The following is a 69,643-nucleotide window of genomic DNA, read 5'->3' as shown; positions in this document are numbered from 1 at the left end:
GGGTGCCCTGCCCTGAGAGTGTCCAACTTGCCTCCAGTGCGGCCTTGTTCTAACTTCTTTCCGCAGCAGGCAACACGCTGCCCCATAGGATACTTGACTTCAGGTCTAGTTTACGTTGTGGAAGCCTAAGGGTCTGGGCCTGCACTTAACTCGCAGTGTGCAACTTGCCTAGGTTGCGCCCCAGGTTCCAACTTCTTTCCACAGCCGGGAGCAAACTGCCCTTTGGGAATCCTCCCTTGAAGGTCGCGTTCACGTTTTGGAAGCCGCAGCGTCTTTGCGTGCCCTTTACTCGGAGTATCCAACAAGGTTCTAGTACGCCCTTCTTCTCAAGTCTTCCCTTCACTTGGGAACACACTGCCACTGAGGAGACTTCACCTGAAGCGCGATGACACGCTTTGCAGCCCAAGGGACTGGACTGGCAACTAACTCAGAAGCTCCAACTGTCTTCTAGTCGGCCTTGGTTCTAAGTTCTTTCCTGCAATGGGAACACACGGCCGCATAGGCCTCTTGGCCTTCAGAGCGTTTCTACGTTTTGGAAGGAGAAGGGCCTTAGCCTGCACTTTACTCAGAGCTTGCAACTTGGCGTAGAGGCGCATTGGCGAGCACTTCACTCAGAGTCTCCAACCTGCCTTAGAGTCCGCCTTTGTTCTAACACCTTTCCGCAACTGGGAAAACACTGCCCTCTAGTAGTGTTCGTCTTCACTGCGTTTGTAGGTTTGGGGAGCCTAAGGGGCTTCCCTGGAACTCAACTCGGTGTACCCAACAGGCCTCTAGTCCGCCCCTGTTCTAAGGTCTTTCCTCCCCTGGGATCTCACGCCCCCCCCCAGGAGACGTCACCTTAGGAGCGATGATACGTTTTGGAAGCAAAAGGGGACCTGGGGTGCCCTGCCCTGAGAGTGTCCAACTTGCCTCCAGTGCGGCCTTGTTCTAACTTCTTTCCACAGCAGGGAACACGCTGCCCCATAGGAAACTTGACTTCAGGTCGAGTTTACGTTGTGGAAGCCTAAGGGTCTGGGCCTGCACTTAACTCGCAGTGTGCAACTTGCCTAGGGTGCGCCCCATGTTCCAACTTCTTTCCACAGCCGGGAGCAAACTGCCCTTTGGGAATCCTCCCTTGAAGGTCGCGTTCACGTTTTGGAAGCTGCAGCGTCTTTGCGTGCCCTTTACTCGGAGTATCCAACAAGCTTCTAGTACGCCCTTCTTCTCAAGTCTTCCCTTCGCTTGGGAACACACTGCCACTGAGGAGACTTCACCTGAAGCGCGATGACACGCTTTGCAGCCCAAGGGACTGGACGGGCAACTTAACTCAGAAGCTCCAACTGCCTTCTAGTCGGCCTTGGTTCTAAGTTCTTTCCTGCAATGGGAACACACGGCCGCATAGGCCTCTTGGCCTTCAGAGCGTTTCTACGTTTTGGAAGCAGAAACGCCTTAGCCTGCACTTTACTCAGAGCTTGCAACTTGGCGTAGAGGCGCATTGGCGAGCACTTCACTCAGAGTCTCCAACCTGCCTTAGAGTCCGCCTTTGTTCTAACACCTTTCCGCAACTGGGAAAACACTGCCCTCTAGTAGTGTTCGTCTTCGCTGCGTTTGTAGGTTTGGGGAGCCTAAGGGGCTTCCCTGGAACTCAACTCGGAGTACCCAACAGGCCTCTAGTCCGCCCCTGTTCTAAGGTCTTTCCTCCCCTGGGATCTCACGCAACCCCCAGGAGACGTCACCTTAGGAGCGATGATACGTTTTGGAAGCAAAAGGGGACCGGGGTGCCCTGCCCTGAGAGTGTCCAACTTGCCTCCTGTGTGGCCTTGTTCTAACTTCTTTCCACAGCAGGGAACATGCTGCCCCATAGGAAACTTGACTTCAGGTCGAGTTTACGTTGTGGAAGCCTAAGGGTCTGGGCCTGCACTTAACTCGCAGTGTGCAACTTCCCTAGGGTGCGCCCCAGGTTCCAACTTCGTTCCACAGCCGGGAGCAAACTGCCCTTTGGGAATCCTCCCTTGAAGGTCGCGTTCACGTTTTGGAAGCCGCAGCGTCTTTGCGTGCCCTGAACTCGGAGTATCCAACAAGGTTCTAGTACGCCCTTCTTCTCAAGTCTTCCCTTCACTTGGGAACACACTGCCACTGAGGAGACTTCACCTGAAGCGCGATGACACGCTTTGCAGCCCAAGGGACTGGACGGGCAACTTAACTCAGAAGCTCCAACTGCCTTCTAGTCGGCCTTGGTTCTAAGTTCTTTCCTGCAATGGGAACACACGGCCGCATAGGCCTCTTGGCCTTCAGAGCGTTTCTACGTTTTGGAAGCAGAAGGGCCTTAGCCTGCACTTTACTCAGAGCTTGCAACTTGGCGTAGAGGCGCATTGGCGAGCACTTCACTCAGAGTCTCCAACCTGCCTTAGAGTCCGCCTTTGTTCTAACACCTTTCCGCAACTGGGAAAACACTGCCCTCTTGTAGTGTTCGTCCTCGCTGCGTTTGTAAGTTTGGGGAGCCTAAGGGGCTTCGCTGGAATTCAACTCGGTGTAGCCAACAGGCCTCTAGTCCGCCCCTGTTCTAAGGTCTTTCCTCCCCTGGGATCTCACGCCACCCCCCCAGGAGACGTCACCTGAGGAGCGATGATACGTTTTGGAAGCAAAAGTGGACCTGGGGTGCCCTGCCCTGAGAGTGTCCAACTTGCCTCCAGTGCGGCCTTGTTCTAACTTCTTTCCACAGCAGGGAACACGCTGCCCCATAGGAAACTTGACTTCAGGTCGAGTTTACGTTGTGGAAGCCTAAGGGTCTGGGCCTGCACTTAACTCGCAGTGTGCAACTTGCCTACGGTGCGCCCCAGGTTCCAACTGCTTTCCACAGCCGGGAGCAAACTGCCCCTTGGGAATCCTCCCTTTGAAGGTCGCGTTCACGTTTTGGAAGCCGCAGCGTCTTTGCGTGCCCTTAACTCGGAGTATCCAACAAGCTTCTAGTACGCCCTTCTTCTCAAGTCTTCCCTTCGCTTGGGAACACACTGCCCCTGAGGAGACTTCACCTGAAGCGCGATGACACGCTTTGCAGCCCAAGGGACTGGACGGGCAACTTAACTCAGAAGCTCCATCTGCCTTCTAGTCGGCCTTGGTTCTAAGTTCTTTCCTTCCTGCAATGGGAACACACGGCCGCATAGGCCTCTTGGCCTTCAGAGCGTTTCTACGTTTTGGAAGCAGAAGGGCCTTAGCCTGCACTTTACTCAGAGCTTGCAACTTGGCGTAGAGGCGCATTGGCGAGCACTTCACTCAGAGTCTCCAACCTGCCTTAGAGTCCGCCTTTGTTCTAACACCTTTCCGCAACTGGGAAAACACTGCCCTCTTGTAGTGTCCGTCCTCGCTGCGTTTGTAGGTTTGGGGAGCCTAAGGGGCTTCCCTGGAACTCAACTCGGAGTACCCAACAGGCCTCTAGTCCGCCCCTGTTCTAAGGTCTTTCCTCCCCTGGGATCTCACGCCCCCCCCCCAGGAGACGTCACCTTAGGAGCGATGATACGTTTTGGAAGCAAAAGGGGACCTGGGGTGCCCTGCCCTGAGAGTGTCCAACTTGCCTCCTGTGTGGCCTTGTTCTAACTTCTTTCCACAGCAGGGAACACGCTGCCCCATAGGAAACTTGACTTCAGGTCGAGTTTACGTTGTAGAAGCCTAAGGGTCTGGGCCTGCACTTAACTCGCAGTGTGCAACTTGCCTAGGTTGCGCCCCAGGTTCCAACTTCTTTCCACAGCCGGGAGCAAACTGCCCTTTGGGAATCCTCCCTTGAAGGTCGCGTTCACGTTTTGGAAGCCGCAGCGTCTTTGCGTGCCCTTTACTCGGAGTATCCAACAAGGTTCTAGTACGCCCTTCTTCTCAAGTCTTCCCTTCACTTGGGAACACACTGCCACTGAGGAGACTTCACCTGAAGCGCGATGACAGGCTTTGCAGCCCAAGGGACTGGACTGGCAACTAACTCAGAAGCTCCAACTGCCTTCTAGTCGGCCTTGGTTCTAAGTTCTTTCCTGCAATGGGAACACACGGCCGCATAGGCCTCTTGGCCTTCAGAGCGTTTCTACGTTTTGGAAGCAGAAGGGCCTTAGCCTGCACTTTACTCAGAGCTTGCAACTTGGCGTAGAGGCGCATTGGCGAGCACTTCACTCAGAGTCTCCAACCTGCCTTAGAGTCCGCCTTTGTTCTAACACCTTTCCGCAACTGGGAAAACACTGCCCTCTAGTAGTGTTCGTCTTCACTGCGTTTGTAGGTTTGGGGAGCCTAAGGGGCTTCCCTGGAACTCAACTCGGAGTACCCAACAGGCCTCTAGTCCGCCCCTGTTCTAAGGTCTTTCCTCCCCTGGGATCTCACGCCCCCCCCCCCAGGAGACGTCACCTTAGGAGCGATGATACGTTTTGGAAGCAAAAGGGGACCTGGGGTGCCCTGCCCTGAGAGTGTCCAAATTGCCTCCTGTGTGGCCTTGTTCTAACTTCTTTCCACAGCAGGGAACACCCTGCCCCATAGGAAACTTGACTTCAGGTCGAGTTTACGTTGTAGAAGCCTAAGGGTCTGGGCCTGCACTTAACTCGCAGTGTGCAACTTGCCTAGGTTGCGCCCCAGGTTCCAACTTCTTTCCACAGCCGGGAGCAAACTGCCCTTTGGGAATCCTCCCTTGAAGGTCGCGTTCACGTTTTGGAAGCCGCAGCGTCTTTGCGTGCCCTTTACTCGGAGTATCCAACAAGCTTCTAGTACGCCCTTCTTCTCAAGTCTTCCCTTCACTTGGGAACACACTGCCACTGAGGAGACTTCACCTGAAGCGCGATGACACGCTTTGCAGCCCAAAGGACTGGACTGTCAACTAACTCAGAAGCTCCAACTGCCTTCTAGTCGGCCTTGGTTCTAAGTTCTTTCCTGCAATGGGAACACACGGCCGCATAGGCCTCTTGGCCTTCAGAGCGTTTCTACGTTTTGGAAGCAGAAGGGCCTTAGCCTGCACTTTACTCAGAGCTTGCAACTTGGCGTAGAGGCGCATTGGCGAGCACTTCACTCAGAGTCTCCAACCTGCTTTAGAGTCCGCCTTTGTTCTAACACCTTTCCGCAACTGGGAAAACACTGCCCTCTTGTAGTGTTCGTCCTCGCTGCGTTTGTAGGTTTGGGGAGCCTAAGGGGCTTCCCTGGAATTCAACTCGGTGTAGCCAACAGGCCTCTAGTCCTCCCCTGTTCTAAGGTCTTTCCTCCCCTGGGATCTCACGCCCCCCCCAGGAGACGTCACCTTAGGAGCGATGATACCTTTTGGAAGCAAAAGGGGTCCTGGGGTGCCCTGCCCTGAGAGTGTCCAACTTGCCTCCAGTGCGGCCTTGTTCTAACTTCTTTCCGCAGCAGGCAACACGCTGCCCCATAGGATACTTGACTTCAGGTCGAGTTTACGTTGTGGAAGCCTAAGGGTCTGGGCCTGCACTTAACTCGCAGTGTGCAACTTGCCTAGGGTGCGCCCCAGGTTCCAACTTCTTTCCACAGCCGGGAGCAAACTGCCCTTTGGGAATCCTCCCTTGAAGGTCGCGTTCACGTTTTGGAAGCCGCAGCGTCTTTGCGTGCCCTTTACTCGGAGTATCCAGCAAGCTTCTAGTACGCCCTTCTTCTCAAGTCTTCCCTTCACTTGGGAACACACTGCCACTGAGGAGACTTCACCTGAAGCGCGATGACACGCTTTGCAGCCCAAGGGACTGGACGGGCAACTTAACTCAGAAGCTCCAACTGCGTTCTAGTCGGCCTTGGTTCTAAGTTCTTTCCAACAATGGGAACACACGGCCGCATAGGCCTCTTGGCCTTCAGAGCGTTTCTACGTTTTGGAAGCAGAAGGGCCTTAGCCTGCACTTTACTCAGAGCTTGCAACTTGGCGTAGAGGCGCATTGGCGAGCACTTCACTCAGAGTCTCCAACCTGCCTTAGAGTCCCCCTTTGTTCTAACACCTTTCCGCAACTGGGAAAACACTGCCCTCTTGTAGTGTTCGTCCTCGCTGCGTTTGTAGGTTTGGGGAGCCTAAGGGGCTTCCCTGGAATTCATCTCATAGTAGCCAACAGGCCTCTAGTCCGCCCCTGTTCTAAGGTCTTTCCTCCCCTGGGATCTCACGCCACCCCCCCAGGAGACGTCACCTGAGGAGCGATGATACGTTTTGGAAGCAAAAGTGGACCTGGGGTGCCCTGCCCTGAGAGTGTCCAACTTGCCTCCAGTGCGGCCTTGTTCTAACTTCTTTCCACAGCAGGGAACACGCTGCCCCATAGGAAACTTGACTTCAGGTCGAGTTTACGTTGTGGAAGCCTAAGGGTCTGGGCCTGCACTTAACTCGCAGTGTGCAACTTGCCTAGGGTGCACCCCAGGTTCCAACTTCGTTCCACAGCCGGGAGCAAACTGCCCTTTGGGAATCCTCCCTTGAAGGTCGCGTTCACGTTTTGGAAGCCGCAGCGTCTTTGCGTGCCCTGAACTCGGAGTATCCAACAAGGTTCTAGTACGCCCTTCTTCTCAAGTCTTCCCTTCACTTGGGAACACACTGCCACTGAGGAGACTTCACCTGAAGCGCGATGACACGCTTTGCAGCCCAAGGGACTGGACGGGCAACTTAACTCAGAAGCTCCAACTGCCTTCTAGTCGGCCTTGGTTCTAAGTTCTTTCCTGCAATGGGAACACACGGCCGCATAGGCCTCTTGGCCTTCAGAGCGTTTCTACGTTTTGGAAGCAGAAGGGCCTTAGCCTGCACTTTACTCAGAGCTTGCAACTTGGTGTAGAGGCGCATTGGCGAGCACTTCACTCAGAGTCTCCAACCTGCTTTAGAGTCCGCCTTTGTTCTAACACCTTTCCGCAACTGGGAAAACACTGCCCTCTTGTAGTGTTCGTCCTCGCTGCGTTTGTAGGTTTGGGGAGCCTAAGGGGCTTCCCTGGAATTCAACTCGGTGTAGCCAACAGGCCTCTAGTCCGCCCCTGTTTTAAGGTCTTTCCTCCCCTGGGATCTCACGCCACCCCCCCAGGAGACGTCACCTGAGGAGCGATGATACGTTTTGGAAGCAAAAGTGGACCTGGGGTGCCCTGCCCTGAGAGTGTCCAACTTGCCTCCAGTGCGGCCTTGTTCTAACTTCTTTCCACAGCAGGGAACACGCTGCCCCATAGGAAACTTGACTTCAGGTCGAGTTTACGTTGTGGAAGCCTAAGGGTCTGGGCCTGCACTTAACTCGCAGTGTGCAACTTGCCTAGGGTGCGCCCCAGGTTCCAACTGCTTTCCACAGCCGGGAGCAAACTGCCCCTTGGGAATCCTCCCTTTGAAGGTCGCGTTCACGTTTTGGAAGCCGCAGCGTCTTTGCGTGCCCTTAACTCGGAGTATCCAACAAGCTTCTAGTACGCCCTTCTTCTCAAGTCTTCCCTTCGCTTGGGAACACACTGCCACTGAGGAGACTTCACCTGAAGCGCGATGACACGCTTTGCAGCCCAAGGGACTGGACGGGCAACTTAACTCAGAAGCTCCATCTGCCTTCTAGTCGGCCTTGGTTCTAAGTTCTTTCCTTCCTGCAATGGGAACACACGGCCGCATAGGCCTCTTGGCCTTCAGAGCGTTTCTACGTTTTGGAAGCAGAAGGGCCTTAGCCTGCACTTTACTCAGAGCTTGCAACTTGGCGTAGAGGCGCATTGGCGAGCACTTCACTCAGAGTCTCCAACCTGCCTTAGAGTCCGCCTTTGTTCTAACACCTTTCCGCAACTGGGAAAACACTGCCCTCTAGTAGTGTTCGTCTTCACTGCGTTTGTAGGTTTGGGGAGCCTAAGGGGCTTCCCTGGAACTCAACTCGGAGTACCCAACAGGCCTCTAGTCCGCCCCTATTCTAAGGTCTTTCCTCCCCTGGGATCTCACGCCCCCCCCCCAGGAGACGTCACCTTAGGAGCGATGATACGTTTTGGAAGCAAAAGGGGACCTGGGGTGCCCTGCCCTGAGAGTGTCCAACTTGCCTCCAGTGCGGCCTTGTTCTAACTTCTTTCCACAGCAGGGAACATGCTGCCCCATAGGAAACTTGACTTCAGGTCGAGTTTACGTTGTGGAAGCCTAAGGGTCTGGGCCTGCACTTAACTCGCAGTGTGCAACTTCCCTAGGGTGCACCCCAGGTTCCAACTTCGTTCCACAGCCGGGAGCAAACTGCCCTTTGGGAATCCTCCCTTGAAGGTCGCGTTCACGTTTTGGAAGCCGCAGCGTCTTTGCGTGCCCTGAACTCGGAGTATCCAACAAGGTTCTAGTACGCCCTTCTTCTCAAGTCTTCCCTTCACTTGGGAACACACTGCCACTGAGGAGACTTCACCTGAAGCGCGATGACACGCTTTGCAGCCCAAGGGACTGGACGGGCAACTTAACTCAGAAGCTCCAACTGCCTTCTAGTCGGCCTTGGTTCTAAGTTCTTTCCTGCAATGGGAACACACGGCCGCATAGGCCTCTTGGCCTTCAGAGCGTTTCTACGTTTTGGAAGCAGAAGGGCCTTAGCCTGCACTTTACTCAGAGCTTGCAACTTGGCGTAGAGGCGCATTGGCGAGCACTTCACTCAGAGTCTCCAACCTGCCTTAGAGTCCGCCTTTGTTCTAACACCTTTCCGCAACAGGGAAAACACTGCCCTCTTGTAGTGTTCGTCCTCGCTGCGTTTGTAGGTTTGGGGAGCCTAAGAGGCTTCCCTGGAATTCAACTCGGTGTAGCCAACAGGCCTCTAGTCCGCCCCTGTTCTAAGGTCTTTCCTCCCCTGGGATCTCACGCCACCCCCCCAGGAGACGTCACCTGAGGAGCGATGATACGTTTTGGAAGCAAAAGTGGACCTGGGGTGCCCTGCCCTGAGAGTGTCCAACTTGCCTCCAGTGCGGCCTTGTTCTAACTTCTTTCCACAGCAGGGAACACGCTGCCCCATAGGAAACTTGACTTCAGGTCGAGTTTACGTTGTGGAAGCCTAAGGGTCTGGGCCTGCACTTAACTCGCAGTGTGCAACTTCCCTAGGGTGCGCCCCAGGTTCCAACTTCGTTCCACAGCCGGGAGCAAACTGCCCTTTGGGAATCCTCCCTTGAAGGTCGCGTTCACGTTTTGGAAGCCGCAGCGTCTTTGCGTGCCCTTTACTCGGAGTATCCAACAAGGTTCTAGTACGCCCTTCTTCTCAAGTCTTCCCTTCACTTGGGAACACACTGCCACTGAGGAGACTTCACCTGAAGCGCGATGACACGCTTTGCAGCCCAAGGGACTGGACGGGCAACTTAACTCAGAAGCTCCAACTGCCTTCTAGTCGGCCTTGGTTCTAAGTTCTTTCCTGCAATGGGAACACACGGCCGCATAGGCCTCTTGGCCTTCAGAGCGTTTCTACGTTTTGGAAGCAGAAGGGCCTTAGCCTGCACTTTACTCAGAGCTTGCAACTTGGTGTAGAGGCGCATTGGCGAGCACTTCACTCAGAGTCTCCAACCTGCCTTAGAGTCCGCCTTTGTTCTAACACCTTTCCGCAACTGGGAAAACACTGCCCTCTTGTAGTGTTCGTCCTCGCTGCGTTTGTAGGTTTGGGGAGCCTAAGGGGCTTCCCTGGAATTCAACTCGGTGTAGCCAACAGGCCTCTAGTCCGCCCCTGTTTTAAGGTCTTTCCTCCCCTGGGATCTCACGCCACCCCCCCAGGAGACGTCACCTGAGGAGCGATGATACGTTTTGGAAGCAAAAGTGGACCTGGGGTGCCCTGCCCTGAGAGTGTCCAACTTGCCTCCAGTGCGGCCTTGTTCTAACTTCTTTCCACAGCAGGGAACACGCTGCCCCATAGGAAACTTGACTTCAGGTCGAGTTTACGTTGTGGAAGCCTAAGGGTCTGGGCCTGCACTTAACTCGCAGTGTGCAACTTGCCTAGGGTGCGCCCCAGGTTCCAACTGCTTTCCACAGCCGGGAGCAAACTGCCCCTAGGGAATCCTCCCGTTGAAGGTCGCGTTCACGTTTTGGAAGCCGCAGCGTCTTTGCGTGCCCTTAACTCGGAGTATCCAACAAGCTTCTAGTACGCCCTTCTTCTCAAGTCTTCCCTTCGCTTGGGAACACACTGCCCCTGAGGAGACTTCACCTGAAGCGCGATGACACGCTTTGCAGCCCAAGGGACTGGACGGGCAACTTAACTCAGAAGCTCCATCTGCCTTCTAGTCGGCCTTGGTTCTAAGTTCTTTCCTTCCTGCAATGGGAACACACGGCCGCATAGGCCTCTTGGCCTTCAGAGCGTTTCTACGTTTTGGAAGCAGAAGGGCCTTAGCCTGCACTTTACTCAGAGCTTGCAACTTGGCGTAGAGGCGCATTGGCGAGCACTTCACTCAGAGTCTCCAACCTGCCTTAGAGTCCGCCTTTGTTCTAACACCTTTCCGCAACTGGGAAAACACTGCCCTCCTGTAGTGTCCGTCCTCGCTGCGTTTGTAGGTTTGGGGAGCCTAAGGGGCTTCCCTGGAACTCAACTCGGAGTACCCAACAGGCCTCTAGTCCGCCCCTGTTCTAAGGTCTTTCCTCCCCTGGGATCTCACGCCCCCCCCCAGGAGACGTCACCTTAGGAGCGATGATACGTTTTGGAAGCAAAAGGGGACCTGGGGTGCCCTGCCCTGAGAGTGTCCAACTTGCCTCCTGTGTGGCCTTGTTCTAACTTCTTTCCACAGCAGGGAACACGCTGCCCCATAGGAAACTTGACTTCAGGTCGAGTTTACGTTGTAGAAGCCTAAGGGTCTGGGCCTGCACTTAACTCGCAGTGTGCAACTTGCCTAGGTTGCGCCCCAGGTTCCAACTTCTTTCCACAGCCGGGAGCAAACTGCCCTTTGGGAATCCTCCCTTGAAGGTCGCGTTCACGTTTTGGAAGCCGCAGCGTCTTTGCGTGCCCTTTACTCGGAGTATCCAACAAGGTTCTAGTACGCCCTTCTTCTCAAGTCTTCCCTTCACTTGGGAACACACTGCCACTGAGGAGACTTCACCTGAAGCGCGATGACACGCTTTGCAGCCCAAGGGACTGGACTGGCAACTAACTCAGAAGCTCCAACTGCCTTCTAGTCGGCCTTGGTTCTAAGTTCTTTCCTGCAATGGGAACACACGGCCGCATAGGCCTCTTGGCCTTCAGAGCGTTTCTACGTTTTGGAAGCAGAAGGGCCTTAGCCTGCACTTTACTCAGAGCTTGCAACTTGGCGTAGAGGCGCATTGGCGAGCACTTCACTCAGAGTCTCCAACCTGCCTTAGAGTCCGCCTTTGTTCTAACACCTTTCTGCAACTGGGAAAACACTGCCTTCTAGTAGTGTTCGTCTTCACTGCGTTTGTAGGTTTGGGGAGCCTAAGGGGCTTCCCTGGAACTCAACTCGGTGTACCCAACAGGCCTCTAGTCCGCCCCTGTTCTAAGGTCTTTCCTCCCCTGGGATCTCACGCCCCCCCCCCAGGAGACGTCACCTTAGGAGCGATGATACGTTTTGGAAGCAAAAGGGGACCTGGGGTGCCCTGCCCTGAGAGTGTCCAACTTGCCTCCAGTGCGGCCTTGTTCTAACTTCTTTCCACAGCAGGGAACACGCTGCCCCATAGGAAACTTGACTTCAGGTCGAGTTTACGTTGTGGAAGCCTAAGGGTCTGGGCCTGCACTTAACTCGCAGTGTGCAACTTGCCTAGGGTGCGCCCCATGTTCCAACTTCTTTCCACAGCCGGGAGCAAACTGCCCTTTGGGAATCCTCCCTTGAAGGTCGCGTTCACGTTTTGGAAGCTGCAGCGTCTTTGCGTGCCCTTTACTCGGAGTATCCAACAAGCTTCTAGTACGCCCTTCTTCTCAAGTCTTCCCTTCGCTTGGGAACACACTGCCACTGAGGAGACTTCACCTGAAGCGCGATGACACGCTTTGCAGCCCAAGGGACTGGACGGGCAACTTAACTCAGAAGCTCCAACTGCCTTCTAGTCGGCCTTGGTTCTAAGTTCTTTCCTGCAATGGGAACACACGGCCGCATAGGCCTCTTGGCCTTCAGAGCGTTTCTACGTTTTGGAAGCAGAAACGCCTTAGCCTGCACTTTACTCAGAGCTTGCAACTTGGCGTAGAGGCGCATTGGCGAGCACTTCACTCAGAGTCTCCAACCTGCCTTAGAGTCCGCCTTTGTTCTAACACCTTTCCGCAACTGGGAAAACACTGCCCTCTAGTAGTGTTCGTCTTCGCTGCGTTTGTAGGTTTGGGGAGCCTAAGGGGCTTCCCTGGAACTCAACTCGGAGTACCCAACAGGCCTCTAGTCCGCCCCTGTTCTAAGGTCTTTCCTCCCCTGGGATCTCACGCCACCCCCAGGAGACGTCACCTTAGGAGCGATGATACCTTTTGGAAGCAAAAGGGGACCTGGGGTGCCCTGCCCTGAGAGTGTCCAACTTGCCTCCTGTGTGGCCTTGTTCTAACTTCTTTCCACAGCAGGGAACATGCTGCCCCATAGGAAACTTGACTTCAGGTCGAGTTTACGTTGTGGAAGCCTAAGGGTCTGGGCCTGCACTTAACTCGCAGTGTGCAACTTCCCTAGGGTGCGCCCCAGGTTCCAACTTCGTTCCACAGCCGGGAGCAAACTGCCCTTTGGGAATCCTCCCTTGAAGGTCGCGTTCACGTTTTGGAAGCCGCAGCGTCTTTGCGTGCCCTGAACTCGGAGTATCCAACAAGGTTCTAGTACGCCCTTCTTCTCAAGTCTTCCCTTCACTTGGGAACACACTGCCACTGAGGAGACTTCACCTGAAGCGCGTGACACGCTTTGCAGCCCAAGGGACTGGACGGCAACTTAACTCAGAAGCTCCAACTGCCTTCTAGTCGGCCTTGGTTCTAAGTTCTTTCCTGCAATGGGAACACACGGCCGCATAGGCCTCTTGGCCTTCAGAGCGTTTCTACGTTTTGGAAGCAGAAGGGCCTTAGCCTGCACTTTACTCAGAGCTTGCAACTTGGCGTAGAGGCGCATTGGCGAGCACTTCACTCAGAGTCTCCAACCTGCCTTAGAGTCCGCCTTTGTTCTAACACCTTTCCGCAACTGGGAAAACACTGCCCTCTTGTAGTGTTCGTCCTCGCTGCGTTTGTAGGTTTGGGGAGCCTAAGGGGCTTCCCTGGAATTCAACTCGGTGTAGCCAACAGGCCTCTAGTCCGCCCCTGTTCTAAGGTCTTTCCTCCCCTGGGATCTCACGCCACCCCCCCAGGAGACGTCACCTGAGGAGCGATGATACGTTTTGGAAGCAAAAGTGGACCTGGGGTGCCCTGCCCTGGGAGTGTCCAACTTGCCTCCAGTGCGGCCTTGTTCTAACTTCTTTCCACAGCAGGGAACACGCTGCCCCATAGGAAACTTGACTTCAGGTCGAGTTTACGTTGTGGAAGCCTAAGGGTCTGGGCCTGCACTTAACTCGCAGTGTGCAACTTGCCTAGGGTGCGCCCCAGGTTCCAACTGCTTTCCACAGCCGGGAGCAAACTGCCCCTTGGGAATCCTCCCTTTGAAGGTCGCGTTCACGTTTTGGAAGCCGCAGCGTCTTTGCGTGCCCTTAACTCGGAGTATCCAACAAGCTTCTAGTACGCCCTTCTTCTCAAGTCTTCCCTTCGCTTGGGAACACACTGCCCCTGAGGAGACTTCACCTGAAGCGCGATGACACGCTTTGCAGCCCAAGGGACTGGACGGGCAACTTAACTCAGAAGCTCCATCTGCCTTCTAGTCGGCCTTGGTTCTAAGTTCTTTCCTTCCTGCAATGGGAACACACGGCCGCATAGGCCTCTTGGCCTTCAGAGCGTTTCTACGTTTTGGAAGCAGAAGGGCCTTAGCCTGCACTTTACTCAGAGCTTGCAACTTGGCGTAGAGGCGCATTGGCGAGCACTTCACTCAGAGTCTCCAACCTGCCTTAGAGTCCGCCTTTGTTCTAACACCTTTCCGCAACTGGGAAAACACTGCCCTCTTGTAGTGTCCGTCCTCGCTGCGTTTGTAGGTTTGGGGAGCCTAAGGGGCTTCCCTGGAACTCAACTCGGAGTACCCAACAGGCCTCTAGTCCGCCCCTGTTCTAAGGTCTTTCCTCCCCTGGGATCTCACGCCCCCCCCCAGGAGACGTCACCTTAGGAGCGATGATACGTTTTGGAAGCAAAAGGGGACCTGGGGTGCCCTGCCCTGAGAGTGTCCAACTTGCCTCCTGTGTGGCCTTGTTCTAACTTCTTTCCACAGCAGGGAACACGCTGCCCCATAGGAAACTTGACTTCAGGTCGAGTTTACGTTGTAGAAGCCTAAGGGTCTGGGCCTGCACTTAACTCGCAGTGTGCAACTTGCCTAGGTTGCGCCCCAGGTTCCAACTTCTTTCCACAGCCGGGAGCAAACTGCCCTTTGGGAATCCTCCCTTGAAGGTCGCGTTCACGTTTTGGAAGCCGCAGCGTCTTTGCGTGCCCTTTACTCGGAGTATCCAACAAGGTTCTAGTACGCCCTTCTTCTCAAGTCTTCCCTTCACTTGGGAACACACTGCCACTGAGGAGACTTCACCTGAAGCGCGATGACACGCTTTGCAGCCCAAGGGACTGGACTGGCAACTAACTCAGAAGCTCCAACTGCCTTCTAGTCGGCCTTGGTTCTAAGTTCTTTCCTGCAATGGGAACACACGGCCGCATAGGCCTCTTGGCCTTCAGAGCGTTTCTACGTTTTGGAAGCAGAAGGGCCTTAGCCTGCACTTTACTCAGAGCTTGCAACTTGGCGTAGAGGCGCATTGGCGAGCACTTCACTCAGAGTCTCCAACCTGCCTTAGAGTCCGCCTTTGTTCTAACACCTTTCCGCAACTGGGAAAACACTGCCCTCTAGTAGTGTTCGTCTTCACTGCGTTTGTAGGTTTGGGGAGCCTAAGGGGCTTCCCTGGAACTCAACTCGGTGTACCCAACAGGCCTCTAGTCCGCCCCTGTTCTAAGGTCTTTCCTCCCCTGGGATCTCACGCCCCCCCCCCAGGAGACGTCACCTTAGGAGCGATGATACGTTTTGGAAGCAAAAGGGGACCTGGGGTGCCCTGCCCTGAGAGTGTCCAACTTGCCTCCAGTGCGGCCTTGTTCTAACTTCTTTCCACAGCAGGGAACATGCTGCCCCATAGGAAACTTGACTTCAGGTCGAGTTTACGTTGTGGAAGCCTAAGGGTCTGGGCCTGCACTTAACTCGCAGTGTGCAACTTCCCTAGGGTGCAGCCCAGGTTCCAACTTCGTTCCACAGCCGGGAGCAAACTGCCCTTTGGGAATCCTCCCTTGAAGGTCGCGTTCACGTTTTGGAAGCCGCAGCGTCTTTGCGTGCCCTGAACTCGGAGTATCCAACAAGGTTCTAGTACGCCCTTCTTCTCAAGTCTTCCCTTCACTTGGGAACACACTGCCACTGAGGAGACTTCACCTGAAGCGCGATGACACGCTTTGCAGCCCAAGGGACTGGACGGGCAACTTAACTCAGAAGCTCCAACTGCCTTCTAGTCGGCCTTGGTTCTAAGTTCTTTCCTGCAATGGGAACACACGGCCGCATAGGCCTCTTGGCCTTCAGAGCGTTTCTACGTTTTGGAAGCAGAAGGGCCTTAGCCTGCACTTTACTCAGAGCTTGCAACTTGGCGTAGAGGCGTATTGGCGAGCACTTCACTCAGAGTCCCCAACCTGCCTTAGAGTCCGCCTTTGTTCTAACACCTTTCCGCAACAGGGAAAACACTGCCCTCTTGTAGTGTTCGTCCTCGCTGCGTTTGTAGGTTTGGGGAGCCTAAGGGGCTTCCCTGGAATTCAACTCGGTGTAGCCAACAGGCCTCTAGTCCGCCCCTGTTCTAAGGTCTTTCCTCCCCTGGGATCTCACGCCACCCCCCCAGGAGACGTCACCTGAGGAGCGATGATACGTTTTGGAAGCAAAAGTGGACCTGGGGTGCCCTGCCCTGAGAGTGTCCAACTTGCCTCCAGTGCGGCCTTGTTCTAACTTCTTTCCACAGCAGGGAACACGCTGCCCCATAGGAAACTTGACTTCAGGTCGAGTTTACGTTGTGGAAGCCTAAGGGTCTGGGCCTGCACTTAACTCGCAGTGTGCAACTTCCCTAGGGTGCGCCCCAGGTTCCAACTTCGTTCCACAGCCGGGAGCAAACTGCCCTTTGGGAATCCTCCCTTGAAGGTCGCGTTCACGTTTTGGAAGCCGCAGCGTCTTTGCGTGCCCTTTACTCGGAGTATCCAACAAGGTTCTAGTACGCCCTTCTTCTCAAGTCTTCCCTTCACTTGGGAACACACTGCCACTGAGGAGACTTCACCTGAAGCGCGATGACACGCTTTGCAGCCCAAGGGACTGGACGGGCAACTTAACTCAGAAGCTCCAACTGCCTTCTAGTCGGCCTTGGTTCTAAGGTCTTTCCTGCAATGGGAACACACGGCCGCATAGGCCTCTTGGCCTTCAGAGCGTTTCTACGTTTTGGAAGCAGAAGGGCCTTAGCCTGCACTTTACTCAGAGCTTGCAACTTGGTGTAGAGGCGCATTGGCGAGCACTTCACTCAGAGTCTCCAACCTGCCTTAGAGTCCGCCTTTGTTCTAACACCTTTCCGCAACTGGGAAAACACTGCCCTCTTGTAGTGTTCGTCCTCGCTGCGTTTGTAGGTTTGGGGAGCCTAAGGGGCTTCCCTGGAATTCAACTCGGTGTAGCCAACAGGCCTCTAGTCCGCCCCTGTTTTAAGGTCTTTCCTCCCCTGGGATCTCACGCCACCCCCCCAGGAGACGTCACCTGAGGAGCGATGATACGTTTTGGAAGCAAAAGTGGACCTGGGGTGCCCTGCCCTGAGAGTGTCCAACTTGCCTCCAGTGCGGCCTTGTTCTAACTTCTTTCCACAGCAGGGAACACGCTGCCCCATAGGAAACTTGACTTCAGGTCGAGTTTACGTTGTGGAAGCCTAAGGGTCTGGGCCTGCACTTAACTCGCAGTGTGCAACTTGCCTAGGGTGCGCCCCAGGTTCCAACTGCTTTCCACAGCCGGGAGCAAACTGCCCCTTGGGAATCCTCCCGTTGAAGGTCGCGTTCACGTTTTGGAAGCCGCAGCGTCTTTGCGTGCCCTTAACTCGGAGTATCCAACAAGGTTCTAGTACGCCCTTCTTCTCAAGTCTTCCCTTCACTTGGGAACACACTGCCACTGAGGAGACTTCACCTGAAGCGCGATGACACGCTTTGCAGCCCAAGGGACTGGACGGGCAACTTAACTCAGAAGCTCCAACTGCCTTCTAGTCGGCCTTGGTTCTAAGTTCTTTCCTGCAATGGGAACACACGGCCGCATAGGCCTCTTGGCCTTCAGAGCGTTTCTACGTTTTGGAAGCAGAAGGGCCTTAGCCTGCACTTTACTCAGAGCTTGCAACTTGGCGTAGAGGCGCATTGGCGAGCACTTCACTCAGAGTCTCCAACCTGCCTTAGAGTCCGCCTTTGTTCTAACACCTTTCCGCAACTGGGAAAACACTGCCCTCTTGTAGTGTTCGTCCTCGCTGCGTTTGTAGGTTTGGGGAGCCTAAGGGGCTTCCCTGGAACTCAACTCGGAGTAGCCAACAGGCCTCTAGTCCACCCCTGTTCTAAGGTCTTTCCTCCCCTGGGATCTCACGCCCCCCCCCCAGGAGACGTCACCTTAGGAGCGATGATACGTTTTGGAAGCAAAAGGGGACCTGGGGTGCCCTGCCCTGAGAGTGTCCAAATTGCCTCCAGTGCGGCCTTGTTCTAACTTCTTTCCACAGCAGGGAACACGCTGCCCCATAGGAAACTTGACTTCAGGTCGAGTTTACGTTGTGGAAGCCTAAGGGTCTGGGCCTGCACTTAACTCGCAGTGTGCAACTTGCCTAGGGTGCGCCCCAGGTTCCAACTTCTTTCCACAGCCGGGAGCAAACTGCCCTTTGGGAATCCTCCCTTGAAGGTCGCGTTCACGTTTTGGAAGCCGCAGCGTCTTTGCATGCCCTTAACTCGGAGTATCCAACAAGCTTCTAGTACGCCCTTCTTCTCAAGTCTTCCCTTCACTTGGGAACACACTGCCACTGAGGAGACTTCACCTGAAGCGCGATGACACGCTTTGCAGCCCAAGGGACTGGACGGGCAACTTAACTCAGAAGCTCCATCTGCCTTCTAGTCGGCCTTGGTTCTAAGTTCTTTCCTTCCTGCAATGGGAACACACGGCCGCATAGGCCTCTTGGCCTTCAGAGCGTTTCTGCGTTTTGGAAGCAGAAGGGCCTTAGCCTGCACTTTACTCAGAGCTTGCAACTTGGCGTAGAGGCGCATTGGCGAGCACTTCACTCAGAGTCTCCAACTGCCTTAGAGTACGCCTTTGTTCTAATACCTTTCCGCAACTGGGAAAACACTGCCCTCTTGTAGTGTTCGTCCTCGCTGCGTTTGTAGGTTTGGGGAGCCTAAGGGGCTTCGCTGGAATTCAACTCGGTGTAGCCAACAGGCCTCTAGTCCGCCCCTGTTCTAAGGTCTTTCCTCCCCTGGGATCTCACGCCCCCCCCCCAGGAGACGTCAACTTAGGAGCGATGATACGTTTTGGAAGCAAAAGGGGACCTGGGGTGCCCTGCCCTGAGAGTGTCCAACTTGCCTCCAGTGCGGCCTTGTTCTAACTTCTTTCCACAGCAGGGAACACGCTGCCCCATAGGAAACTTGACTTCAGGTCGAGTTTACGTTGTGGAAGCCTAAGGGTCTGGGCCTGCACTTAACTCGCAGTGTGCAACTTGCCTAGGGTGCGCCCCAGGTTCCAACTTCTTTCCACAGCTGGGAGCAAACTGCCCTTTGGGAATCCTCCCTTTGAAGGTCGCGTTCACGTTTTGGAAGCCGCAGCGTCTTTGCGTGCCCTTAACTCGGAGTATCCAACAAGCTTCTAGTACGCCCTTCTTCTCAAGTCTTCCCTTCACTTGGGAACACACTGCCACTGAGGAGACTAAACCTGAAGCGCGATGACACGCTTTGCAGCCCAAGGGACTGGACGGACAACTTAACTCAGAAGCTCCAACTACCTTCTAGTCGGCCTTGGTTCTAAGTTCTTTCCTGCAATGGGAACACACGGCCGCATAGGCCTCTTGGCCTTCAGAGCGTTTCTGCGTTTTGGAAGCAGAAGGGCCTTAGCCTGCACTTTACTCAGAGCTTGCAACTTGGCGTAGAGGCGCATTGGCGAGCACTTCACTCAGAGTCTCCAACCTGCCTTAGAGTACGCCTTTGTTCTAACACCTTTCCGCAACTGGGAAAACATTGCCCTCTTGTAGTGTTCGTCCTCGCTGCGTTTGTAGGTTTGGGGAGCCTAAGGGGCTTCGCTGGAATTCAACTCGGTGTAGCCAACAGGCCTCTAGTCCGCCCCTGTTCTAAGGTCTTTCCTCCCCTGGGATCTCACGCCCCCCCCCAGGAGACGTCAACTTAGGAGCGATGATACGTTTTGGAAGCAAAAGGGGACCTGGGGTGCCCTGCCCTGAGAGTGTCCAACTTGCCTCCAGTGCGGCCTTGTTCTAACTTCTTTCCACAGCAGGGAACACGCTGCCCCATAGGAAACTTGACTTCAGGTCGAGTTTACGTTGTGGAAGCCTAAGGGTCTGGGCCTGCACTTAACTCGCAGTGTGCAACTTGCCTAGGGTGCGCCCCAGGTTCCAACTTCTTTCCACAGCTGGGAGCAAACTGCCCTTTGGGAATCCTCCCTTTGAAGGTCGCGTTCACGTTTTGGAAGCCGCAGCGTCTTTGCGTGCCCTTAACTCGGAGTATCCAACAAGCTTCTAGTACGCCCTTCTTCTCAAGTCTTCCCTTCGCTTGGGAACACACTGCCACTGAGGAGACTTCACCTGAAGCGCGATGACACGCTTTGCAGCCCAAGGGACTGGACGGACAACTTAACTCAGAAGCTCCAACTACCTTCTAGTCGGCCTTGGTTCTAAGTTCTTTCCTGCAATGGGAACACACGGCCGCATAGGCCTCTTGGCCTTCAGAGCGTTTCTGCGTTTTGGAAGCAGAAGGGCCTTAGCCTGCACTTTACTCACAGCTTGCAACTTGGCGTAGAGGCGCATTGGCGAGCACTTCACTCAGAGTCTCCAACCTGCCTTAGAGTACGCCTTTGTTCTAACACCTTTCCGCAACTGGGAAAACACTGCCCTCTTGTAGTGTTCGTCCTCGCTGCGTTTGTAGGTTTGGGGAGCCTAAGGGGCTTCGCTGGAATTCAACTCGGTGTAGCCAACAGGCCTCTAGTCCGCCCCTGTTCTAAGGTCTTTCCTCCCCTGAGATCTCACGCCCCCCCCAGGAGACGTCACCTTAGGAGCGATGATACGTTTTGGAAGCAAAAGGGGACCTGGGGTGCCCTGCCCTGAGAGTGTCCAACTTGCCTCCAGTGCGGCCTTGTTCTAACTTCTTTCCACAGCAGGGAACACGCTGCCCCATTGGAAACTTGACTTCAGGTCGAGTTTACGTTGTGGAAGCCTAAGGGTCTGGGCCTGCACTTAACTCGCAGTGTGCAACTTGCCTAGGGTGCGCCCCAGGTTCCAACTTCTTTCCACAGCCGGGAGCAAACTGCCCTTTGGGAATCCTCCCTTGAAGGTCGCGTTCACGTTTTGGAAGCCGCAGCGTCTTTGCGTGCCCTTAACTCGGAGTATCCAACAAGCTCCTAGTACGCCCTTCTTCTCAAGTCTTCCCTTCACTTGGGAACACACTGCCACTGAGGAGACTTCACCTGAAGCGCGATGACACGCTTTGCAGCCCAAGGGACTGGACGGGCAACTTAACTCAGAAGCTCCAACTGCCTTCTAGTCGGCCTTGGTTCTAAGTTCTTTCCTGCAATGGGAACACACGGCCGCATAGGCCTCTTGGCCTTCAGAGCGTTTCTGCGTTTTGGAAGCAGAATGGCCTTAGCCTGCACTTTACTCAGAGCTTGCAACTTGGCGTAGAGGCGCATTTGCGAGCACTTCACTCAGAGTCTCCAACCTGCCTTAGAGTACGCCTTTGTTCTAATACCTTTCCGCCACTGGGAAAACACTGCCCTCTTGTAGTGTTCGTCCTCGCTGCGTTTGTAGGTTTGGGGAGCCTAAGGGGCTTCGCTGGAATTCAACTCGGTGTAGCCAACAGGCCTCTAGTCCGCCCCTGTTCTAAGGTCTTTCCTCCCCTGAGATCTCACGCCCCCCCCAGGAGACGTCACCTTAGGAGCGATGATACGTTTTGGAAGCAAAAGGGGACCTGGGGTGCCCTGCCCTGAGAGTGTCCAACTTGCCTCCAGTGCGGCCTTGTTCTAACTTCTTTCCACAGCAGGGAACACGCTGCCCCATAGGAAACTTGACTTCAGGTCGAGTTTACGTTGTGGAAGCCTAAGGGTCTGGGCCTGCACTTAACTCGCAGTGTGCAACTTGCCTAGGGTGCGCCCCAGGTTCCAACTTCTTTCCACAGCCGGGAGCAAACTGCCCTTTGGGAATCCTCCGTTGAAGGTCGCGTTCACGTTTTGGCAGCCGCAGCGTCTTTGCGTGCCCTTAACTCGGAGTTCCAACAAGCTTCTAGTACGCCCTTCTTCTCAAGTCTTCCCTTCACTTGGGAACACACTGCCACTGAGGAGACTTCACCTGAAGCGCGATGACACGCTTTGCAGCCCAAGGGACTGGACGGGCAACTTAACTCAGAAGCTCCAACTGCCTTCTAGTCGGCCTTGGTTCTCAGTTCTTTCCTGCAATGGGAACACACGGCCGCATAGGCCTCTTGGCCTTCAGAGCGTTTCTGCGTTTTGGAAGCAGAAGGGCCTTAGCCTGCACTTTACTCAGAGCTTGCAACTTGGCGTAGAGGCGCATTGGCGAGCACTTCACTCAGAGTCTCCAACCTGCCTTAGAGTCCGCCTTTGTTCTAACACCTTTCCGCAACTGGGAAAACACTGCCCTCTTGTAGTGTTCGTCCTCGCTGCGTTTGTAGGTTTGGGGAGCCTAAGGGGCTTCCCTGGAATTCAACTCGGTGTAGCCAACAGGCCTCTAGTCCGCCCCTGTTCTAAGGTCTTTCCTCCCCTGGGATCTCACGCCACCCCCCCAGGAGACGTCACCTGAGGAGCGATGATACGTTTTGGAAGCAAAAGTGGACCTGGGGTGCCCTGCCCTGAGAGTGTCCAACTTGCCTCCAGTGCGGCCTTGTTCTAACTTCTTTCCACAGCAGGGAACACGCTGCCCCATAGGAAACTTGACTTCAGGTCGAGTTTACGTTGTGGAAGCCTAAGGGTCTGGGCCTGCACTTAACTCGCAGTGTGCAACTTGCCTACGGTGCGCCCCAGGTTCCAACTGCTTTCCACAGCCGGGAGCAAACTGCCCCTTGGGAATCCTCCCTTTGAAGGTCGCGTTCACGTTTTGGAAGCCGCAGCGTCTTTGCGTGCCCTTAACTCGGAGTATCCAACAAGCTTCTAGTACGCCCTTCTTCTCAAGTCTTCCCTTCGCTTGGGAACACACTGCCCCTGAGGAGACTTCACCTGAAGCGCGATGACACGCTTTGCAGCCCAAGGGACTGGACGGGCAACTTAACTCAGAAGCTCCATCTGCCTTCTAGTCGGCCTTGGTTCTAAGTTCTTTCCTTCCTGCAATGGGAACACACGGCCGCATAGGCCTCTTGGCCTTCAGAGCGTTTCTACGTTTTGGAAGCAGAAGGGCCTTAGCCTGCACTTTACTCAGAGCTTGCAACTTGGCGTAGAGGCGCATTGGCGAGCACTTCACTCAGAGTCTCCAACCTGCCTTAGAGTCCGCCTTTGTTCTAACACCTTTCCGCAACTGGGAAAACACTGCCCTCTTGTAGTGTTCGTCCTCGCTGCGTTTGTAGGTTTGGGGAGCCTAAGGGGCTTCCCTGGAACTCAACTCGGAGTACCCAACAGGCCTCTAGTCCGCCCCTGTTCTAAGGTCTTTCCTCCCCTGGGATCTCACGCCCCCCCCCCAGGAGACGTCACCTTAGGAGCGATGATACGTTTTGGAAGCAAAAGGGGACCTGGGGTGCCCTGCCCTGAGAGTGTCCAAATTGCCTCCTGTGTGGCCTTGTTCTAACTTCTTTCCACAGCAGGGAACACCCTGCCCCATAGGAAACTTGACTTCAGGTCGAGTTTACGTTGTGGAAGCCTAAGGGTCTGGGCCTGCACTTAACTCGCAGTGTGCAACTTGCCTAGGGTGCGCCCCAGGTTCCAACTTCTTTCCACAGCCGGGAGCAAACTGCCCTTTGGGAATCCTCCCTTGAAGGTCGCGTTCACGTTTTGGAAGCCGCAGCGTCTTTGCGTGCCCTTAACTCGGAGTATCCAACAAGCTTCTAGTACGCCCTTCTTCTCAAGTCTTCCCTTCACTTGGGAACACACTGCCACTGAGGAGACTTCACCTGAAGCGCGATGACACGCTTTGCAGCCCAAGGGACTGGACGGGCAACTTAACTCAGAAGCTCCAACTGCCTTCTAGTCGGCCTTGGTTCTAAGTTCTTTCCTGCAATGGGAACACACGGCCGCATAGGCCTCTTGGCCTTCAGAGCGTTTCTGCGTTTTGGAAGCAGAAGGGCCTTAGCCTGCACTTTACTCAGAGCTTGCAACTTGGCGTAGAGGCGCATTGGCGAGCACTTCACTCAGAGTCTCCAACTGCCTTAGAGTACGCCTTTGTTCTAATACCTTTCCGCAACTGGGAAAACACTGCCCTCTTGTAGTGTTCGTCCTCGCTGCGTTTGTAGGTTTGGGGAGCCTAAGGGGCTTCGCTGGAATTCAACTCGGTGTAGCCAACAGGCCTCTAGTCCGCCCCTGTTCTAAGGTCTTTCCTCCCCTGGGATCTCACGCCCCCCCCCAGGAGACGTCAACTTAGGAGCGATGATACGTTTTGGAAGCAAAAGGGGACCTGGGGTGCCCTGCCCTGAGAGTGTCCAACTTGCCTCCAGTGCGGCCTTGTTCTAACTTCTTTCCACAGCAGGGAACACGCTGCCCCATAGGAAACTTGACTTCAGGTCGAGTTTACGTTGTGGAAGCCTAAGGGTCTGGGCCTGCACTTAACTCGCAGTGTGCAACTTGCCTAGGGTGCGCCCCAGGTTCCAACTTCTTTCCACAGCTGGGAGCAAACTGCCCTTTGGGAATCCTCCCTTTGAAGGTCGCGTTCACGTTTTGGAAGCCGCAGCGTCTTTGCGTGCCCTTAACTCGGAGTATCCAACAAGCTTCTAGTACGCCCTTCTTCTCAAGTCTTCCCTTCACTTGGGAACACACTGCCACTGAGGAGACTAAACCTGAAGCGCGATGACACGCTTTGCAGCCCAAGGGACTGGACGGACAACTTAACTCAGAAGCTCCAACTACCTTCTAGTCGGCCTTGGTTCTAAGTTCTTTCCTGCAATGGGAACACACGGCCGCATAGGCCTCTTGGCCTTCAGAGCGTTTCTGCGTTTTGGAAGCAGAAGGGCCTTAGCCTGCACTTTACTCAGAGCTTGCAACTTGGCGTAGAGGCGCATTGGCGAGCACTTCACTCAGAGTCTCCAACCTGCCTTAGAGTACGCCTTTGTTCTAACACCTTTCCGCAACTGGGAAAACATTGCCCTCTTGTAGTGTTCGTCCTCGCTGCGTTTGTAGGTTTGGGGAGCCTAAGGGGCTTCGCTGGAATTCAACTCGGTGTAGCCAACAGGCCTCTAGTCCGCCCCTGTTCTAAGGTCTTTCCTCCCCTGGGATCTCACGCCCCCCCCCAGGAGACGTCAACTTAGGAGCGATGATACGTTTTGGAAGCAAAAGGGGACCTGGGGTGCCCTGCCCTGAGAGTGTCCAACTTGCCTCCAGTGCGGCCTTGTTCTAACTTCTTTCCACAGCAGGGAACACGCTGCCCCATAGGAAACTTGACTTCAGGTCGAGTTTACGTTGTGGAAGCCTAAGGGTCTGGGCCTGCACTTAACTCGCAGTGTGCAACTTGCCTAGGGTGCGCCCCAGGTTCCAACTTCTTTCCACAGCTGGGAGCAAACTGCCCTTTGGGAATCCTCCCTTTGAAGGTCGCGTTCACGTTTTGGAAGCCGCAGCGTCTTTGCGTGCCCTTAACTCGGAGTATCCAACAAGCTTCTAGTACGCCCTTCTTCTCAAGTCTTCCCTTCACTTGGGAACACACTGCCACTGAGGAGACTTCACCTGAAGCGCGATGACACGCTTTGCAGCCCAAGGGACTGGACGGACAACTTAACTCAGAAGCTCCAACTACCTTCTAGTCGGCCTTGGTTCTAAGTTCTTTCCTGCAATGGGAACACACGGCCGCATAGGCCTCTTGGCCTTCAGAGCGTTTCTGCGTTTTGGAAGCAGAAGGGCCTTAGCCTGCACTTTACTCACAGCTTGCAACTTGGCGTAGAGGCGCATTGGCGAGCACTTCACTCAGAGTCTCCAACCTGCCTTAGAGTACGCCTTTGTTCTAACACCTTTCCGCAACTGGGAAAACACTGCCCTCTTGTAGTGTTCGTCCTCGCTGCGTTTGTAGGTTTGGGGAGCCTAAGGGGCTTCGCTGGAATTCAACTCGGTGTAGCCAACAGGCCTCTAGTCCGCCCCTGTTCTAAGGTCTTTCCTCCCCTGAGATCTCACGCCCCCCCCAGGAGACGTCACCTTAGGAGCGATGATACGTTTTGGAAGCAAAAGGGGACCTGGGGTGCCCTGCCCTGAGAGTGTCCAACTTGCCTCCAGTGCGGCCTTGTTCTAACTTCTTTCCACAGCAGGGAACACGCTGCCCCATTGGAAACTTGACTTCAGGTCGAGTTTACGTTGTGGAAGCCTAAGGGTCTGGGCCTGCACTTAACTCGCAGTGTGCAACTTGCCTAGGGTGCGCCCCAGGTTCCAACTTCTTTCCACAGCCGGGAGCAAACTGCCCTTTGGGAATCCTCCCTTGAAGGTCGCGTTCACGTTTTGGAAGCCGCAGCGTCTTTGCGTGCCCTTAACTCGGAGTATCCAACAAGCTCCTAGTACGCCCTTCTTCTCAAGTCTTCCCTTCACTTGGGAACACACTGCCACTGAGGAGACTTCACCTGAAGCGCGATGACACGCTTTGCAGCCCAAGGGACTAGACGGGCAACTTAACTCAGAAGCTCCAACTGCCTTCTAGTCGGCCTTGGTTCTAAGTTCTTTCCTGCAATGGGAACACACGGCCGCATAGGCCTCTTGGCCTTCAGAGCGTTTCTGCGTTTTGGAAGCAGAAGGGCCTTAGCCTGCACTTTACTCAGAGCTTGCAACTTGGCGTAGAGGCGCATTTGCGAGCACTTCACTCAGAGTCTCCAACCTGCCTTAGAGTACGCCTTTGTTCTAATACCTTTCCGCCACTGGGAAAACACTGCCCTCTTGTAGTGTTCGTCCTCGCTGCGTTTGTAGGTTTGGGGAGCCTAAGGGGCTTCGTTGGAATTCAACTCGGTGTAGCCAACAGGTCTCTAGTCCGCCCCTGTTCTAAGGTCTTTCCTCCCCTGGGATCTCACGCCCCCCCCCAGGAGACGTCACCTTAGGAGCGATGATACGTTTTGGAAGCAAAAGGGGACCTGGGGTGCCCTGCCCTGAGAGTGTCCAACTTGCCTCCAGTGCGGCCTTGTTCTAACTTCTTTCCACAGCAGGGAACACGCTGCCCCATAGGAAACTTGACTTCAGGTCGAGTTTACGTTGTGGAAGCCTAAGGGTCTGGGCCTGCACTTAACTCGCAGTGTGCAACTTGCCTAGGGTGCGCCCCAGGTTCCAACTTCTTTCCACAGCCGGGAGCAAACTGCCCTTTGGGAATCCTCCGTTGAAGGTCGCGTTCACGTTTTGGAAGCCGCAGCGTCTTTGCGTGCCCTGAACTCGGAGTATCCAACAAGGTTCTAGTACGCCCTTCTTCTCAAGTCTTCCCTTCACTTGGGAACACACTGCCACTGAGGAGACTTCACCTGAAGCGCGATGACACGCTTTGCAGCCCAAGGGACTGGACGGGCAACTTAACTCAGAAGCTCCAACTGCCTTCTAGTCGGCCTTGGTTCTCAGTTCTTTCCTGCAATGGGAACACACGGCCGCATAGGCCTCTTGGCCTTCAGAGCGTTTCTGCGTTTTGGAAGCAGAAGGGCCTTAGCCTGCACTTTACTCAGAGCTTGCAACTTGGCGTAGAGGCGCATTGGCGAGCACTTCACTCAGAGTCTCCAACCTGCCTTAGAGTACGCCTTTGTTCTAATACCTTTCCGCAACTGGGAAAACACTGCCCTCTTGTAGTGTTCGTCCTCGCTGCGTTTGTAGGTTTGGGGAGCCTAAGGGGCTTCGCTGGAATTCAACTCGGTGTAGCCAACAGGCCTCTAGTCCGCCCCTGTTCTAAGGTCTTTCCTCCCCTGGGATCTCACGCCCCCCCCCAGGAGACGTCACCTTAGGAGCGATGATACGTTTTGGAAGCAAAAGGGGACCTGGGGTGCCCTGCCCTGAGAGTGTCCAACTTGCCTCCAGTGCGGCCTTTTTCTAACTTCTTTCCACAGCAGGGAACACGCTGCCCCATAGGAAACTTGACTTCAGGTCGAGTTTACGTTGTGGAAGCCTAAGGGTCTGGGCCTGCACTTAACTCGCAGTGTGCAACTTGCCTAGGGTGCGCCCCAGGTTCCAACTTCTTTCCACAGCCGGGAGCAAACTGCCCTTTGGGAATCCTCCCTTGAAGGTCGCGTTCACGTTTTGGAAGCCGCAGCGTCTTTGCGTGCCCTGAACTCGGAGTATCCAACAAGGTTCTAGTACGCCCTTCTTCTCAAGTCTTCCCTTCACTTGGGAACACACTGCCACTGAGGAGACTTCACCTGAAGCGCGATGACACGCTTTGCAGCCCAAGGGACTGGACGGGCAACTTAACTCAGAAGCTCCAACTGCCTTCTAGTCGGCCTTGGTTCTAAGTTCTTTCCTGCAATGGGAACACACGGCCGCATAGGCCTCTTGGCCTTCAGAGCGTTTCTGCGTTTTGGAAGCAGAAGGGCCTTAGCCTGCACTTTACTCAGAGCTTGCAACTTGGCGTAGAGGCGCATTGGCGAGCACTTCACTCAGAGTCTCCAACTGCCTTAGAGTACGCCTTTGTTCTAATACCTTTCCGCAACTGGGAAAACACTGCCCTCTTGTAGTGTTCGTCCTCGCTGCGTTTGTAGGTTTGGGGAGCCTAAGGGGCTTCGCTGGAATTCAACTCGGTGTAGCCAACAGGCCTCTAGTCCGCCCTTGTTCTAAGGTCTTTCCTCCCCTGGGATCTCACGCCCCCCCCCCCAGGAGACGTCAACTTAGGAGCGATGATACGTTTTGGAAGCAAAAGGGGACCTGGGGTGCCCTGCCCTGAGAGTGTCCAACTTGCCTCCAGTGCGGCCTTGTTCTAACTTCTTTCCACAGCAGGGAACACGCTGCCCCATAGGAAACTTGACTTCAGGTCGAGTTTACGTTGTGGAAGCCTAAGGGTCTGGGACTGCACTTAACTCGCAGTGTGCATCTTGCCTAGGGTGCGCCCCAGGTTCCAACTTCTTTCCACAGCTGGGAGCAAACTGCCCTTTGGGAATCCTCCCTTTGAAGGTCGCGTTCACGTTTTGGAAGCCGCAGCGTCTTTGCGTGCCCTTAACTCGGAGTATCCAACAAGCTTCTAGTACGCCCTTCTTCTCAAGTCTTCCCTTCACTTGGGAACACACTGCCACTGAGGAGACTTCACCTGAAGCGCGATGACACGCTTTGCAGCCCAAGGGACTGGACGGACAACTTAACTCAGAAGCTCCAACTACCTTCTAGTCGGCCTTGGTTCTAAGTTCTTTCCTGCAATGGGAACACACGGCCGCATAGGCCTCTTGGCCTTCAGAGCGTTTCTGCGTTTTGGAAGCAGAAGGGCCTTAGCCTGCACTTTACTCACAGCTTGCAACTTGGCGTAGAGGCGCATTGGCGAGCACTTCACTCAGAGTCTCCAACCTGCCTTAGAGTACGCCTTTGTTCTAACACCTTTCCGCAACTGGGAAAACACTGCCCTCTTGTAGTGTTCGTCCTCGCTGCGTTTGTAGGTTTGGGGAGCCTAAGGGGCTTCGCTGGAATTCAACTCGGTGTAGCCAACAGGCCTCTAGTCCGCCCCTGTTCTAAGGTCTTTCCTCCCCTGAGATCTCACGCCCCCCCCAGGAGACGTCACCTTAGGAGCGATGATACGTTTTGGAAGCAAAAGGGGACCTGGGGTGCCCTGCCCTGAGAGTGTCCAACTTGCCTCCAGTGCGGCCTTGTTCTAACTTCTTTCCACAGCAGGGAACACGCTGCCCCATTGGAAACTTGACTTCAGGTCGAGTTTACGTTGTGGAAGCCTAAGGGTCTGGGCCTGCACTTAACTCGCAGTGTGCAACTTGCCTAGGGTGCGCCCCAGGTTCCAACTTCTTTCCACAGCCGGGAGCAAACTGCCCTTTGGGAATCCTCCCTTGAAGGTCGCGTTCACGTTTTGGAAGCCGCAGCGTCTTTGCGTGCCCTTAACTCGGAGTATCCAACAAGCTCCTAGTACGCCCTTCTTCTCAAGTCTTCCCTTCACTTGGGAACACACTGCCACTGAGGAGACTTCACCTGAAGCGCGATGACACGCTTTGCAGCCCAAGGGACTAGACGGGCAACTTAACTCAGAAGCTCCAACTGCCTTCTAGTCGGCCTTGGTTCTAAGTTCTTTCCTGCAATGGGAACACACGGCCGCATAGGCCTCTTGGCCTTCAGAGCGTTTCTGCGTTTTGGAAGCAGAAGGGCCTTAGCCTGCACTTTACTCAGAGCTTGCAACTTGGCGTAGAGGCGCATTTGCGAGCACTTCACTCAGAGTCTCCAACCTGCCTTAGAGTACGCCTTTGTTCTAATACCTTTCCGCCACTGGGAAAACACTGCCCTCTTGTAGTGTTCGTCCTCGCTGCGTTTGTAGGTTTGGGGAGCCTAAGGGGCTTCGTTGGAATTCAACTCGGTGTAGCCAACAGGTCTCTAGTCCGCCCCTGTTCTAAGGTCTTTCCTCCCCTGGGATCTCACGCCCCCCCCCAGGAGACGTCACCTTAGGAGCGATGATACGTTTTGGAAGCAAAAGGGGACCTGGGGTGCCCTGCCCTGAGAGTGTCCAACTTGCCTCCAGTGCGGCCTTGTTCTAACTTCTTTCCACAGCAGGGAACACGCTGCCCCATAGGAAACTTGACTTCAGGTCGAGTTTACGTTGTGGAAGCCTAAGGGTCTGGGCCTGCACTTAACTCGCAGTGTGCAACTTGCCTAGGGTGCGCCCCAGGTTCCAACTTCTTTCCACAGCCGGGAGCAAACTGCCCTTTGGGAATCCTCCGTTGAAGGTCGCGTTCACGTTTTGGAAGCCGCAGCGTCTTTGCGTGCCCTGAACTCGGAGTATCCAACAAGGTTCTAGTACGCCCTTCTTCTCAAGTCTTCCCTTCACTTGGGAACACACTGCCACTGAGGAGACTTCACCTGAAGCGCGATGACACGCTTTGCAGCCCAAGGGACTGGACGGGCAACTTAACTCAGAAGCTCCAACTGCCTTCTAGTCGGCCTTGGTTCTCAGTTCTTTCCTGCAATGGGAACACACGGCCGCATAGGCCTCTTGGCCTTCAGAGCGTTTCTGCGTTTTGGAAGCAGAAGGGCCTTAGCCTGCACTTTACTCAGAGCTTGCAACTTGGCGTAGAGGCGCATTGGCGAGCACTTCACTCAGAGTCTCCAACCTGCCTTAGAGTACGCCTTTGTTCTAATACCTTTCCGCAACTGGGAAAACACTGCCCTCTTGTAGTGTTCGTCCTCGCTGCGTTTGTAGGTTTGGGGAGCCTAAGGGGCTTCGCTGGAATTCAACTCGGTGTAGCCAACAGGCCTCTAGTCCGCCCCTGTTCTAAGGTCTTTCCTCCCCTGGGATCTCACGCCCCCCCCCAGGAGACGTCACCTTAGGAGCGATGATACGTTTTGGAAGCAAAAGGGGACCTGGGGTGCCCTGCCCTGAGAGTGTCCAACTTGCCTCCAGTGCGGCCTTTTTCTAACTTCTTTCCACAGCAGGGAACACGCTGCCCCATAGGAAACTTGACTTCAGGTCGAGTTTACGTTGTGGAAGCCTAAGGGTCTGGGCCTGCACTTAACTCGCAGTGTGCAACTTGCCTAGGGTGCGCCCCAGGTTCCAACTTCTTTCCACAGCCGGGAGCAAACTGCCCTTTGGGAATCCTCCCTTGAAGGTCGCGTTCACGTTTTGGAAGCCGCAGCGTCTTTGCGTGCCCTGAACTCGGAGTATCCAACAAGGTTCTAGTACGCCCTTCTTCTCAAGTCTTCCCTTCACTTGGGAACACACTGCCACTGAGGAGACTTCACCTGAAGCGCGATGACACGCTTTGCAGCCCAAGGGACTGGACGGGCAACTTAACTCAGAAGCTCCAACTGCCTTCTAGTCGGCCTTGGTTCTAAGTTCTTTCCTGCAATGGGAACACACGGCCGCATAGGCCTCTTGGCCTTCAGAGCGTTTCTGCGTTTTGGAAGCAGAAGGGCCTTAGCCTGCACTTTACTCAGAGCTTGCAACTTGGCGTAGAGGCGCATTGGCGAGCACTTCACTCAGAGTCTCCAACTGCCTTAGAGTACGCCTTTGTTCTAATACCTTTCCGCAACTGGGAAAACACTGCCCTCTTGTAGTGTTCGTCCTCGCTGCGTTTGTAGGTTTGGGGAGCCTAAGGGGCTTCGCTGGAATTCAACTCGGTGTAGCCAACAGGCCTCTAGTCCGCCCTTGTTCTAAGGTCTTTCCTCCCCTGGGATCTCACGCCCCCCCCCCCAGGAGACGTCAACTTAGGAGCGATGATACGTTTTGGAAGCAAAAGGGGACCTGGGGTGCCCTGCCCTGAGAGTGTCCAACTTGCCTCCAGTGCGGCCTTGTTCTAACTTCTTTCCACAGCAGGGAACACGCTGCCCCATAGGAAACTTGACTTCAGGTCGAGTTTACGTTGTGGAAGCCTAAGGGTCTGGGCCTGCACTTAACTCGCAGTGTGCATCTTGCCTAGGGTGCGCCCCAGGTTCCAACTTCTTTCCACAGCTGGGAGCAAACTGCCCTTTGGGAATCCTCCCTTTGAAGGTCGCGTTCACGTTTTGGAAGCCGCAGCGTCTTTGCGTGCCCTTAACTCGGAGTATCCAACAAGCTTCTAGTACGCTCTTCTTCTCAAGTCTTCCCTTCACTTGGGAACACACTGCCACTGAGGAGACTTCACCTGAAGCGCGATGACACGCTTTGCAGCCCAAGGGACTGGACGGACAACTTAACTCAGAAGCTCCAACTGCCTTCTAGTCGGCCTTGGTTCTAAGTTCTTTCCTGCAATGGGAACACACGGCCGCATAGGCCTCTTGGCCTTCAGAGCGTTTCTGCGTTTTGGAAGCAGAAGGGCCTTAGCCTGCACTTTACTCACAGCTTGCAACTTGGCGTAGAGGCGCATTGGCGAGCACTTCACTCAGAGTCTCCAACCTGCCTTAGAGTACGCCTTTGTTCTAACACCTTTCCGCAACTGGGAAAACACTGCCCTCTAGTAGTGTTCGTCCTCGCTGCGTTTGTAGGTTTGGGGAGCCTAAGGGGCTTCGCTGGAATTCAACTCGGTGTAGCCAACAGGCCTCTAGTCCGCCCCTGTTCTAAGGTCTTTCCTCCCCTGGGATCTCACGCCCCCCCCCCCAGGAGACGTCACCTTAGGAGCGATGATACGTTTTGGAAGCAAAAGGGGACCTGGGGTGCCCTGCCCTGAGAGTGTCCAACTTGCCTCCAGTGCGGCCTTGTTCTAACTTCTTTCCACAGCAGGGAACACGCTGCCCCATAGGAAACTTGACTTCAGGTCGAGTTTACGTTGTGGAAGCCTAAGGGTCTGGGCCTGCACTTAACTCGCAGTGTGCAACTTGCCTAGGGTGCGCCCCAGGTTCCAACTTCTTTCCACAGCCGGGAGCAAACTGCCCTTTGGGAATCCTCCCTTGAAGGTCGCGTTCACGTTTTGGAAGCCGCAGCGTCTTTGCGTGCCCTTAACTCGGAGTATCCAACAAGCTTCTAGTACGCCCTTCTTCTCAAGTCTTCCCTTCACTTGGGAACACACTGCCACTGAGGAGACTTCACCTGAAGCGCGATGACACGCTTTGCAGCCCAAGGGACTGGACGGGCAACTTAACTCAGAAGCTCCAACTGCCTTCTAGTCGGCCTTGGTTCTCAGTTCTTTCCTGCAATGGGAACACACGGCCGCATAGGCCGCTTGGCCTTCAGAGAGTTTCTACGTTTTGGAAGCAGAAGGGCCTTAGCCTGCACTTTATTCAGAGCTTGCAACTTGGCGTAGAGGCGCATTGGCGAGCACTTCACTCAGAGTCTCCAACCTGCCTTAGAGTCCGCCTTTGTTGTAACACCTTTCCGCCACTGGGGAAACACTGCCCTCTAGTAGTGTTCGTCTTCACTGCGTTTGTAGGTTTGGGGAGCCTAAGGGGCTTCCCTGGAACTCAACTCGGTGTACCCAACAGGCCTCTAGTCCGCCCCTGTTCTAAGGTCTTTCCTCCCCTGGGATCTCACGCCCCCCCCAGGAGACGTCACCTTAGGAGCGATGATACCTTTTGGAAGCAAAAGGGGACCTGGGGTGCCCTGCCCTGAGAGTGTCCAACTTGCCTCCTGTGTGGCCTTGTTCTAACTTCTTTCCACAGCAGGGAACACGCTGCCCCATAGGAAACTTGACTTCAGGTCGAGTTTACGTTGTGGAAGCCTAAGGGTCTGGGCCCGCACTTAACTCGGAGTGTGCAACTTGCCTAGGGTGCGCCCCAGGTTCCAACTTCTTTCCACAGCCGGGAGCAAACTGCCCTTTGGGAATCCTCCCTTGAAGGTCGCGTTCACGTTTTGGAAGCCGCAGCGTCTTTGCGTACCCTTTACTCGGAATATCCAACAAGCTTCTAATACGCCCTTCTTCTCAAGTCTTCCCTTATCTTGGGAACACACTGCCACTGAGGAGACTTCACCTGAAGCGCGATGACACGCTTTGCAGCCCAAGGGACTGGACGGGCAACTTAACTCAGAAGCTCCAACTGCCTTCTAGTCGGCCTTGGTTCTCAGTTCTTTCCTGCAATGGGAACACACGGCCGCATAGGCCTCTTGGCCTTCAGAGCGTTTCTACGTTTTGGAAGCAGAAGGGCCTTAGCCTGCACTTTACTCAGAGCTTGCAACTTGGCGTAGAGGCGCATTGGCGAGCACTTCACTCAGAGTCTCCAACTGCCTTAGAGTACGCCTTTGTTCTAATACCTTTCCGCAACTGGGAAAACACTGCCCTCTTGTAGTGTTCGTCCTCGCTGCGTTTGTAGGTTTGGGGAGCCTAAGGGGCTTCGCTGGAATTCAACTCGGTGTAGCCAACAGGCCTCTAGTCCGCCCCTGTTCTAAGGTCTTTCCTCCCCTGGGATCTCACGCCCCCCCCCCAGGAGACGTCAACTTAGGAGCGGTGATACGTTTTGGAAGCAAAAGGGGACCTGGGGTGCCCTGCCCTGAGAGTGTCCAACTTGCCTCCAGTGCGGCCTTGTTCTAACTTCTTTCCACAGCAGGGAACACGCTGCCCCATAGGAAACTTGACTTCAGGTCGAGTTTATGTTGTGGAAGCCTAAGGGTCTGGGCCTGCACTTAACTCGCAGTGTGCAACTTGCCTACGGTGCGCCCCAGGTTCCAACTGCTTTCCACAGCCGGGAGCAAACTGCCCCTTGGGAATCCTCCCTTTGAAGGTCGCGTTCACGTTTTGGAAGCCGCAGCGTCTTTGCGTGCCCTTAACTCGGAGTATCCAACAAGCTTCTAGTACGCCCTTCTTCTCAAGTCTTCCCTTCGCTTGGGAACACACTGCCCCTGAGGAGACTTCACCTGAAGCGCGATGACACGCTTTGCAGCCCAAGGGATTGGACGGGCAACTTAACTCAGAAGCTCCATCTGCCTTCTAGTCGGCCTTGGTTCTAAGTTCTTTCCTTCCTGCAATGGGAACACACGGCCGCATAGGCCTCTTGGCCTTCAGAGCGTTTCTACGTTTTGGAAGCAGAAGGGCCTTAGCCTGCACTTTACTCAGAGCTTGCAACTTGGCGTAGAGGCGCATTGGCGAGCACTTCACTCAGAGTCTCCAACCTGCTTTAGAGTCCGCCTTTGTTCTAACACCTTTCCGCAACTGGGAAAACACTGCCCTCTTGTAGTGTTCGTCCTCGCTGCGTTTGTAGGTTTGGGGAGCCTAAGGGGCTTCCCTGGAATTCAACTCGGTGTAGCCAACAGGCCTCTAGTCCTCCCCTGTTCTAAGGTCTTTCCTCCCCTGGGATCTCACGCCCCCCCCAGGAGACGTCACCTTAGGAGCGATGATACCTTTTGGAAGCAAAAGGGGTCCTGGGGTGCCCTGCCCTGAGAGTGTCCAACTTGCCTCCAGTGCGGCCTTGTTCTAACTTCTTTCCGCAGCAGGCAACACGCTGCCCCATAGGATACTTGACTTCAGGTCTAGTTTACGTTGTGGAAGCCTAAGGGTCTGGGCCTGCACTTAACTCGCAGTGTGCAACTTGCCTAGGTTGCGCCCCAGGTTCCAACTTCTTTCCACAGCCGGGAGCAAACTGCCCTTTGGGAATCCTCCCTTGAAGGTCGCGTTCACGTTTTGGAAGCCGCAGCGTCTTTGCGTGCCCTTTACTCGGAGTATCCAACAAGGTTCTAGTACGCCCTTCTTCTCAAGTCTTCCCTTCACTTGGGAACACACTGCCACTGAGGAGACTTCACCTGAAGCGCGATGACACGCTTTGCAGCCCAAGGGACTGGACTGGCAACTAACTCAGAAGCTCCAACTGCCTTCTAGTCGGCCTTGGTTCTAAGTTCTTTCCTGCAATGGGAACACACGGCCGCATAGGCCTCTTGGCCTTCAGAGCGTTTCTACGTTTTGGAAGCAGAAGGGCCTTAGCCTGCACTTTACTCAGAGCTTGCAACTTGGCGTAGAGGCGCATTGGCGAGCACTTCACTCAGAGTCTCCAACCTGCCTTAGAGTCCGCCTTTGTTCTAACACCTTTCCGCAACTGGGAAAACATTGCCCTCTTGTAGTGTTCGTCCTCGCTGCGTTTGTAGGTTTGGGGAGCCTAAGGGGCTTCGTTGGAATTCAACTCGGTGTAGCCAACAGGTCTCTAGTCCGCCCCTGTTCTAAGGTCTTTCCTCCCCTGGGATCTCACGCCCCCCCCCAGGAGACGTCACCTTAGGAGCGATGATACGTTTTGGAAGCAAAAGGGGACCTGGGGTGCCCTGCCCTGAGAGTGTCCAACTTGCCTCCAGTGCGGCCTTGTTCTAACTTCTTTCCACAGCAGGGAACACGCTGCCCCATAGGAAACTTGACTTCAGGTCGAGTTTACGTTGTGGAAGCCTAAGGGTCTGGGCCTGCACTTAACTCGCAGTGTGCAACTTGCCTAGGGTGCGCCCCAGGTTCCAACTTCTTTCCACAGCCGGGAGCAAACTGCCCTTTGGGAATCCTCCGTTGAAGGTCGCGTTCACGTTTTGGAAGCCGCAGCGTCTTTGCGTGCCCTTAACTCGGAGTATCCAACAAGCTTCTAGTACGCCCTTCTTCTCAAGTCTTCCCTTCACTTGGGAACACACTGCCACTGAGGAGACTTCACCTGAAGCGCGATGACACGCTTTGCAGCCCAAGGGACTGGACGGGCAACTTAACTCAGAAGCTCCAACTGCCTTCTAGTCGGCCTTGGTTCTCAGTTCTTTCCTGCAATGGGAACACACGGCCGCATAGGCCTCTTGGCCTTCAGAGCGTTTCTGCGTTTTGGAAGCAGAAGGGCCTTAGCCTGCACTTTACTCAGAGCTTGCAACTTGGCGTAGAGGCGCATTGGCGAGCACTTCACTCAGAGTCTCCAACCTGCCTTAGAGTACGCCTTTGTTCTAATACCTTTCCGCAACTGGGAAAACACTGCCCTCTTGTAGTGTTCGTCCTCGCTGCGTTTGTAGGTTTGGGGAGCCTAAGGGGCTTCGCTGGAATTCAACTCGGTGTAGCCAACAGGCCTCTAGTCCGCCCCTGTTCTAAGGTCTTTCCTCCCCTGGGATCTCACGCCCCCCCCCAGGAGACGTCACCTTAGGAGCGATGATACGTTTTGGAAGCAAAAGGGGACCTGGGGTGCCCTGCCCTGAGAGTGTCCAACTTGCCTCCAGTGCGGCCTTTTTCTAACTTCTTTCCACAGCAGGGAACACGCTGCCCCATAGGAAACTTGACTTCAGGTCGAGTTTACGTTGTGGAAGCCTAAGGGTCTGGGCCTGCACTTAACTCGCAGTGTGCAACTTGCCTAGGGTGCGCCCCAGGTTCCAACTTCTTTCCACAGCCGGGAGCAAACTGCCCTTTGGGAATCCTCCCTTGAAGGTCGCGTTCACGTTTTGGAAGCCGCAGCGTCTTTGCGTGCCCTGAACTCGGAGTATCCAACAAGGTTCTAGTACGCCCTTCTTCTCAAGTCTTCCCTTCACTTGGGAACACACTGCCACTGAGGAGACTTCACCTGAAGCGCGATGACACGCTTTGCAGCCCAAGGGACTGGACGGGCAACTTAACTCAGAAGCTCCAACTGCCTTCTAGTCGGCCTTGGTTCTAAGTTCTTTCCTGCAATGGGAACACACGGCCGCATAGGCCTCTTGGCCTTCAGAGCGTTTCTGCGTTTTGGAAGCAGAAGGGCCTTAGCCTGCACTTTACTCAGAGCTTGCAACTTGGCGTAGAGGCGCATTGGCGAGCACTTCACTCAGAGTCTCCAACTGCCTTAGAGTACGCCTTTGTTCTAATACCTTTCCGCAACTGGGAAAACACTGCCCTCTTGTAGTGTTCGTCCTCGCTGCGTTTGTAGGTTTGGGGAGCCTAAGGGGCTTCGCTGGAATTCAACTCGGTGTAGCCAACAGGCCTCTAGTCCGCCCTTGTTCTAAGGTCTTTCCTCCCCTGGGATCTCACGCCCCCCCCCCCAGGAGACGTCAACTTAGGAGCGATGATACGTTTTGGAAGCAAAAGGGGACCTGGGGTGCCCTGCCCTGAGAGTGTCCAACTTGCCTCCAGTGCGGCCTTGTTCTAACTTCTTTCCACAGCAGGGAACACGCTGCCCCATAGGAAACTTGACTTCAGGTCGAGTTTACGTTGTGGAAGCCTAAGGGTCTGGGCCTGCACTTAACTCGCAGTGTGCATCTTGCCTAGGGTGCGCCCCAGGTTCCAACTTCTTTCCACAGCTGGGAGCAAACTGCCCTTTGGGAATCCTCCCTTTGAAGGTCGCGTTCACGTTTTGGAAGCCGCAGCGTCTTTGCGTGCCCTTAACTCGGAGTATCCAACAAGCTTCTAGTACGCCCTTCTTCTCAAGTCTTCCCTTCACTTGGGAACACACTGCCACTGAGGAGACTTCACCTGAAGCGCGATGACACGCTTTGCAGCCCAAGGGACTGGACGGACAACTTAACTCAGAAGCTCCAACTACCTTCTAGTCGGCCTTGGTTCTAAGTTCTTTCCTGCAATGGGAACACACGGCCGCATAGGCCTCTTGGCCTTCAGAGCGTTTCTGCGTTTTGGAAGCAGAAGGGCCTTAGCCTGCACTTTACTCACAGCTTGCAACTTGGCGTAGAGGCGCATTGGCGAGCACTTCACTCAGAGTCTCCAACCTGCCTTAGAGTACGCCTTTGTTCTAACACCTTTCCGCAACTGGGAAAACACTGCCCTCTTGTAGTGTTCGTCCTCGCTGCGTTTGTAGGTTTGGGGAGCCTAAGGGGCTTCGCTGGAATTCAACTCGGTGTAGCCAACAGGCCTCTAGTCCGCCCCTGTTCTAAGGTCTTTCCTCCCCTGAGATCTCACGCCCCCCCCAGGAGACGTCACCTTAGGAGCGATGATACGTTTTGGAAGCAAAAGGGGACCTGGGGTGCCCTGCCCTGAGAGTGTCCAACTTGCCTCCAGTGCGGCCTTGTTCTAACTTCTTTCCACAGCAGGGAACACGCTGCCCCATTGGAAACTTGACTTCAGGTCGAGTTTACGTTGTGGAAGCCTAAGGGTCTGGGCCTGCACTTAACTCGCAGTGTGCAACTTGCCTAGGGTGCGCCCCAGGTTCCAACTTCTTTCCACAGCCGGGAGCAAACTGCCCTTTGGGAATCCTCCCTTGAAGGTCGCGTTCACGTTTTGGAAGCCGCAGCGTCTTTGCGTGCCCTTAACTCGGAGTATCCAACAAGCTCCTAGTACGCCCTTCTTCTCAAGTCTTCCCTTCACTTGGGAACACACTGCCACTGAGGAGACTTCACCTGAAGCGCGATGACACGCTTTGCAGCCCAAGGGACTAGACGGGCAACTTAACTCAGAAGCTCCAACTGCCTTCTAGTCGGCCTTGGTTCTAAGTTCTTTCCTGCAATGGGAACACACGGCCGCATAGGCCTCTTGGCCTTCAGAGCGTTTCTGCGTTTTGGAAGCAGAAGGGCCTTAGCCTGCACTTTACTCAGAGCTTGCAACTTGGCGTAGAGGCGCATTTGCGAGCACTTCACTCAGAGTCTCCAACCTGCCTTAGAGTACGCCTTTGTTCTAATACCTTTCCGCCACTGGGAAAACACTGCCCTCTTGTAGTGTTCGTCCTCGCTGCGTTTGTAGGTTTGGGGAGCCTAAGGGGCTTCGTTGGAATTCAACTCGGTGTAGCCAACAGGTCTCTAGTCCGCCCCTGTTCTAAGGTCTTTCCTCCCCTCGGATCTCACGCCCCCCCCCAGGAGACGTCACCTTAGGAGCGATGATACGTTTTGGAAGCAAAAGGGGACCTGGGGTGCCCTGCCCTGAGAGTGTCCAACTTGCCTCCAGTGCGGCCTTGTTCTAACTTCTTTCCACAGCAGGGAACACGCTGCCCCATAGGAAACTTGACTTCAGGTCGAGTTTACGTTGTGGAAGCCTAAGGGTCTGGGCCTGCACTTAACTCGCAGTGTGCAACTTGCCTAGGGTGCGCCCCAGGTTCCAACTTCTTTCCACAGCCGGGAGCAAACTGCCCTTTGGGAATCCTCCGTTGAAGGTCGCGTTCACGTTTTGGAAGCCGCAGCGTCTTTGCGTGCCCTGAACTCGGAGTATCCAACAAGGTTCTAGTACGCCCTTCTTCTCAAGTCTTCCCTTCACTTGGGAACACACTGCCACTGAGGAGACTTCACCTGAAGCGCGATGACACGCTTTGCAGCCCAAGGGACTGGACGGGCAACTTAACTCAGAAGCTCCAACTGCCTTCTAGTCGGCCTTGGTTCTAAGTTCTTTCCTGCAATGGGAACACACGGCCGCATAGGCCTCTTGGCCTTCAGAGCGTTTCTGCGTTTTGGAAGCAGAAGGGCCTTAGCCTGCACTTTACTCAGAGCTTGCAACTTGGCGTAGAGGCGCATTGGCGAGCACTTCACTCAGAGTCTCCAACTGCCTTAGAGTACGCCTTTGTTCTAATACCTTTCCGCAACTGGGAAAACACTGCCCTCTTGTAGTGTTCGTCCTCGCTGCGTTTGTAGGTTTGGGGAGCCTAAGGGGCTTCGCTGGAATTCAACTCGGTGTAGCCAACAGGCCTCTAGTCCGCCCTTGTTCTAAGGTCTTTCCTCCCCTGGGATCTCACGCCCCCCCCCCCAGGAGACGTCAACTTAGGAGAGATGATACGTTTTGGAAGCAAAAGGGGACCTGGGGTGCCCTGCCCTGAGAGTGTCCAACTTGCCTCCAGTGCGGCCTTGTTCTAACTTCTTTCCACAGCAGGGAACACGCTGCCCCATAGGAAACTTGACTTCAGGTCGAGTTTACGTTGTGGAAGCCTAAGGGTCTGGGCCTGCACTTAACTCGCAGTGTGCATCTTGCCTAGGGTGCGCCCCAGGTTCCAACTTCTTTCCACAGCTGGGAGCAAACTGCCCTTTGGGAATCCTCCCTTTGAAGGTCGCGTTCACGTTTTGGAAGCCGCAGCGTCTTTGCGTGCCCTTAACTCGGAGTATCCAACAAGCTTCTAGTACGCTCTTCTTCTCAAGTCTTCCCTTCACTTGGGAACACACTGCCACTGAGGAGACTTCACCTGAAGCGCGATGACACGCTTTGCAGCCCAAGGGACTGGACGGACAACTTAACTCAGAAGCTCCAACTGCCTTCTAGTCGGCCTTGGTTCTAAGTTCTTTCCTGCAATGGGAACACACGGCCGCATAGGCCTCTTGGCCTTCAGAGCGTTTCTGCGTTTTGGAAGCAGAAGGGCCTTAGCCTGCACTTTACTCACAGCTTGCAACTTGGCGTAGAGGCGCATTGGCGAGCACTTCACTCAGAGTCTCCAACCTGCCTTAGAGTACGCCTTTGTTCTAACACCTTTCCGCAACTGGGAAAACACTGCCCTCTAGTAGTGTTCGTCCTCGCTGCGTTTGTAGGTTTGGGGAGCCTAAGGGGCTTCGCTGGAATTCAACTCGGTGTAGCCAACAGGCCTCTAGTCCGCCCCTGTTCTAAGGTCTTTCCTCCCCTGGGATCTCACGCCCCCCCCCCCAGGAGACGTCACCTTAGGAGCGATGATACGTTTTGGAAGCAAAAGGGGACCTGGGGTGCCCTGCCCTGAGAGTGTCCAACTTGCCTCCAGTGCGGCCTTGTTCTAACTTCTTTCCACAGCAGGGAACACGCTGCCCCATAGGAAACTTGACTTCAGGTCGAGTTTACGTTGTGGAAGCCTAAGGGTCTGGGCCTGCACTTAACTCGCAGTGTGCAACTTGCCTAGGGTGCGCCCCAGGTTCCAACTTCTTTCCACAGCCGGGAGCAAATTGCCCTTTGGGAATCCTCCCTTGAAGGTCGCGTTCACGTTTTGGAAGCCGCACCGTCTTTGCGTGCCCTTAACTCGGAGTATCCAACAAGCTTCTAGTACGCCCTTCTTCTCAAGTCTTCCCTTCACTTGGGAACACACTGCCACTGAGGAGACTTCACCTGAAGCGCGATGACACGCTTTGCAGCCCAAGGGACTGGACGGGCAACTTAACTCAGAAGCTCCAACTGCCTTCTAGTCGGCCTTGGTTCTCAGTTCTTTCCTGCAATGGGAACACACGGCCGCATAGGCCGCTTGGCCTTCAGAGCGTTTCTACGTTTTGGAAGCAGAAGGGCCTTAGCCTGCACTTTATTCAGAGCTTGCAACTTGGCGTAGAGGCGCATTGGCGAGCACTTCACTCAGAGTCTCCAACCTGCCTTAGAGTCCGCCTTTGTTGTAACACCTTTCCGCCACTGGGGAAACACTGCCCTCTAGTAGTGTTCGTCTTCACTGCGTTTGTAGGTTTGGGGAGCCTAAGGGGCTTCCCTGGAACTCAACTCGGTGTACCCAACAGGCCTCTAGTCCGCCCCTGTTCTAAGGTCTTTCCTCCCCTGGGATCTCACGCCCCCCCCAGGAGACGTCACCTTAGGAGCGATGATACCTTTTGGAAGCAAAAGGGGACCTGGGGTGCCCTGCCCTGAGAGTGTCCAACTTGCCTCCTGTGTGGCCTTGTTCTAACTTCTTTCCACAGCAGGGAACACGCTGCCCCATAGGAAACTTGACTTCAGGTCGAGTTTACGTTGTGGAAGCCTAAGGGTCTGGGCCCGCACTTAACTCGGAGTGTGCAACTTGCCTAGGGTGCGCCCCAGGTTCCAACTTCTTTCCACAGCCGGGAGCAAACTGCCCTTTGGGAATCCTCCCTTGAAGGTCGCGTTCACGTTTTGGAAGCCGCAGCGTCTTTGCGTACCCTTTACTCGGAATATCCAACAAGCTTCTAATACGCCCTTCTTCTCAAGTCTTCCCTTATCTTGGGAACACACTGCCACTGAGGAGACTTCACCTGAAGCGCGATGACACGCTTTGCAGCCCAAGGGACTGGACGGGCAACTTAACTCAGAAGCTCCAACTGCCTTCTAGTCGGCCTTGGTTCTCAGTTCTTTCCTGCAATGGGAACACACGGCCGCATAGGCCTCTTGGCCTTCAGAGCGTTTCTACGTTTTGGAAGCAGAAGGGCCTTAGCCTGCACTTTACTCAGAGCTTGCAACTTGGCGTAGAGGCGCATTGGCGAGCACTTCACTCAGAGTCTCCAACTGCCTTAGAGTACGCCTTTGTTCTAATACCTTTCCGCAACTGGGAAAACACTGCCCTCTTGTAGTGTTCGTCCTCGCTGCGTTTGTAGGTTTGGGGAGCCTAAGGGGCTTCGCTGGAATTCAACTCGGTGTAGCCAACAGGCCTCTAGTCCGCCCCTGTTCTAAGGTCTTTCCTCCCCTGGGATCTCACGCCCCCCCCCCAGGAGACGTCAACTTAGGAGCGGTGATACGTTTTGGAAGCAAAAGGGGACCTGGGGTGCCCTGCCCTGAGAGTGTCCAACTTGCCTCCAGTGCGGCCTTGTTCTAACTTCTTTCCACAGCAGGGAACACGCTGCCCCATAGGAAACTTGACTTCAGGTCGAGTTTACGTTGTGGAAGCCTAAGGGTCTGGGCCTGCACTTAACTCGCAGTGTGCAACTTGCCTACGGTGCGCCCCAGGTTCCAACTGCTTTCCACAGCCGGGAGCAAACTGCCCCTTGGGAATCCTCCCTTTGAAGGTCGCGTTCACGTTTTGGAAGCCGCAGCGTCTTTGCGTGCCCTTAACTCGGAGTATCCAACAAGCTTCTAGTACGCCCTTCTTCTCAAGTCTTCCCTTCGCTTGGGAACACACTGCCCCTGAGGAGACTTCACCTGAAGCGCGATGACACGCTTTGCAGCCCAAGGGATTGGACGGGCAACTTAACTCAGAAGCTCCATCTGCCTTCTAGTCGGCCTTGGTTCTAAGTTCTTTCCTTCCTGCAATGGGAACACACGGCCGCATAGGCCTCTTGGCCTTCAGAGCGTTTCTACGTTTTGGAAGCAGAAGGGCCTTAGCCTGCACTTTACTCAGAGCTTGCAACTTGGCGTAGAGGCGCATTGGCGAGCACTTCACTCAGAGTCTCCAACCTGCTTTAGAGTCCGCCTTTGTTCTAACACCTTTCCGCAACTGGGAAAACACTGCCCTCTTGTAGTGTTCGTCCTCGCTGCGTTTGTAGGTTTGGGGAGCCTAAGGGGCTTCCCTGGAATTCAACTCGGTGTAGCCAACAGGCCTCTAGTCCTCCCCTGTTCTAAGGTCTTTCCTCCCCTGGGATCTCACGCCCCCCCCAGGAGACGTCACCTTAGGAGCGATGATACCTTTTGGAAGCAAAAGGGGTCCTGGGGTGCCCTGCCCTGAGAGTGTCCAACTTGCCTCCAGTGCGGCCTTGTTCTAACTTCTTTCCGCAGCAGGCAACACGCTGCCCCATAGGATACTTGACTTCAGGTCTAGTTTACGTTGTGGAAGCCTAAGGGTCTGGGCCTGCACTTAACTCGCAGTGTGCAACTTGCCTAGGTTGCGCCCCAGGTTCCAACTTCTTTCCACAGCCGGGAGCAAACTGCCCTTTGGGAATCCTCCCTTGAAGGTCGCGTTCACGTTTTGGAAGCCGCAGCGTCTTTGCGTGCCCTTTACTCGGAGTATCCAACAAGGTTCTAGTACGCCCTTCTTCTCAAGTCTTCCCTTCACTTGGGAACACACTGCCACTGAGGAGACTTCACCTGAAGCGCGATGACACGCTTTGCAGCCCAAGGGACTGGACTGGCAACTAACTCAGAAGCTCCAACTGCCTTCTAGTCGGCCTTGGTTCTAAGTTCTTTCCTGCAATGGGAACACACGGCCGCATAGGCCTCTTGGCCTTCAGAGCGTTTCTACGTTTTGGAAGCAGAAGGGCCTTAGCCTGCACTTTACTCAGAGCTTGCAACTTGGCGTAGAGGCGCATTGGCGAGCACTTCACTCAGAGTCTCCAACCTGCCTTAGAGTCCGCCTTTGTTCTAACACCTTTCCGCAACTGGGAAAACATTGCCCTCTTGTAGTGTTCGTCCTCGCTGCGTTTGTAGGTTTGGGGAGCCTAAGGGGCTTCGTTGGAATTCAACTCGGTGTAGCCAACAGGTCTCTAGTCCGCCCCTGTTCTAAGGTCTTTCCTCCCCTGGGATCTCACGCCCCCCCCCAGGAGACGTCACCTTAGGAGCGATGATACGTTTTGGAAGCAAAAGGGGACCTGGGGTGCCCTGCCCTGAGAGTGTCCAACTTGCCTCCAGTGCGGCCTTGTTCTAACTTCTTTCCACAGCAGGGAACACGCTGCCCCATAGGAAACTTGACTTCAGGTCGAGTTTACGTTGTGGAAGCCTAAGGGTCTGGGCCTGCACTTAACTCGCAGTGTGCAACTTGCCTAGGGTGCGCCCCAGGTTCCAACTTCTTTCCACAGCCGGGAGCAAACTGCCCTTTGGGAATCCTCCGTTGAAGGTCGCGTTCACGTTTTGGAAGCCGCAGCGTCTTTGCGTGCCCTTAACTCGGAGTATCCAACAAGCTTCTAGTACGCCCTTCTTCTCAAGTCTTCCCTTCACTTGGGAACACACTGCCACTGAGGAGACTTCACCTGAAGCGCGATGACACGCTTTGCAGCCCAAGGGACTGGACGGGCAACTTAACTCAGAAGCTCCAACTGCCTTCTAGTCGGCCTTGGTTCTCAGTTCTTTCCTGCAATGGGAACACACGGCCGCATAGGCCGCTTGGCCTTCAGAGCGTTTCTACGTTTTGGAAGCAGAAGGGCCTTAGCCTGCACTTTATTCAGAGCTTGCAACTTGGCGTAGAGGCGCATTGGCGAGCACTTCACTCAGAGTCTCCAACCTGCCTTAGAGTCCGCCTTTGTTGTAACACCTTTCCGCCACTGGGGAAACACTGCCCTCTAGTAGTGTTCGTCTTCACTGCGTTTGTAGGTTTGGGGAGCCTAAGGGGCTTCCCTGGAACTCAACTCGGTGTACCCAACAGGCCTCTAGTCCGCCCCTGTTCTAAGGTCTTTCCTCCCCTGGGATCTCACGCCCCCCCCAGGAGACGTCACCTTAGGAGCGATGATACCTTTTGGAAGCAAAAGGGGACCTGGGGTGCCCTGCCCTGAGAGTGTCCAACTTGCCTCCTGTGTGGCCTTGTTCTAACTTCTTTCCACAGCAGGGAACACGCTGCCCCATAGGAAACTTGACTTCAGGTCGAGTTTACGTTGTGGAAGCCTAAGGGTCTGGGCCCGCACTTAACTCGGAGTGTGCAACTTGCCTAGGGTGCGCCCCAGGTTCCAACTTCTTTCCACAGCCGGGAGCAAACTGCCCTTTGGGAATCCTCCCTTGAAGGTCGCGTTCACGTTTTGGAAGCCGCAGCGTCTTTGCGTACCCTTTACTCGGAATATCCAACAAGCTTCTAATACGCCCTTCTTCTCAAGTCTTCCCTTATCTTGGGAACACACTGCCACTGAGGAGACTTCACCTGAAGCGCGATGACACGCTTTGCAGCCCAAGGGACTGGACGGGCAACTTAACTCAGAAGCTCCAACTGCCTTCTAGTCGGCCTTGGTTCTCAGTTCTTTCCTGCAATGGGAACACACGGCCGCATAGGCCTCTTGGCCTTCAGAGCGTTTCTACGTTTTGGAAGCAGAAGGGCCTTAGCCTGCACTTTACTCAGAGCTTGCAACTTGGCGTAGAGGCGCATTGGCGAGCACTTCACTCAGAGTCTCCAACTGCCTTAGAGTACGCCTTTGTTCTAATACCTTTCCGCAACTGGGAAAACACTGCCCTCTTGTAGTGTTCGTCCTCGCTGCGTTTGTAGGTTTGGGGAGCCTAAGGGGCTTCGCTGGAATTCAACTCGGTGTAGCCAACAGGCCTCTAGTCCGCCCCTGTTCTAAGGTCTTTCCTCCCCTGGGATCTCACGCCCCCCCCCCAGGAGACGTCAACTTAGGAGCGGTGATACGTTTTGGAAGCAAAAGGGGACCTGGGGTGCCCTGCCCTGAGAGTGTCCAACTTGCCTCCAGTGCGGCCTTGTTCTAACTTCTTTCCACAGCAGGGAACACGCTGCCCCATAGGAAACTTGACTTCAGGTCGAGTTTACGTTGTGGAAGCCTAAGGGTCTGGGCCTGCACTTAACTCGCAGTGTGCAACTTGCCTACGGTGCGCCCCAGGTTCCAACTGCTTTCCACAGCCGGGAGCAAACTGCCCCTTGGGAATCCTCCCTTTGAAGGTCGCGTTCACGTTTTGGAAGCCGCAGCGTCTTTGCGTGCCCTTAACTCGGAGTATCCAACAAGCTTCTAGTACGCCCTTCTTCTCAAGTCTTCCCTTCGCTTGGGAACACACTGCCCCTGAGGAGACTTCACCTGAAGCGCGATGACACGCTTTGCAGCCCAAGGGATTGGACGGGCAACTTAACTCAGAAGCTCCATCTGCCTTCTAGTCGGCCTTGGTTCTAAGTTCTTTCCTTCCTGCAATGGGAACACACGGCCGCATAGGCCTCTTGGCCTTCAGAGCGTTTCTACGTTTTGGAAGCAGAAGGGCCTTAGCCTGCACTTTACTCAGAGCTTGCAACTTGGCGTAGAGGCGCATTGGCGAGCACTTCACTCAGAGTCTCCAACCTGCTTTAGAGTCCGCCTTTGTTCTAACACCTTTCCGCAACTGGGAAAACACTGCCCTCTTGTAGTGTTCGTCCTCGCTGCGTTTGTAGGTTTGGGGAGCCTAAGGGGCTTCCCTGGAATTCAACTCGGTGTAGCCAACAGGCCTCTAGTCCTCCCCTGTTCTAAGGTCTTTCCTCCCCTGGGATCTCACGCCCCCCCCAGGAGACGTCACCTTAGGAGCGATGATACCTTTTGGAAGCAAAAGGGGTCCTGGGGTGCCCTGCCCTGAGAGTGTCCAACTTGCCTCCAGTGCGGCCTTGTTCTAACTTCTTTCCGCAGCAGGCAACACGCTGCCCCATAGGATACTTGACTTCAGGTCTAGTTTACGTTGTGGAAGCCTAAGGGTCTGGGCCTGCACTTAACTCGCAGTGTGCAACTTGCCTAGGTTGCGCCCCAGGTTCCAACTTCTTTCCACAGCCGGGAGCAAACTGCCCTTTGGGAATCCTCCCTTGAAGGTCGCGTTCACGTTTTGGAAGCCGCAGCGTCTTTGCGTGCCCTTTACTCGGAGTATCCAACAAGGTTCTAGTACGCCCTTCTTCTCAAGTCTTCCCTTCACTTGGGAACACACTGCCACTGAGGAGACTTCACCTGAAGCGCGATGACACGCTTTGCAGCCCAAGGGACTGGACTGGCAACTAACTCAGAAGCTCCAACTGCCTTCTAGTCGGCCTTGGTTCTAAGTTCTTTCCTGCAATGGGAACACACGGCCGCATAGGCCTCTTGGCCTTCAGAGCGTTTCTACGTTTTGGAAGCAGAAGGGCCTTAGCCTGCACTTTACTCAGAGCTTGCAACTTGGCGTAGAGGCGCATTGGCGAGCACTTCACTCAGAGTCTCCAACCTGCCTTAGAGTCCGCCTTTGTTCTAACACCTTTCCGCAACTGGGAAAACATTGCCCTCTTGTAGTGTTCGTCCTCGCTGCGTTTGTAGGTTTGGGGAGCCTAAGGGGCTTCGTTGGAATTCAACTCGGTGTAGCCAACAGGTCTCTAGTCCGCCCCTGTTCTAAGGTCTTTCCTCCCCTGGGATCTCACGCCCCCCCCCAGGAGACGTCACCTTAGGAGCGATGATACGTTTTGGAAGCAAAAGGGGACCTGGGGTGCCCTGCCCTGAGAGTGTCCAACTTGCCTCCAGTGCGGCCTTGTTCTAACTTCTTTCCACAGCAGGGAACACGCTGCCCCATAGGAAACTTGACTTCAGGTCGAGTTTACGTTGTGGAAGCCTAAGGGTCTGGGCCTGCACTTAACTCGCAGTGTGCAACTTGCCTAGGGTGCGCCCCAGGTTCCAACTTCTTTCCACAGCCGGGAGCAAACTGCCCTTTGGGAATCCTCCGTTGAAGGTCGCGTTCACGTTTTGGAAGCCGCAGCGTCTTTGCGTGCCCTTAACTCGGAGTATCCAACAAGCTTCTAGTACGCCCTTCTTCTCAAGTCTTCCCTTCACTTGGGAACACACTGCCACTGAGGAGACTTCACCTGAAGCGCGATGACACGCTTTGCAGCCCAAGGGACTGGACGGGCAACTTAACTCAGAAGCTCCAACTGCCTTCTAGTCGGCCTTGGTTCTCAGTTCTTTCCTGCAATGGGAACACACGGCCGCATAGGCCTCTTGGCCTTCAGAGCGTTTCTGCGTTTTGGAAGCAGAAGGGCCTTAGCCTGCACTTTACTCAGAGCTTGCAACTTGGCGTAGAGGCGCATTGGCGAGCACTTCACTCAGAGTCTCCAACCTGCCTTAGAGTACGCCTTTGTTCTAATACCTTTCCGCAACTGGGAAAACACTGCCCTCTTGTAGTGTTCGTCCTCGCTGCGTTTGTAGGTTTGGGGAGCCTAAGGGGCTTCGCTGGAATTCAACTCGGTGTAGCCAACAGGCCTCTAGTCCGCCCCTGTTCTAAGGTCTTTCCTCCCCTGGGATCTCACGCCCCCCCCCAGGAGACGTCACCTTAGGAGCGATGATACGTTTTGGAAGCAAAAGGGGACCTGGGGTGCCCTGCCCTGAGAGTGTCCAACTTGCCTCCAGTGCGGCCTTTTTCTAACTTCTTTCCACAGCAGGGAACACGCTGCCCCATAGGAAACTTGACTTCAGGTCGAGTTTACGTTGTGGAAGCCTAAGGGTCTGGGCCTGCACTTAACTCGCAGTGTGCAACTTGCCTAGGGTGCGCCCCAGGTTCCAACTTCTTTCCACAGCCGGGAGCAAACTGCCCTTTGGGAATCCTCCCTTGAAGGTCGCGTTCACGTTTTGGAAGCCGCAGCGTCTTTGCGTGCCCTGAACTCGGAGTATCCAACAAGGTTCTAGTACGCCCTTCTTCTCAAGTCTTCCCTTCACTTGGGAACACACTGCCACTGAGGAGACTTCACCTGAAGCGCGATGACACGCTTTGCAGCCCAAGGGACTGGACGGACAACTTAACTCAGAAGCTCCAACTGCCTTCTAGTCGGCCTTGGTTCTAAGTTCTTTCCTGCAATGGGAACACACGGCCGCATAGGCCTCTTGGCCTTCAGAGCGTTTCTGCGTTTTGGAAGCAGAAGGGCCTTAGCCTGCACTTTACTCACAGCTTGCAACTTGGCGTAGAGGCGCATTGGCGAGCACTTCACTCAGAGTCTCCAACCTGCCTTAGAGTACGCCTTTGTTCTAACACCTTTCCGCAACTGGGAAAACACTGCCCTCTAGTAGTGTTCGTCCTCGCTGCGTTTGTAGGTTTGGGGAGCCTAAGGGGCTTCGCTGGAATTCAACTCGGTGTAGCCAACAGGCCTCTAGTCCGCCCCTGTTCTAAGGTCTTTCCTCCCCTGGGATCTCACGCCCCCCCCCCCAGGAGACGTCACCTTAGGAGCGATGATACGTTTTGGAAGCAAAAGGGGACCTGGGGTGCCCTGCCCTGAGAGTGTCCAACTTGCCTCCAGTGCGGCCTTGTTCTAACTTCTTTCCACAGCAGGGAACACGCTGCCCCATAGGAAACTTGACTTCAGGTCGAGTTTACGTTGTGGAAGCCTAAGGGTCTGGGCCTGCACTTAACTCGCAGTGTGCAACTTGCCTAGGGTGCGCCCCAGGTTCCAACTTCTTTCCACAGCCGGGAGCAAATTGCCCTTTGGGAATCCTCCCTTGAAGGTCGCGTTCACGTTTTGGAAGCCGCAGCGTCTTTGCGTGCCCTTAACTCGGAGTATCCAACAAGCTTCTAGTACGCCCTTCTTCTCAAGTCTTCCCTTCACTTGGGAACACACTGCCACTGAGGAGACTTCACCTGAAGCGCGATGACACGCTTTGCAGCCCAAGGGACTGGACGGGCAACTTAACTCAGAAGCTCCAACTGCCTTCTAGTCGGCCTTGGTTCTCAGTTCTTTCCTGCAATGGGAACACACGGCCGCATAGGCCGCTTGGCCTTCAGAGCGTTTCTACGTTTTGGAAGCAGAAGGGCCTTAGCCTGCACTTTATTCAGAGCTTGCAACTTGGCGTAGAGGCGCATTGGCGAGCACTTCACTCAGAGTCTCCAACCTGCCTTAGAGTCCGCCTTTGTTGTAACACCTTTCCGCCACTGGGGAAACACTGCCCTCTAGTAGTGTTCGTCTTCACTGCGTTTGTAGGTTTGGGGAGCCTAAGGGGCTTCCCTGGAACTCAACTCGGTGTACCCAACAGGCCTCTAGTCCGCCCCTGTTCTAAGGTCTTTCCTCCCCTGGGATCTCACGCCCCCCCCAGGAGACGTCACCTTAGGAGCGATGATACCTTTTGGAAGCAAAAGGGGACCTGGGGTGCCCTGCCCTGAGAGTGTCCAACTTGCCTCCTGTGTGGCCTTGTTCTAACTTCTTTCCACAGCAGGGAACACGCTGCCCCATAGGAAACTTGACTTCAGGTCGAGTTTACGTTGTGGAAGCCTAAGGGTCTGGGCCCGCACTTAACTCGGAGTGTGCAACTTGCCTAGGGTGCGCCCCAGGTTCCAACTTCTTTCCACAGCCGGGAGCAAACTGCCCTTTGGGAATCCTCCCTTGAAGGTCGCGTTCACGTTTTGGAAGCCGCAGCGTCTTTGCGTACCCTTTACTCGGAATATCCAACAAGCTTCTAATACGCCCTTCTTCTCAAGTCTTCCCTTATCTTGGGAACACACTGCCACTGAGGAGACTTCACCTGAAGCGCGATGACACGCTTTGCAGCCCAAGGGACTGGACGGGCAACTTAACTCAGAAGCTCCAACTGCCTTCTAGTCGGCCTTGGTTCTCAGTTCTTTCCTGCAATGGGAACACACGGCCGCATAGGCCTCTTGGCCTTCAGAGCGTTTCTACGTTTTGGAAGCAGAAGGGCCTTAGCCTGCACTTTACTCAGAGCTTGCAACTTGGCGTAGAGGCGCATTGGCGAGCACTTCACTCAGAGTCTCCAACTGCCTTAGAGTACGCCTTTGTTCTAATACCTTTCCGCAACTGGGGAAACACTGCCCTCTTGTAGTGTTCGTCCTCGCTGCGTTTGTAGGTTTGGGGAGCCTAAGGGGCTTCGCTGGAATTCAACTCGGTGTAGCCAACAGGCCTCTAGTCCGCCCCTGTTCTAAGGTCTTTCCTCCCCTGGGATCTCACGCCCCCCCCCCAGGAGACGTCAACTTAGGAGCGGTGATACGTTTTGGAAGCAAAAGGGGACCTGGGGTGCCCTGCCCTGAGAGTGTCCAACTTGCCTCCAGTGCGGCCTTGTTCTAACTTCTTTCCACAGCAGGGAACACGCTGCCCCATAGGAAACTTGACTTCAGGTCGAGTTTACGTTGTGGAAGCCTAAGGGTCTGGGCCTGCACTTAACTCGCAGTGTGCAACTTGCCTACGGTGCGCCCCAGGTTCCAACTGCTTTCCACAGCCGGGAGCAAACTGCCCCTTGGGAATCCTCCCTTTGAAGGTCGCGTTCACGTTTTGGAAGCCGCAGCGTCTTTGCGTGCCCTTAACTCGGAGTATCCAACAAGCTTCTAGTACGCCCTTCTTCTCAAGTCTTCCCTTCGCTTGGGAACACACTGCCCCTGAGGAGACTTCACCTGAAGCGCGATGACACGCTTTGCAGCCCAAGGGATTGGACGGGCAACTTAACTCAGAAGCTCCATCTGCCTTCTAGTCGGCCTTGGTTCTAAGTTCTTTCCTTCCTGCAATGGGAACACACGGCCGCATAGGCCTCTTGGCCTTCAGAGCGTTTCTACGTTTTGGAAGCAGAAGGGCCTTAGCCTGCACTTTACTCAGAGCTTGCAACTTGGCGTAGAGGCGCATTGGCGAGCACTTCACTCAGAGTCTCCAACCTGCTTTAGAGTCCGCCTTTGTTCTAACACCTTTCCGCAACTGGGAAAACACTGCCCTCTTGTAGTGTTCGTCCTCGCTGCGTTTGTAGGTTTGGGGAGCCTAAGGGGCTTCCCTGGAATTCAACTCGGTGTAGCCAACAGGCCTCTAGTCCTCCCCTGTTCTAAGGTCTTTCCTCCCCTGGGATCTCACGCCCCCCCCAGGAGACGTCACCTTAGGAGCGATGATACCTTTTGGAAGCAAAAGGGGTCCTGGGGTGCCCTGCCCTGAGAGTGTCCAACTTGCCTCCAGTGCGGCCTTGTTCTAACTTCTTTCCGCAGCAGGCAACACGCTGCCCCATAGGATACTTGACTTCAGGTCTAGTTTACGTTGTGGAAGCCTAAGGGTCTGGGCCTGCACTTAACTCGCAGTGTGCAACTTGCCTAGGTTGCGCCCCAGGTTCCAACTTCTTTCCACAGCCGGGAGCAAACTGCCCTTTGGGAATCCTCCCTTGAAGGTCGCGTTCACGTTTTGGAAGCCGCAGCGTCTTTGCGTGCCCTGAACTCGGAGTATCCAACAAGCTTCTAGTACGCCCTTCTTCTCAAGTCTTCCCTTCACTTGGGAACACACTGCCACTGAGGAGACTTCACCTGAAGCGCGATGACACGCTTTGCAGCCCAAGGGACTGGACTGGCAACTAACTCAGAAGCTCCAACTGCCTTCTAGTCGGCCTTGGTTCTAAGTTCTTTCCTGCAATGGGAACACACGGCCGCATAGGCCTCTTGGCCTTCAGAGCGTTTCTACGTTTTGGAAGCAGAAGGGCCTTAGCCTGCACTTTACTCAGAGCTTGCAACTTGGCGTAGAGGCGCATTGGCGAGCACTTCACTCAGAGTCTCCAACCTGCCTTAGAGTCCGCCTTTGTTCTAACACCTTTCCGCAACTGGGAAAACACTGCCCTCTAGTAGTGTTCGTCTTCACTGCGTTTGTAGGTTTGGGGAGCCTAAGGGGCTTCCCTGGAACTCAACTCGGTGTACCCAACAGGCCTCTAGTCCGCCCCTGTTCTAAGGTCTTTCCTCCCCTGGGATCTCACGCCCCCCCCCAGGAGACGTCACCTTAGGAGCGATGATACGTTTTGGAAGCAAAAGGGGACCTGGGGTGCCCTGCCCTGAGAGTGTCCAACTTGCCTCCAGTGCGGCCTTGTTCTAACTTCTTTCCACAGCAGGGAACACGCTGCCCCATAGGAAACTTGACTTCAGGTCTAGTTTACGTTGTGGAAGCCTAAGGGTCTGGGCCTGCACTTAACTCGCAGTGTGCAACTTGCCTAGGGTGCGCCCCATGTTCCAACTTCTTTCCACAGCCGGGAGCAAACTGCCCTTTGGGAATCCTCCCTTGAAGGTCGCGTTCACGTTTTGGAAGCTGCAGCGTCTTTGCGTGCCCTTTACTCGGAGTATCCAACAAGCTTCTAGTACGCCCTTCTTCTCAAGTCTTCCCTTCGCTTGGGAACACACTGCCACTGAGGAGACTTCACCTGAAGCGCGATGACACGCTTTGCAGCCCAAGGGACTGGACGGGCAACTTAACTCAGAAGCTCCAACTGCCTTCTAGTCGGCCTTGGTTCTAAGTTCTTTCCTGCAATGGGAACACACGGCCGCATAGGCCTCTTGGCCTTCAGAGCGTTTCTACGTTTTGGAAGCAGAAACGCCTTAGCCTGCACTTTACTCAGAGCTTGCAACTTGGCGTAGAGGCGCATTGGCGAGCACTTCACTCAGAGTCTCCAACCTGCCTTAGAGTCCGCCTTTGTTCTAACACCTTTCCGCAACTGGGAAAACACTGCCCTCTAGTAGTGTTCGTCTTCGCTGCGTTTGTAGGTTTGGGGAGCCTAAGGGGCTTCCCTGGAACTCAACTCGGAGTACCCAACAGGCCTCTAGTCCGCCCCTGTTCTAAGGTCTTTCCTCCCCTGGGATCTCACGCCACCCCCAGGAGACGTCACCTTAGGAGCGATGATACCTTTTGGAAGCAAAAGGGGACCTGGGGTGCCCTGCCCTGAGAGTGTCCAACTTGCCTCCTGTGTGGCCTTGTTCTAACTTCTTTCCACAGCAGGGAACGTGCTGCCCCATAGGAAACTTGACTTCAGGTCGAGTTTACGTTGTGGAAGCCTAAGGGTCTGGGCCTGCACTTAACTCGCAGTGTGCAACTTCCCTAGGGTGCGCCCCAGGTTCCAACTTCGTTCCACAGCCGGGAGCAAACTGCCCTTTGGGAATCCTCCCTTGAAGGTCGCGTTCACGTTTTGGAAGCCGCAGCGTCTTTGCGTGCCCTGAACTCGGAGTATCCAACAAGGTTCTAGTACGCCCTTCTTCTCAAGTCTTCCCTTCACTTGGGAACACACTGCCACTGAGGAGACTTCACCTGAAGCGCGATGACACGCTTTGCAGCCCAAGGGACTGGACGGGCAACTTAACTCAGAAGCTCCAACTGCCTTCTAGTCGGCCTTGGTTCTAAGTTCTTTCCTGCAATGGGAACACACGGCCGCATAGGCCTCTTGGCCTTCAGAGCGTTTCTACGTTTTGGAAGCAGAAGGGCCTTAGCCTGCACTTTACTCAGAGCTTGCAACTTGGCGTAGAGGCGCATTGGCGAGCACTTCACTCAGAGTCTCCAACCTGCCTTAGAGTCCGCCTTTGTTCTAACACCTTTCCGCAACTGGGAAAACACTGCCCTCTTGTAGTGTTCGTCCTCGCTGCGTTTGTAGGTTTGGGGAGCCTAAGGGGCTTCCCTGGAATTCAACTCGGTGTAGCCAACAGGCCTCTAGTCCGCCCCTGTTCTAAGGTCTTTCCTCCCCTGGGATCTCACGCCACCCCCCCAGGAGACGTCACCTGAGGAGCGATGATACGTTTTGGAAGCAAAAGTGGACCTGGGGTGCCCTGCCCTGAGAGTGTCCAACTTGCCTCCAGTGCGGCCTTGTTCTAACTTCTTTCCACAGCAGGGAACACGCTGCCCCATAGGAAACTTGACTTCAGGTCGAGTTTACGTTGTGGAAGCCTAAGGGTCTGGGCCTGCACTTAACTCGCAGTGTGCAACTTGCCTAGGGTGCGCCCCAGGTTCCAACTGCTTTCCACAGCCGGGAGCAAACTGCCCCTTGGGAATCCTCCCTTTGAAGGTCGCGTTCACGTTTTGGAAGCCGCAGCGTCTTTGCGTGCCCTTAACTCGGAGTATCCAACAAGCTTCTAGTACGCCCTTCTTCTCAAGTCTTCCCTTCGCTTGGGAACACACTGCCCCTGAGGAGACTTCACCTGAAGCGCGATGACACGCTTTGCAGCCCAAGGGACTGGACGGGCAACTTAACTCAGAAGCTCCATCTGCCTTCTAGTCGGCCTTGGTTCTAAGTTCTTTCCTGCAATGGGAACACACGGCCGCATAGGCCTCTTGGCCTTCAGAGCGTTTCTACGTTTTGGAAGCAGAAGGGCCTTAGCCTGCACTTTACTCAGAGCTTGCAACTTGGTGTAGAGGCCCATTGGCGAGCACTTCACTCAGAGTCTCCAACCTGCCTTAGAGTCCGCCTTTGTTCTAACACCTTTCCGCAACTGGGAAAACACTGCCCTCTTGTAGTGTTCGTCCACGCTGCGTTTGTAGGTTTGGGGAGCCTAAGGGGCTTCCCTGGAATTCAACTCGGTGTAGCCAACAGGCCTCTAGTCCGCCCCTGTTCTAAGGTCTTTCCTCCCCTGGGATCTCACGCCACCCCCCCAGGAGACGTCACCTGAGGAGCGATGATACGTTTTGGAAGCAAAAGTGGACCTGGGGTGCCCTGCCCTGAGAGTGTCCAACTTGCCTCCAGTGCGGCCTTGTTCTAACTTCTTTCCACAGCAGGGAACACGCTGCCCCATAGGAAACTTGACTTCAGGTCGAGTTTACGTTGTGGAAGCCTAAGGGTCTGGGCCTGCACTTAACTCGCAGTGTGCAACTTGCCTAGGGTGCGCCCCAGGTTCCAACTGCTTTCCACAGCCGGGAGCAAACTGCCCCTTGGGAATCCTCCCTTTGAAGGTCGCGTTCACGTTTTGGAAGCCGCAGCGTCTTTGCATGCCCTTAACTCGGAGTATCCAACAAGCTTCTAGTACGCCCTTCTTCTCAAGTCTTCCCTTCGCTTGGGAACACACTGCCCCTGAGGAGACTTCACCTGAAGCGCGATGACACGCTTTGCAGCCCAAGGGACTGGACGGGCAACTTAACTCAGAAGCTCCATCTGCCTTCTAGTCGGCCTTGGTTCTAAGTTCTTTCCTTCCTGCAATGGGAACACACGGCCGCATAGGCCTCTTGGCCTTCAGAGCGTTTCTACGTTTTGGAAGCAGAAGGGCCTTAGCCTGCACTTTACTCAGAGCTTGCAACTTGGCGTAGAGGCGCATTGGCGAGCACTTCACTCAGAGTCTCCAACCTGCCTTAGAGTCCGCCTTTGTTCTAACACATTTCCGCAACTGGGAAAACACTGCCCTCTTGTAGTGTCCGTCCTCGCTGCGTTTGTAGGTTTGGGGAGCCTAAGGGGCTTCCCTGGAACTCAACTCGGAGTACCCAACAGGCCTCTAGTCCGCCCCTGTTCTAAGGTCTTTCCTCCCCTGGGATCTCACGCCCCCCCCCAGGAGACGTCACCTTAGGAGCGATGATACGTTTTGGAAGCAAAAGGGGACCTGGGGTGCCCTGCCCTGAGAGTGTCCAACTTGCCTCCTGTGTGGCCTTGTTCTAACTTCTTTCCACAGCAGGGAACACGCTGCCCCATAGGAAACTTGACTTCAGGTCGAGTTTACGTTGTAGAAGCCTAAGGGTCTGGGCCTGCACTTAATTCGCAGTGTGCAACTTGCCTAGGTTGCGCCCCAGGTTCCAACTTCTTTCCACAGCCGGGAGCAAACTGCCCTTTGGGAATCCTCCCTTGAAGGTCGCGTTCACGTTTTGGAAGCCGCAGCGTCTTTGCGTGCCCTTTACTCGGAGTATCCAACAAGGTTCTAGTACGCCCTTCTTCTCAAGTCTTCCCTTCACTTGGGAACACACTGCCACTGAGGAGACTTCACCTGAAGCGCGATGACACGCCTTGCAGCCCAAGGGACTGGACTGGCAACTAACTCAGAAGCTCCAACTGCCTTCTAGTCGGCCTTGGTTCTAAGTTCTTTCCTGCAATGGGAACACACGGCCGCATAGGCCTCTTGGCCTTCAGAGCGTTTCTACGTTTTGGAAGCAGAAGGGCCTTAGCCTGCACTTTACTCAGAGCTTGCAACTTGGCGTAGAGGTGCATTGGCGAGCACTTCACTCAGAGTCTCCAACCTGCCTTAGAGTCCGCCTTTGTTCTAACACCTTTCCGCAACTGGGAAAACACTGCCCTCTAGTAGTGTTCGTCTTCACTGCGTTTGTAGGTTTGGGGAGCCTAAGGGGCTTCCCTGGAACTCAACTCGGTGTACCCAACAGGCCTCTAGTCCGCCCCTGTTCTAAGGTCTTTCCTCCCCTGGGATCTCACGCCCCCCCCCAGGAGACGTCACCTTAGGAGCGATGATACGTTTTGGAAGCAAAAGGGGACCTGGGGTGCCCTGCCCTGAGAGTGTCCAACTTGCCTCCAGTGCGGCCTTGTTCTAACTTCTTTCCACAGCAGGGAACACGCTGCCCCATAGGAAACTTGACTTCAGGTCGAGTTTACGTTGTGGAAGCCTAAGGGTCTGGGCCTGCACTTAACTCGCAGTGTGCAACTTGCCTCGGGTGCGCCCCATGTTCCAACTTCTTTCCACAGCCGGGAGCAAACTGCCCTTTGGGAATCCTCCCTTGAAGGTCGCGTTCACGTTTTGGAAGCTGCAGCGTCTTTGCGTGCCCTTTACTCGGAGTATCCAACAAGCTTCTAGTACGCCCTTCTTCTCAAGTCTTCCCTTCGCTTGGGAACACACTGCCACTGAGGAGACTTCACCTGAAGCGCGATGACACGCTTTGCAGCCCAAGGGACTGGACGGGCAACTTAACTCAGAAGCTCCAACTGCCTTCTAGTCGGCCTTGGTTCTAAGTTCTTTCCTGCAATGGGAACACACGGCCGCATAGGCCTCTTGGCCTTCAGAGCGTTTCTACGTTTTGGAAGCAGAAACGCCTTAGCCTGCACTTTACTCAGAGCTTGCAACTTGGCGTAGAGGCGCATTGGCGAGCACTTCACTCAGAGTCTCCAACCTGCCTTAGAGTCCGCCTTTGTTCTAACACCTTTCCGCAACTGGGAAAACACTGCCCTCTAGTAGTGTTCGTCTTCGCTGCGTTTGTAGGTTTGGGGAGCCTAAGGGGCTTCCCTGGAACTCAACTCGGAGTACCCAACAGGCCTCTAGTCCGCCCCTGTTCTAAGGTCTTTCCTCCCCTGGGATCTCACGCCACCCCCAGGAGACGTCACCTTAGGAGCGATGATACCTTTTGGAAGCAAAAGGGGACCTGGGGTGCCCTGCCCTGAGAGTGTCCAACTTGCCTCCTGTGCGGCCTTGTTCTAACTTCTTTCCACAGCAGGGAACATGCTGCCCCATAGGAAACTTGACTTCAGGTCGAGTTTACGTTGTGGAAGCCTAAGGGTCTGGGCCTGCACTTAACTCGCAGTGTGCAACTTGCCTAGGGTGCGCCCCAGGTTCCAACTTCTTTCCACAGCCGGGAGCAAACTGCCCTTTGGGAATCCTCCCTTGAAGGTCGCGTTCACGTTTTGGAAGCCGCAGCGTCTTTGCGTGCCCTTTACTCGGAGTATCCAGCAAGCTTCTAGTACGCCCTTCTTCTCAAGTCTTCCCTTCACTTGGGAACACACTGCCACTGAGGAGACTTCACCTGAAGCGCGATGACACGCTTTGCAGCCCAAGGGACTGGACGGGCAACTTAACTCAGAAGCTCCAACTGCCTTCTAGTCGGCCTTGGTTCTAAGTTCTTTCCTGCAATGGGAACACACGGCCGCATAGGCCTCTTGGCCTTCAGAGCGTTTCTACGTTTTGGAAGCAGAAGGGCCTTAGCCTGCACTTTACTCAGAGCTTGCAACTTGGCGTAGAGGCGCATTGGCGAGCACTTCACTCAGAGTCTCCAACCTGCCTTAGAGTCCGCCTTTGTTCTAACACCTTTCCGCAACTGGGAAAACACTGCCCTCTAGTAGTGTTCGTCTTCGCTCCGTTTCTAGGTTTGGGGAGCCTAAGGGGCTTCCCTGGAACGCAACTCGGTGTACCCAACAGGCCTCTAGTCCGCCCCTGTTCTAAGGTCTTTCCTCCCCTGGGATCTAACGCCCCCCCCAGGAGACGTCACCTTAGGAGCGATGATACGTTTTGGAAGCAAAAGGGGACCTGGGGTGCCCTGCCCTGAGAGTGTCCAACTTGCCTCCTGTGTGGCCTTGTTCTAACTTCTTTCCACAGCAGGGAACACGCTGCCCCATAGGAAACTTGACTTCAGGTCGAGTTTACGTTGTAGAAGCCTAAGGGTCTGGGCCTGCACTTAACTCGCAGTGTGCAACTTGCCTAGGTTGCGCCCCAGGTTCCAACTTCTTTCCACAGCCGGGAGCAAACTGCCCTTTGGGAATCCTCCCTTGAAGGTCGCGTTCACGTTTTGGAAGCCGCAGCGTCTCTGCGTGCCCTTTACTCGGAGTATCCAACAAGCTTCTAGTACGCCCTTCTTCTCAAGTCTTCCCTTCACTTGGGAACACACTGCCACTGAGGAGACTTCACCTGAAGCGCGATGACACGCTTTGCAGCCCAAGGGACTGGACTGGCAACTAACTCAGAAGCTCCAACTGCCTTCTAGTCGGCCTTGGTTCTAAGTTCTTTCCTGCAATGGGAACACACGGCCGCATAGGCCTCTTGGCCTTCAGAGCGTTTCTACGTTTTGGAAGCAGAAGGGCCTTAGCCTGCACTTTACTCAGAGCTTGCAACTTGGCGTAGAGGCGCATTGGCGAGCACTTCACTCAGAGTCTCCAACCTGCTTTAGAGTCCGCCTTTGTTCTAACACCTTTCCGCAACTGGGAAAACACTGCCCTCTTGTAGTGTTCGTCCTCGCTGCGTTTGTAGGTTTGGGGAGCCTAAGGGGCTTCCCTGGAATTCAACTCGGTGTAGCCAACAGGCCTCTAGTCCTCCCCTGTTCTAAGGTCTTTCCTCCCCTGGGATCTCACGCCCCCCCCAGGAGACGTCACCTTAGGAGCGATGATACCTTTTGGAAGCAAAAGGGGTTCTGGGGTGCCCTGCCCTGAGAGTGTCCAACTTGCCTCCAGTGCGGCCTTGTTCTAACTTCTTTCCGCAGCAGGCAACACGCTGCCCCATAGGATACTTGACTTCAGGTCTAGTTTACGTTGTGGAAGCCTAAGGGTCTGGGCCTGCACTTAACTCGCAGTGTGCAACTTGCCTAGGTTGCGCCCCAGGTTCCAACTTCTTTCCACAGCCGGGAGCAAACTGCCCTTTGGGAATCCTCCCTTGAAGGTCGCGTTCACGTTTTGGAAGCCGCAGCGTCTTTGCGTGCCCTTTACTCGGAGTATCCAACAAGCTTCTAGTACGCCCTTCTTCTCAAGTCTTCCCTTCACTTGGGAACACACTGCCACTGAGGAGACTTCACCTGAAGCGCGATGACACGCTTTGCAGCCCAAGGGACTGGACTGGCAACTAACTCAGAAGCTCCAACTGCCTTCTAGTCGGCCTTGGTTCTAAGTTCTTTCCTGCAATGGGAACACACGGCCGCATAGGCCTCTTGGCCTTCAGAGCGTTTCTACGTTTTGGAAGCAGAAGGGCCTTAGCCTGCACTTTACTCAGAGCTTGCAACTTGGCGTAGAGGCGCATTGGCGAGCACTTCACTCAGAGTCTCCAACCTGCCTTAGAGTCCGCCTTTGTTCTAACACCTTTCCGCAACTGGGAAAACACTGCCCTCTAGTAGTGTTCGTCTTCACTGCGTTTGTAGGTTTGGGGAGCCTAAGGGGCTTCCCTGGAACTCAACTCGGTGTACCCAACAGGCCTCTAGTCCGCCCCTGTTCTAAGGTCTTTCCTCCCCTGGGATCTCACGCCCCCCCCCAGGAGACGTCACCTTAGGAGCGATGATACGTTTTGGAAGCAAAAGGGGACCTGGGGTGCCCTGCCCTGAGAGTGTCCAACTTGCCTCCAGTGCGGCCTTGTTCTAACTTCTTTCCACAGCAGGGAACACGCTGCCCCATAGGAAACTTGACTTCAGGTCGAGTTTACGTTGTGGAAGCCTAAGGGTCTGGGCCTGCACTTAACTCGCAGTGTGCAACTTGCCTAGGGTGCGCCCCATGTTCCAACTTCTTTCCACAGCCGGGAGCAAACTGCCCTTTGGGAATCCTCCCTTGAAGGTCGCGTTCACGTTTTGGAAGCTGCAGCGTCTTTGCGTGCCCTTTACTCGGAGTATCCAACAAGCTTCTAGTACGCCCTTCTTCTCAAGTCTTCCCTTCGCTTGGGAACACACTGCCACTGAGGAGACTTCACCTGAAGCGCGATGACACGCTTTGCAGCCCAAGGGACTGGACGGGCAACTTAACTCAGAAGCTCCAACTGCCTTCTAGTCGGCCTTGGTTCTAAGTTCTTTCCTGCAATGGGAACACACGGCCGCATAGGCCTCTTGGCCTTCAGAGCGTTTCTACGTTTTGGAAGCAGAAACGCCTTAGCCTGCACTTTACTCAGAGCTTGCAACTTGGCGTAGAGGCGCATTGGCGAGCACTTCACTCAGAGTCTCCAACCTGCCTTAGAGTCCGCCTTTGTTCTAACACCTTTCCGCAACTGGGAAAACACTGCCCTCTAGTAGTGTTCGTCTTCGCTGCGTTTGTAGGTTTGGGGAGCCTAAGGGGCTTCCCTGGAACTCAACTCGGAGTACCCAACAGGCCTCTAGTCCGCCCCTGTTCTAAGGTCTTTCCTCCCCTGGGATCTCACGCCACCCCCAGGAGACGTCACCTTAGGAGCGATGATACCTTTTGGAAGCAAAAGGGGACCTGGGGTGCCCTGCCCTGAGAGTGTCCAACTTGCCTCCTGTGTGGCCTTGTTCTAACTTCTTTCCACAGCAGGGAACATGCTGCCCCATAGGAAACTTGACTTCAGGTCGAGTTTACGTTGTGGAAGCCTAAGGGTCTGGGCCTGCACTTAACTCGCAGTGTGCAACTTCCCTAGGGTGCGCCCCAGGTTCCAACTTCGTTCCACAGCCGGGAGCAAACTGCCCTTTGGGAATCCTCCCTTGAAGGTCGCGTTCACGTTTTGGAAGCCGCAGCGTCTTTGCGTGCCCTGAACTCGGAGTATCCAACAAGGTTCTAGTACGCCCTTCTTCTCAAGTCTTCCCTTCACTTGGGAACACACTGCCACTGAGGAGACTTCACCTGAAGCGCGATGACACGCTTTGCAGCCCAAGGGACTGGACGGGCAACTTAACTCAGAAGCTCCAACTGCCTTCTAGTCGGCCTTGGTTCTAAGTTCTTTCCTGCAATGGGAACACACGGCCGCATAGGCCTCTTGGCCTTCAGAGCGTTTCTACGTTTTGGAAGCAGAAGGGCCTTAGCCTGCACTTTACTCAGAGCTTGCAACTTGGCGTAGAGGCGCATTGGCGAGCACTTCACTCAGAGTCTCCAACCTGCCTTAGAGTCCGCCTTTGTTCTAACACCTTTCCGCAACTGGGAAAACACTGCCCTCTTGTAGTGTTCGTCCTCGCTGCGTTTGTAGGTTTGGGGAGCCTAAGGGGCTTCCCTGGAATTCAACTCGGTGTAGCCAACAGGCCTCTAGTCCGCCCCTGTTCTAAGGTCTTTCCTCCCCTGGGATCTCACGCCACCCCCCCAGGAGACGTCACCTGAGGAGCGATGATACGTTTTGGAAGCAAAAGTGGACCTGGGGTGCCCTGCCCTGAGAGTGTCCAACTTGCCTCCAGTGCGGCCTTGTTCTAACTTCTTTCCACAGCAGGGAACACGCTGCCCCATAGGAAACTTGACTTCAGGTCGAGTTTACGTTGTGGAAGCCTAAGGGTCTGGGCCTGCACTTAACTCGCAGTGTGCAACTTGCCTACGGTGCGCCCCAGGTTCCAACTGCTTTCCACAGCCGGGAGCAAACTGCCCCTTGGGAATCCTCCCTTTGAAGGTCGCGTTCACGTTTTGGAAGCCGCAGCGTCTTTGCGTGCCCTTAACTCGGAGTATCCAACAAGCTTCTAGTACGCCCTTCTTCTCAAGTCTTCCCTTCGCTTGGGAACACACTGCCCCTGAGGAGACTTCACCTGAAGCGCGATGACACGCTTTGCAGCCCAAGGGACTGGACGGGCAACTTAACTCAGAAGCTCCATCTGCCTTCTAGTCGGCCTTGGTTCTAAGTTCTTTCCTTCCTGCAATGGGAACACACGGCCGCATAGGCCTCTTGGCCTTCAGAGCGTTTCTACGTTTTGGAAGCAGAAGGGCCTTAGCCTGCACTTTACTCAGAGCTTGCAACTTGGCGTAGAGGCGCATTGGCGAGCACTTCACTCAGAGTCTCCAACCTGCCTTAGAGTCCGCCTTTGTTCTAACACCTTTCCGCAACTGGGAAAACACTGCCCTCTTGTAGTGTCCGTCCTCGCTGCGTTTGTAGGTTTGGGGAGCCTAAGGGGCTTCCCTGGAACTCAACTCGGAGTACCCAACAGGCCTCTAGTCCGCCCCTGTTCTAAGGTCTTTCCTCCCCTGGGATCTCACGCCCCCCCCCCAGGAGACGTCACCTTAGGAGCGATGATACGTTTTGGAAGCAAAAGGGGACCTGGGGTGCCCTGCCCTGAGAGTGTCCAACTTGCCTCCAGTGCGGCCTTGTTCTAACTTCTTTCCACAGCAGGGAACACGCTGCCCCATAGGAAACTTGACTTCAGGTCGAGTTTACGTTGTGGAAGCCTAAGGGTCTGGGCCTGCACTTAACTCGCAGTGTCAACTTGCCTAGGGTGCGCCCCAGGTTCCAACTTCTTTCCACAGCCGGGAGCAAACTGCCCTTTGGGAATCCTCCCTTGAAGGTCGCGTTCACGTTTTGGAAGCCGCAGCGTCTTTGCGTGCCCTTAACTCGGAGTATCCAACAAGCTTCTAGTACGCCCTTCTTCTCAAGTCTTCCCTTCACTTGGGAACACACTGCCACTGAGGAGACTTCACCTGAAGCGCGATGACACGCTTTGCAGCCCAAGGGACTGGACGGGCAACTTAACTCAGAAGCTCCAACTGCCTTCTAGTCGGCCTTGGTTCTCAGTTCTTTCCTGCAATGGGAACACACGGCCGCATAGGCCGCTTGGCCTTCAGAGCGTTTCTACGTTTTGGAAGCAGAAGGGCCTTAGCCTGCACTTTATTCAGAGCTTGCAACTTGGCGTAGAGGCGCATTGGCGAGCACTTCACTCAGAGTCTCCAACCTGCCTTAGAGTCCGCCTTTGTTGTAACACCTTTCCGCCACTGGGGAAACACTGCCCTCTTGTAGTGTTCGTCTTCACTGCGTTTGTAGGTTTGGGGAGCCTAAGGGGCTTCCCTGGAACTCAACTCGGTGTACCCAACAGGCCTCTAGTCCGCCCCTGTTCTAAGGTCTTTCCTCCCCTGGGATCTCACGCCCCCCCCAGGAGACGTCACCTTAGGAGCGATGATACCTTTTGGAAGCAAAAGGGGACCTGGGGTGCCCTGCCCTGAGAGTGTCCAACTTGCCTCCTGTGTGGCCTTGTTCTAACTTCTTTCCACAGCAGGGAACACGCTGCCCCATAGGAAACTTGACTTCAGGTCGAGTTTACGTTGTGGAAGCCTAAGGGTCTGGGCCCGCACTTAACTCGGAGTGTGCAACTTGCCTAGGGTGCGCCCCAGGTTCCAACTTCTTTCCACAGCCGGGAGCAAACTGCCCTTTGGGAATCCTCCCTTGAAGGTCGCGTTCACGTTTTGGAAGCCGCAGCGTCTTTGCGTACCCTTTACTCGGAATATCCAACAAGCTTCTAATACGCCCTTCTTCTCAAGTCTTCCCTTAACTTGGGAACACACTGCCACTGAGGAGACTTCACCTGAAGCGCGATGACACGCTTTGCAGCCCAAGGGACTGGACGGGCAACTTAACTCAGAAGCTCCAACTGCCTTCTAGTCGGCCTTGGTTCTCAGTTCTTTCCTGCAATGGGAACACACGGCCGCATAGGCCTCTTGGCCTTCAGAGCGTTTCTACGTTTTGGAAGCAGAAGGGCCTTAGCCTGCACTTTACTCAGAGCTTGCAACTTGGCGTAGAGGCGCATTGGCGAGCACTTCACTCAGAGTCTCCAACTGCCTTAGAGTACGCCTTTGTTCTAATACCTTTCCGCAACTGGGAAAACACTGCCCTCTTGTAGTGTTCGTCCTCGCTGCGTTTGTAGGTTTGGGGAGCCTAAGGGGCTTCGCTGGAATTCAACTCGGTGTAGCCAACAGGCCTCTAGTCCGCCCCTGTTCTAAGGTCTGTCCTCCCCTGGGATCTCACGCCCCCCCCCCAGGAGACGTCAACTTAGGAGCGGTGATACGTTTTGGAAGCAAAAGGGGACCTGGGGTGCCCTGCCCTGAGAGTGTCCAACTTGCCTCCAGTGCGGCCTTGTTCTAACTTCTTTCCACAGCAGGGAACACGCTGCCCCATAGGAAACTTGACTTCAGGTCGAGTTTACGTTGTGGAAGCCTAAGGGTCTGGGCCTGCACTTAACTCGCAGTGTGCAACTTGCCTACGGTGCGCCCCAGGTTCCAACTGCTTTCCACAGCCGGGAGCAAACTGCCCCTTGGGAATCCTCCCTTTGAAGGTCGCGTTCACGTTTTGGAAGCCGCAGCGTCTTTGCGTGCCCTTAACTCGGAGTATCCAACAAGCTTCTAGTACGCCCTTCTTCTCAAGTCTTCCCTTCGCTTGGGAACACACTGCCCCTGAGGAGACTTCACCTGAAGCGCGATGACACGCTTTGCAGCCCAAGGGATTGGACGGGCAACTTAACTCAGAAGCTCCATCTGCCTTCTAGTCGGCCTTGGTTCTAAGTTCTTTCCTTCCTGCAATGGGAACACACGGCCGCATAGGCCTCTTGGCCTTCAGAGCGTTTCTACGTTTTGGAAGCAGAAGGGCCTTAGCCTGCACTTTACTCAGAGCTTGCAACTTGGCGTAGAGGCGCATTGGCGAGCACTTCACTCAGAGTCTCCAACCTGCTTTAGAGTCCGCCTTTGTTCTAACACCTTTCCGCAACTGGGAAAACACTGCCCTCTTGTAGTGTTCGTCCTCGCTGCGTTTGTAGGTTTGGGGAGCCTAAGGGGCTTCCCTGGAATTCAACTCGGTGTAGCCAACAGGCCTCTAGTCCTCCCCTGTTCTAAGGTCTTTCCTCCCCTGGGATCTCACGCCCCCCCCAGGAGACGTCACCTTAGGAGCGATGATACCTTTTGGAAGCAAAAGGGGTCCTGGGGTGCCCTGCCCTGAGAGTGTCCAACTTGCCTCCAGTGCGGCCTTGTTCTAACTTCTTTCCGCAGCAGGCAACACGCTGCCCCATAGGATACTTGACTTCAGGTCTAGTTTACGTTGTGGAAGCCTAAGGGTCTGGGCCTGCACTTAACTCGCAGTGTGCAACTTGCCTAGGTTGCGCCCCAGGTTCCAACTTCTTTCCACAGCCGGGAGCAAACTGCCCTTTGGGAATCCTCCCTTGAAGGTCGCGTTCACGTTTTGGAAGCCGCAGCGTCTTTGCGTGCCCTTTACTCGGAGTATCCAACAAGGTTCTAGTACGCCCTTCTTCTCAAGTCTTCCCTTCACTTGGGAACACACTGCCACTGAGGAGACTTCACCTGAAGCGCGATGACACGCTTTGCAGCCCAAGGGACTGGACTGGCAACTAACTCAGAAGCTCCAACTGCCTTCTAGTCGGCCTTGGTTCTAAGTTCTTTCCTGCAATGGGAACACACGGCCGCATAGGCCTCTTGGCCTTCAGAGCGTTTCTACGTTTTGGAAGCAGAAGGGCCTTAGCCTGCACTTTACTCAGAGCTTGCAACTTGGCGTAGAGGCGCATTGGCGAGCACTTCACTCAGAGTCTCCAACCTGCTTTAGAGTCCGCCTTTGTTCTAACACCTTTCCGCAACTGGGAAAACACTGCCCTCTTGTAGTGTTCGTCCTCGCTGCGTTTGTAGGTTTGGGGAGCCTAAGGGGCTTCCCTGGAATTCAACTCGGTGTAGCCAACAGGCCTCTAGTCCTCCCCTGTTCTAAGGTCTTTCCTCCCCTGGGATCTCACGCCCCCCCCAGGAGACGTCACCTTAGGAGCGATGATACCTTTTGGAAGCAAAAGGGGTCCTGGGGTGCCCTGCCCTGAGAGTGTCCAACTTGCCTCCAGTGCGGCCTTGTTCTAACTTCTTTCCGCAGCAGGCAACACGCTGCCCCATAGGATACTTGACTTCAGGTCTAGTTTACGTTGTGGAAGCCTAAGGGTCTGGGCCTGCACTTAACTCGCAGTGTGCAACTTGCCTAGGTTGCGCCCCAGGTTCCAACTTCTTTCCACAGCCGGGAGCAAACTGCCCTTTGGGAATCCTCCCTTGAAGGTCGCGTTCACGTTTTGGAAGCCGCAGCGTCTTTGCGTGCCCTTTACTCGGAGTATCCAACAAGCTTCTAGTACGCCCTTCTTCTCAAGTCTTCCCTTCACTTGGGAACACACTGCCACTGAGGAGACTTCACCTGAAGCGCGATGACACGCTTTGCAGCCCAAGGGACTGGACTGGCAACTAACTCAGAAGCTCCAACTGCCTTCTAGTCGGCCTTGGTTCTAAGTTCTTTCCTGCAATGGGAACACACGGCCGCATAGGCCTCTTGGCCTTCAGAGCGTTTCTACGTTTTGGAAGCAGAAGGGCCTTAGCCTGCACTTTACTCAGAGCTTGCAACTTGGCGTAGAGGCGCATTGGCGAGCACTTCACTCAGAGTCTCCAACCTGCCTTAGAGTCCGCCTTTGTTCTAACACCTTTCCGCAACTGGGAAAACACTGCCCTCTAGTAGTGTTCGTCTTCACTGCGTTTGTAGGTTTGGGGAGCCTAAGGGGCTTCCCTGGAACTCAACTCGGTGTACCCAACAGGCCTCTAGTCCGCCCCTGTTCTAAGGTCTTTCCTCCCCTGGGATCTCACGCCCCCCCCCAGGAGACGTCACCTTAGGAGCGATGATACGTTTTGGAAGCAAAAGGGGACCTGGGGTGCCCTGCCCTGAGAGTGTCCAACTTGCCTCCAGTGCGGCCTTGTTCTAACTTCTTTCCACAGCAGGGAACACGCTGCCCCATAGGAAACTTGACTTCAGGTCGAGTTTACGTTGTGGAAGCCTAAGGGTCTGGGCCTGCACTTAACTCGCAGTGTGCAACTTGCCTAGGGTGCGCCCCATGTTCCAACTTCTTTCCACAGCCGGGAGCAAACTGCCCTTTGGGAATCCTCCCTTGAAGGTCGCGTTCACGTTTTGGAAGCCGCAGCGTCTTTGCGTGCCCTTTACTCGGAGTATCCAACAAGCTTCTAGTACGCCCTTCTTCTCAAGTCTTCCCTTCGCTTGGGAACACACTGCCACTGAGGAGACTTCACCTGAAGCGCGATGACACGCTTTGCAGCCCAAGGGACTGGACGGGCAACTTAACTCAGAAGCTCCAACTGCCTTCTAGTCGGCCTTGGTTCTAAGTTCTTTCCTGCAATGGGAACACACGGCCGCATAGGCCTCTTGGCCTTCAGAGCGTTTCTACGTTTTGGAAGCAGAAACGCCTTAGCCTGCACTTTACTCAGAGCTTGCAACTTGGCGTAGAGGCGCATTGGCGAGCACTTCACTCAGAGTCTCCAACCTGCCTTAGAGTCCGCCTTTGTTCTAACACCTTTCCGCAACTGGGAAAACACTGCCCTCTAGTAGTGTTCGTCTTCGCTGCGTTTGTAGGTTTGGGGAGCCTAAGGGGCTTCCCTGGAACTCAACTCGGAGTACCCAACAGGCCTCTAGTCCGCCCCTGTTCTAAGGTCTTTCCTCCCCTGGGATCTCACGCCACCCCCAGGAGACGTCACCTTAGGAGCGATGATACCTTTTGGAAGCAAAAGGGGACCTGGGGTGCCCTGCCCTGAGAGTGTCCAACTTGCCTCCTGTGTGGCCTTGTTCTAACTTCTTTCCACAGCAGGGAACATGCTGCCCCATAGGAAACTTGACTTCAGGTCGAGTTTACGTTGTGGAAGCCTAAGGGTCTGGGCCTG

The sequence above is a fragment of the Meles meles genome, chromosome 9, assembly GCF_922984935.1.
Source record: "Meles meles chromosome 9, mMelMel3.1 paternal haplotype, whole genome shotgun sequence".
Classification (NCBI taxonomy): domain Eukaryota; kingdom Metazoa; phylum Chordata; class Mammalia; order Carnivora; family Mustelidae; genus Meles; species Meles meles.
The sequence above is the reverse complement of the archived record's forward strand: the minus strand, read 5'-3'. Positions refer to the sequence as shown.